This window comes from Prionailurus bengalensis, chromosome D3 (genome assembly GCF_016509475.1).
Source record: "Prionailurus bengalensis isolate Pbe53 chromosome D3, Fcat_Pben_1.1_paternal_pri, whole genome shotgun sequence".
Lineage (NCBI taxonomy): Eukaryota > Metazoa > Chordata > Mammalia > Carnivora > Felidae > Prionailurus > Prionailurus bengalensis.
The window spans coordinates 2,072,848-2,142,850 of record NC_057356.1 but is presented as its reverse complement, the minus strand read 5'-3'; the positions used below and the strand labels follow the sequence as shown (position 1 = coordinate 2,142,850).

General features: G+C 52.2%; 2 protein-coding genes across 9 annotated transcripts in view; one reads left to right on the top strand and one right to left on the bottom strand.

The window, feature by feature from the left end:
• Positions 1-14,286: 14,286 nt before the first annotated feature.
• On the top strand, positions 14,287-45,695 carry PIWIL1 (piwi like RNA-mediated gene silencing 1). Its single transcript, XM_043557299.1, has 22 exons — positions 14,287-14,383; positions 16,169-16,338; positions 17,543-17,628; positions 18,184-18,295; positions 23,001-23,126; positions 23,625-23,839; positions 24,408-24,529; positions 24,668-24,748; positions 25,390-25,587; positions 26,010-26,121; positions 30,394-30,520; positions 30,722-30,839; positions 31,343-31,457; positions 32,542-32,729; positions 33,096-33,168; positions 36,507-36,707; positions 36,817-36,920; positions 37,779-37,849; positions 37,944-38,097; positions 41,273-41,398; positions 43,997-44,144; positions 44,279-45,695. The coding sequence occupies exons 3-22, from the start codon at positions 17,551-17,553 to the stop codon at positions 44,393-44,395; spliced, it is 2,586 nt and encodes an 861-aa protein (XP_043413234.1). The 5' UTR covers positions 14,287-14,383; positions 16,169-16,338; positions 17,543-17,550; the 3' UTR covers positions 44,396-45,695.
• A 9,434-nt stretch (positions 45,696-55,129) lies between these two features.
• The window catches only part of RIMBP2 (RIMS binding protein 2), a 219,915-nt gene continuing 205,041 nt past the window's right edge, over positions 55,130-70,003 (bottom strand). For 7 of the 8 annotated variants that reach the window (XM_043557292.1, XM_043557295.1, XM_043557297.1 and 4 more), the window contains 6 exons: positions 69,813-69,997; positions 68,333-68,501; positions 63,769-63,869; positions 62,662-62,733; positions 58,532-58,666; positions 55,130-56,500 (listed from right to left, as the gene is read on the bottom strand). In XM_043557292.1, the coding sequence (XP_043413227.1) occupies positions 56,312-56,500; positions 58,532-58,666; positions 62,662-62,733; positions 63,769-63,869; positions 68,333-68,501; positions 69,813-69,997 (851 nt within the window). In that variant the 3' untranslated portion in view covers positions 55,130-56,311. Of the gene's footprint in view, positions 56,501-57,645; positions 58,055-58,531; positions 58,667-62,661; positions 62,734-63,768; positions 63,870-68,332; positions 68,502-69,812; positions 69,998-70,003 lie in introns of those variants that run through there. The other variant, XM_043557291.1, reaches the window with a different exon arrangement.

Sequence of the window (70,003 nt, the reverse complement as noted above, 5' to 3'; positions counted from 1 at the left end):
TTTTGTACGTCCTTGTTCTCTCTTCCTCTCACTTTTCCGGACACTTGTTTTTGTCCTATTTGACGAGAGTAGCGGTCCGTGGCACGCGGGGCATCAACCGCAGCAACCCAACAGTCTTCGCCTGCCGATGGTGCGGGAGCCCCGTCCCAAACAGGCTTCGTGCTTCATCTCTGCAGCAACTCGGGAGTCCCGCAGATCGCGCCTGAGACACGCAGGACCAGCGGGGCTGTGCTCACACCAGGCGCGTGGCATGTGTCCGTCAAGCTCTTGGTGTAGAAAGGATTGTTTCAGGTTTCCAAGACTCCCCACAACCGGCGGGGGCTTCCAAAGTTGAGCAGACCATACGAGGGCTCCGATCTGGGAAGGAGCAAAGACAGAATCCAGTGGGTGCTCCCTGAGAGCTGAAGCCCACGTTCCTGTGGCCGGTGAACTTGGGGGGGGGGGGGCGTGGGGGGAGGTCTGCGTCCATCACTGACAAGCACAATGAGATAGGTTCCCAGTCCAGTCGTGGTGAACTCACAGGTGCCTTTTCAAAAGAGAGAGCAAAAAACCCAGGCGCTGTCTCAAATATTATGAAGCAGAAGGAATCGAGCCGTTCCAACAGCCCATAACCGAAGCACGGTAGCTAGAAAAAGCCACCTTTCAAACCTTATCCTAGGATACTAGTCGCTTTTTTTTTTTCTTTTTGAAAAAAAAAATGGCAAAACGTAGCTCCAAGATCCAGCATTTCAGATGGTCAGATTGATCCAAAGAAGCAGGACAATATTTTCTCAAACGGCAAGCCTGTCTGCGGATTAAAGGCAAGCATTTGAAAAATTACTCTGTAGCTTAAGAAAACATACTTCAACAATTACTGTTTCCTTTTCCGTGTAACCAAATTCACTGTACATTACAACTTTAAAGCTGAGATCTAAGGTTTAGATCAGCCCTTTAATCCTGCCTGTGGCTTTTGGTCCTTCCTGCTCTTTATGAGAAGGGCTCCAGGCCAGCAGCTGCCTCTGAACAAAAAAAAAAAAAAAAAAAAAAAAAAAAAGGAAAAGAAAGAGAAGAACATAGCTGACTGGGACAAAGTTCCACAGCATTATCAAGGTTAAGCCACGGCATTCACAAACCTGACACTTGAAGGGTACGTAACTTTAATGACACAGCTCGGCCCTTGTGCCGGGGGTCAGATACAATCACTTAGCACCAAGTGGCATTGAATCTCCTTCTTGTCAAGCATTTAACTTGAAAACTGTATTCCAGACCAGGAACACCTAACTTTGGTCTTTCCAAGTCGAATGCACTTTTGCCTTAATTTGGTGCGCACCTTTCCAGATTTACCTCCTTTTTTTTTATTCATTGGTCTTCTTCTACGTCAGCTTAGTTTCGCCGTGCGTTACGATGGTGTTGTCATGGGGGAAAGCCCGACATGGGCTACTCACTGATCCCGCACGCCGGGACTCCATGCCAGCTGTTCATAAAACGTGGGCCCGTGCGTGGCTCATCGGGCCGGTTGGGTACAGCTTTGGGCTCTACCCAGGAACCTCCACCTGCCAGGGTTCTTCTGGGAATGAAACGAGATGGGAAAGTCGTGTGTCTCGTGACAACACCTGGCCCTCCGGTGTTGCTTCTCACGTCGTATTGCGCAGACATCGCTCCCTACGTCCCCTACCACGGCTACCTGCACTGTCACCAGGCCAACGGCCACCAAGGAGCTCTGTGGAGGACAGAGAGACAGATACTGTCACACCCTCTCAGGAAACAGAAAATGCTTTGTTTTCTTGGCTCCGCCTCCCTGAGCGAGTTATACCCCGTGTCAGGGAGAAGGAAGGTCTCCGCCTCAGTCGCGTCCGCCGAAATGAGAAACAGGAAGTTCAGGTCCCCAACCGTCATGAGAAGTCTTCCCTCCCATCTCCTTCTGCTTGATTTCAGCAGAAACGTTTGTTTCTTGCTCAGAATGTTCTAGAACATATTCAACACAACACCGGAGACCCCGCAGTGTCTCTGAAAATCAAATGAGTGACGGGATGACGGATTTTGCACATGTAACTACTGACACCCTAATGTAGTATATGTTCCAGGTCTCCTTAAATGGGACCAGCCTGTGTCAAAACACGCTCGATCCAGCAGCAGGCAAAGACGCGGGCAAGCCCAAATTCCCAGCAACCCGCCTCCCCGCGCGGTGTGGGGGACCGCCGACGGCTGCGGCCGGCCTTAGCACCCTTCACACCCTGACAGTCATGCAGACTCTCTCCAAGGTGCACCCCTGTATCTGGGAGCTGACTCTCAGGAAGTCAGGTACAGGCTCCATTCTGCCCGTGCAAAGGGGACTTAAAATAGCACGAGAGAACGTGGGGTCTTTCTCGAGCCCTCTCCTTTCCTGTATTTTCTTCCTTTGCAGATTCACCGCCGACATGCGTTAACAGCCGTCTGCTGAGCGATTCCGGTCTCCTCAGGCATCTCTTTCCTGTTTACACTTGTACATCAAATGTGCCTCTGGAAAGTTCCCTGGTTTCTTTTGTCCTGTTTTCTTTGTTCTGTTTCCATTTAGACATGACATGGAAGGGAAGTGGCTTTACTGCAGCAACTGGGGATGGTGGGAGAGGATGCAGACTGTGCAAAAGAGAGCACACACGCACACACCACATGGGCACACGTATCGTACCCACACATATGCCATGTTGACACGCACACACACACACCATATGCACACACATACACACACTATATGCACACACAGGCTCACACATATACACACATACACACACATGTGCACACACGTATACACACACCATACGCACACACATATACACACATACACTATATGCACACACCATATGCACATGCACATACACACACACGCACACCATATACACACACACATACACACACCATATGCACACATAGGCTCACACACATATACACACATACACACACTATATGCACACACCACACACCATGCACACACAGCACACGCATACATAAATCACACACCATGCACGCACGCACACATACACCACCCACCCCACATGCACACATCCACACACGAACCATGAGAAGGCAAATCTCAAAGCCATGCTTCCCAAATAACCACTGACCGCTACCCCTCACACACGATCGGGCACATCGAGACGTGAACGTCTTTGGGGGAAATTTTGTACAAAATGGCATGTCATGTGCTTTTCTGGAACTTTCAGCTTCACAGCTACTTTGTTTCTGATCATCAGCAGGTGTGCCCCAATTCCAAGCTGCTCGGTTCCTCCCAAAGCCCCCTCGACCCAGCAATTCCAGTCTCCTTGGAACCGGCCACATCCCGCAGGTGATGGTGATGAGCCTTCCTCAAAGTCACCACGAGGGAGCATAACACTGAAGGGAGAACGGCTTGCTGGCTATCCAGGGGGGCCGCCCCGGTCCCCACAGAGGCACGGGGTCCCGCACCCGCCTCGAGGAAGCCTTGGAGGGGTCACCGTTGGCCCCGGCACCATGACCAATGAAATACCCTCAGAAAAACAATACTCACAGGCATTTATTGTAATTGACAGCACTTTACGGACCAGGGAGGGACCAGGGAAGACCATCTCGAACGGTTCCAGACTAAAACCAATCCAGATCTGTAAATATAGCCTCGGGAAGCGGGATGCGCACTCTTTCGTGAAAGCGACACTGGTATTTACAGGTTTGGTTTTGCTTAGACTCCGCTGCCCTCCCTCCTCCCCCCACCCCCACGGCAGGGCATTTAACTAATATCGTGAAAAGGCTTTGATAATCCTTCTGTTTATCTTCCCGACAAAGCTGAGCTCAGATGATTCTCAAATCATGTTTCTGTGGCTTTAACCCCTGACCCGCAGGAGAGCTCAGCTGGTTACTGCAGAATAAAACTCCCCACTGCGGGCAAAGCGCCCAGGGCAAGTTCAGTGCTAATCAGGAGAGAGCACGCCTTGCATAACTGTGCTCTGTTTTGATGAAATATTCATCTATATTGATATCGAAGCAATAAAAATTATGGTTGAAAAGTTCCATAACCTCTTCGTGAGCTCAGTCCTGACACGCTAAATGTCATCCTTTCACAGGGTCACCGACGTGTTGATTGGGTGATATGGGTTCCTGGCCTTTTCGATGAAAACCAAAACACAATGGAAACCTTTGATCCACTAAGACTATTAGTCAATCGCATACATTGCCTGGTTGGTTTTTTTTTAATAGAAATAATTCCGTTGTTTTTGTCTATTAAAAAGAGTATGTCCACACAGAACTCATATGATTAGAAAAAGACACATAAAGGACAACTAAGAATGGTGAATTTACCTCTCTCCATTGTATCTATCCTTCCAGATTCCCCCAGACTCACACACAATACACACACACACACACACACACACACACACACGTGCAACATATGCACATCCACACAGAGGATATGGTTCCAAATATGTGGAAAGAGACGGAGATACAGGCAGGGAAAGGGGCAGGGGAGGGAAGAGGCAGGACCTGGGCGGAGAGGGACACCGAAGAGGGGCCGTGTGCCATGGGCTTGTTTGTAACCGGCTTTCGCCCATTAAGAGTGAATGCTGTGCCTTTTGACATCAATAAACATAGACCGACGCATAATTTTTCAACGACTCTGTAGATTACTACCATCGACACCATAATTTATTCAGACACTCTCCTACTAGTGGGTGCTTGTTGTATCCACGTAGCCTCCGTTCTAATACCGTATGTCCTTTATGATGTTTAGAGGCTGACCCACCCTCTAACCCTCAGTTATCCTTGGGGTGAGTGAATACTAGTCAGATCGGAACAGAATCGTTCCCAGTTCTCAACCGTTATCAACTGGGCGTTTATGAATTCACTTCCGTGATTTCAAATCCCCTGGGAAAGAAGTGAACCGGATCCAAGAGGGGAGAATAAGGAGGAGGGTGAATGAGGCCGGATTTGGGAAATACTGTCAGATCCTAATGGGGGCGGAATACCTCAGTTTGGTGAATACCAAACATACGTCTGCAAAATTACCGTATTTTACATACGTTCGTAACTTCAATTTTCTAAATTTTTTTTTCAATGTTTATTTATTTTTGGGACAGAGAGAGACAGAGCATGAACGGGGGAGGGGCAGAGAGAGAGGGAGACACAGAATCGGAAACAGGCTCCAGGCTCCGAGCAGCCGTCAGCCCAGAGCCCGACGCGGGGCTCGAACTCACGGACCGCGAGATCGTGACCTGAGCTGAAGTCGGACGCTTAACCGACTGCGCCACCCAGGCGCCCCGAGTAACTTCAATTTTCAACCAGCGATGTGGCTTCTTCATCATGGTATCGCACACATCAAAAGCGTATTTTCAAACTGTGCCAAACCCCAAATGCAGCCATTTGTGTCGGGAGGGCGGGGAGCACCTAGGCACATCATATGAATCTGCAAATGTCACTTGTACTAATAAATTCACGCAGAATATAATGTCCACCGGCCATGCGTTGAGAATTCTGTCAACGTCGTTGTGAGGTCCTCACCTGTGCATTGAACGGCTCAGGGCGACCCCAACCCACAAGCTCTGATTCTTGACCTGCCCGGCCTCCATTTCTCCATCTGTAAACCAGGGCTAACTACAGACCTTCCCTCGGGAGTGTGGCGAGGCCTGAATGAACGGCGGCCTTAAACCACCCACCAGAGCGCCCGATGCACGGAGCTTGCACACGACGTCACGCAGCGTTTGTGTGTGACGATGGGGCGGTCATGAAAACGACAGTGTCTCTCAAGCCGAAGCTGAGACGCCGCTTGCAGCCGACCGAGTGCAGGATGTACAGGTGAGCGGTGGCGTGGCCAAAGCACGTGTTCGCGCCACGTGAGCTGAAGAAAAAGTCGTGTTGGCGTGGGCTGCCGCACTTTGGGATGGAAAGGTGAAACTTTATACAGATGACAGTTTGTCCCAAGTTAGCACGGAGGTTCCTCACACGGCCAGTCCCGCTGGGACTTGTGCCGGAGCTCACGAGGGGTGGTGGCGTCACTGAGTCAAGACTGTCCCCCGGTGAGAGTTTAAGCTGCACCAGCCTATTTCTTTACATTCGCCTCCATAACGGCTCTCTTGGGGTCTCGTACAATTCGTCCATTCAGAGCGTGCAGTTCGGTGGTTTTTAGCGCATTCACAGGGTGGTGCCATCCTCAGCGCTATTCGAGAACGTTCTCACCAACCCCTCCAAAGGAAGCCTGCACACAGCAGCGTCACTCCCACCACCCCTCAGCCACGCCGGCCCCGGCAATCGCGAGCCTAATTTCTGTCTCTATACACTTGCCTCTTCTGGACCTTTCACGGAAATGGAGTCCTAGAGCACGCGGGGTCCCTTGTGTCTGGCTTCTTTCATCTGGCATCACGTTTTCGAGACGCTTCCACGGAGGAGCAGGTAGGACTGTCTAGCTTTCCGTGCTGGTGTTAAAGCGTCCGGTCTGATTTTGATTAGCAGCCTTTGACTTGTGGCCTCTTTCTGCCCCTTGGGTATCTTCTTTTAATCCCTGAAATTCGTGCCTTTTGCATTCTACTACTTGAGAGGCTTAGCATTTTATGGCCATTCTGTAATGCTCCCTTCTGGAACACGTACTCACCTACTCACATCATATCCTTGCTGCTCTGCTAGATTACGGGCATTTTTCATACAGTATAGACGGGACCCCTTATCTGTCGTCTGCATTGCGGCTAGCTGCTCCGAAAGGTTCTTTGTTCACGTGCTCTATTTATGGGACCCAGTGGCACACCAAACTTTTTACATCCTTAAATATTTTCATCTCTCTATGATAGCTTTGGGTTTTCTAAGTCACAAAGGCCTCCTCAACACCCAGGCTGCAACTTAGTCTCCCAAAGGCTTCTGAACATTTGCATCATTTCCTCTGCACGTGTACATCTGGATGCCATCGGGAATTGCATTTTGTATGGTGCCCAGTTTAGGCTAGAAACGCGACGTGACTTTCCCCTAGATACCACGTTGGCTGTGGCACCCATTTATTTCAAAAAAGTCTGTGTTCTCCCCACTGATCTGAAAAATCACCTATGCTCTCTCAAATCCCCATTTATACTGGGGTCTCTTTCTTAGGATCTCCCTGTTGGTCTATCACGACGTCAACACCACATCGTTTTCATGCTTGATAAGGAAGACTAGTGTCTTGTCACTTCCCTTTCTGATGGTGGCCCTTAGAGGACGCAGTAAAACTGATATCTGGGTAGCTAGTGGCAATGGGGAGTAGCCCAATCAGGACTTTTCGAAAAGCAATTATGTAATATGCACAGGGCCCTAAAAGTGAACAGTTCCCTGGGAGATAATATCACGCTTTAGGGAATTTATCCTCAAGATACGTCTAAAAGAAAGAAAAGGCTACATATGGGGTAGAGCATTGTTTACAATGTTGCAAATTATGAATCCACAAAAAATCCAATCAAAGAGAGACAATTTTCAATTTGTGATGAATCCACGTAATAGGATAAGCCATTAGAATGGTAATTTGAGGGGCGCCTGGATGGTTCAGTTGGTTGAGTGTCTGACCGTTGATATCGACTCAGGTCATGGTCTCTCGGTTGGTGGGACTGAGCCCCATGTTGGGCTCTGTGCTGAACACGAAGCCTGCTTAGGATCCTCTCTTCCTCTCTCTCTGCCCCCCATGCACACCCCACCTCACGCTTTCTCGCACACGCATTCTCTCTCTCTGTCAAAATAAATAAATATATTTTTTAAAGCAATTTGATTAATTTCAAATACCCGTGGCAGCAACGTAATGGTGCATTTGCAAACAGAGATAAATGTAATGTACTATTAACAGGTCGTATGTGACACGATAAGCCAATGGTTTGAGAACGGTTTTCTCTCCTAAGTAGGTTAGACTTGTCTCTTCGATTGTGTTCGCACAATTGATTAGTATCTGGAGCCCTTCTTGAAGTACAAAGATAAACTTCAACCCAATTAAGATTGCATTATCCCTGCTTCTCATTAACAAAACTCAACATAGCAAAATTTCCCCACGCATCATCACTTACCAAATGAATATGGTTTTGTGTTCACTCGCGTAAGGAAAACCAGCATAGCTATAACTTTCCCACCTGTAACTCAGGTTTACAGACCCCCCCCTCCCCCCAGAACTGGGTACAACAAGTGAATTTATTGTGAATCTATGACATGATGGGAATAGTTTTAGGCATTTTATGTGTATCACCTCGTCTGGTTCGCACAACGCTCCTGTGAGATTGGAATCATTGATTCTACTGTAACCATGAGACACTGGGTGTCAGAGAGCTGTGGCTCGCACACACAGCCCTAGGTGTGTGCGCTCAGCCATTTGTGCGTTCAACAGACATTCACGGAGCCACTTTGTTCGGAGTAGAAATTAACAGGTGCTGGATGACTGTAACAAGAACGTCAGGGTCCTTGTTTACCTCGAAACAGCTCCCCAAGGTACATATTTGTCAAAACCGGTGTCCTGGACTAAATTCGGAATTTAATTTCTGCTTCAGAACAGACTTTGAAACAGAACTTATCAGTGCTTGTCAAAGTCTGATGTTGATGTATCGACACAGAATCAGCGGGAGAGCCTTCTAAAACCCGAGATTTCCTGCGGCGTATCGTCCGAGTTCAATGCCGTGGGTTCACGGCTCAGCCTTGGAGCCGGGAATTCTCGTTCTCCGAGTTCCTGTGCAGGTGCTGTCCTGCGGGAACAGCTACCTCTCTTCTCAGGTGTCTTCGGCCGCAGTTACAGGCATTCAACGGGGTTCCCTGGATTCAGCGGGGTTGAGCCGCGAGGACAGTAGTCTGGACTCACTCTGTTCTCAGCCACAGGACGGCCACAGCACTCTGGACTGCATCTACTTCAAAGTCCAGAGTCAGGAAGCACCGTCTCTTTGTGAAGCTCCCTCTCTCTCTTTTTTTTTTTTCATATTTCTTTTTTTCGCTGACCCCAGCCAACGACCTCTCTTGTGTCTTTGGCCAGAATTGTGCCACATGCCACTGTCAGACATAAAGCACTCACTGGCAAAGGTTTGGGGGCCATCGCCAATAGTTCAGCCTAATGCGCAGTGAGCCCCGAGTCACCTGGGGAGGGGGCAGACACCCACCGGAACGCTGGGCCGCGACAGCAGGGAAGGTGGGAAATGGCCGTGGGGGTCTCTGGCACCAGGAAGCTGTGTTCAACTTAATTTGGGAGGAACACGGCCGGTCGCTACTGTCGTTGCAGAACAGAAGTACACGACAGAAAGCAAAACACCTGCGGCTATTAGCCAAAGACAAAAAGTCCAGAGCCCAGGGCACAATGATACTTGAAGGGGGAGGAGACGCCAGCACATCCGTGGCAGGTGACTTTCACCCTCGCCTGGCCGCCGGGAGGCACGCGGGAGTGGGAAGGCCGGCGTGCTCACAACACAAAGGCTTATATAAAGCTGAACACGGCAGCTGTGCTCATGTATTCCTTGGCATTTCCTCAGTTCACACCCAGCCGAGGGAGACAGGGTCCTGTCTTCAGGGAGCTTCCCGAATAACAAAGGAACTAGGGTGGGGGAGGAGTACCTACTTCCAGAGCACCCAGTGGCCAGCAGGCCATGGGCGCTCTTAGGATGTACGCAGGTCAGGAGCCGCAGGCCCAGAGAGCAGGGCCCTCCGGGGCCCAGTGGCCCCCAACCGACCTCCAACATGCACCTGTCCCAAGTTTTTGGAGCAGGTGCACCCAAGACATTTATATTCATTTATGGCAAAGCATTACATGTATTTACAAGATACAGCGCCCTATTACGCTCGTGATCAATATGCTCCAATATAAAAATCTCAAAAATTTCATCTGGCAAAGCTTCATTTTAAAGGTGAAATTCTAGGGGCGCCTGGGTGGCGCAGTCGGTTAAGCGTCCGACTTCAGCCAGGTCACGATCTCGCGGTCCGTGAGTTCAAGCCCCGCGTCGGGCTCTGGGCTGATCGCTCGGAGCCCGGAGCCTGTTTCCGATTCTGTGTCTCCCTCTCTCTCTGCCCCTCCCCTGTTCATGCTCTGTCTCTCTCTGTCCCAAAAATAAATAAACGTTGAAAAAAAAAAATTTAAAAAAAAAAGGTGAAATTTTAGGGGCGCCCGGGTGGCTCTGTTGGTTAAGGGTCTGACTTCAGCTCAGGTCATGATCTCACGGTTTGTGAGTTTGAGCCCCGCGTCGGGCTCTGTGCTGACAGTTCAGAGCCTGGAGCCTGCTTCGGATTCTGTGTCTCCCTCTCTCTCTGCCCCTCCCCCACTCACACTGTCTCTTTCTCTCTCTCAAAAATAAACAAACATTAAAAAAAAAGAAAGAGTAGGGACACCTGGGTGGCTCAGTCGGTTAAGTGTCCGACTTCGGCTCAGACCATGATCTCACGGATTGTGGGTTCGAGCTGTGTCGGGTTCTGTGCTGACAGCTGGGAGCCTGAAGCCTGCTTTGGATTCTGTGTCTCCCTCTCTCTCTGCCCCTCCCCTGCTCATGCTCTGTCTCTCTCTCTCTCAAAAATAAACGTTAAAAAAATTTTTTTTAATGAAATTTTACTTTCGACCTTTGTTTTATAAAATGATTTGATATTTTATTACTTACATATTTTATTTATTTACATATTATTTTATATTTTGATACTTTACATATTTTATATGATGCTATATTTGTGTATTACATATTATTATATATTCTCATATTTCTCAAGAGAGCAACGGGGCTGTTAGGCCTGCAGGATTCAGCATTTACAGCCCCACAAAAAACTGATTAGCGGAAGCGTCGGTTTTAACACTTACTTATTGTTTGGTCACGTTTGCGTTTTTCGTTGGTTTTCCACCATGTTTCAGCGGCAGGAATCTTTTGAAGCAGCTTTCTCATTTCGTGAGGCTTGGTTCAGAGTGAGTAGGGTTATGTAACCTGAGCCACGGCCTACAGACCACATGCAAACGGCAGCCTGTCCCAGTGCTCACGACAACAGGCGGGTCGCGGGACAGCTGTCAACCCCTGCCCACCCACTCACTTAGAAACCCAGGAGCCACGGGAGGGCACCAGGGACACCTACCTCTCTCAAATATCATTGAGGCTTCATTTCTTTCCTTATTTTTAGAAAAAAACTAGTTATGAGTAGAAGCTCTTCCCCAACTTCCCACAGCTGTCCTGTGCCTGCTTACAAGACTACTGCCAAGGCAACTGAGAACGGAGCGTCTCCTGCCAGAATATGCCAGAATGGAGGCTCAGGAGCCACCCACAGACTTCAGGGCCATTGCACTAAAGAGGCCATCTGAAGTCATGGTGATAACCGGGCTCCCCCAAGAGTGAGCAAGGTGGTCAGCTCAACCCTTTGCTCGGGGGTTAGCTCAGGGGAGCACCTGCTACCCGGTGAATCGGAACTGACCAGCAGGCTGCTTAGATACAGATTTCTGGCCCTTGCCTTGAGTTCCTGGTTCGACAGGTCTGGGGTGGGACCCAAGAATTCCCCGTAGGTTCTAGGTGACGCTGATGCTGCTGACCTGGGGACCACACTTTGAGAACCGCTGCAATGGACATTTAGGACATGGGCAGGAAAAGACACACCCATGAATCACACGAAGGAGGACTAGCCTGAGCCAGAGGAAGAACACCCGGGTCACGGAAGGCAGGACAGAACATATGCAAATGGAGCATGCATCACTCTCAGTGCTACGGAGAAGACAGGTAGGTCCAAGAGGTGCACTGGATTTGGAAACAAGGATGTGATGTGGCCACAATGCCCCTCAGCACAAGTGCCACCAACCCATGGCCATGGGCTGACAATGAGCCCACAGGTCTCCAAGATCCCTGCTTCTCTTTGAAAACATTAGACTCATCCTTCAAATGATAAATGGATAGACAAACATGGTCTTCCCATGGTCTGTGGGGTATCATTCGGCCATAAAAAGGAACAAAGGACTGATGCATGCTACAGCGTCCAAGGACCAACCTTGAAAACATGACGCTCAGTGAGAGAAGCCAGACCCAAGGGACCACATAGTGTAGGATTCCGTTTACATGACGTGAATGAAGTCGGTAAGTCCATAGAGACAGAACATAGATTTGTGGTGGCCAGGGGCTGGCAGGGAGGGGGCAACAGGGAACTGGCTTTACTCGGGGACACTGGAACCTGACAGAGGTGGTGGTTGTCCTGGCAGGATGCGTTCAATAGTCTGGACATTCAGTTTTTTATGGTCACTCAGCTTCTAGAACACAGTCTGCCCCTTCAGTGTCATCACCTGACCCTCTTCTGCATGCACTTGTCACTCCCGCAGCACCAAATCACTGGCGGTTCTCGAAACACCCCTCCCTGCTTGCACCACAGGGCTCCCTACAAATCCCATTCACCCTTCCAGACTTCAGCACCCACGTGTGCCAAGCGACCCTCCCTCCCAGCTCCCAGGTCACTTGAAGTGCTCTGCTCACTCTCAGTGATTGATTCCCCCTTTTCTCCTGCTCTTGACCAAGCTCCCAGAAGGAGGATCTACCTCCATTCATTTTTCAGTTTCTAGAGTGTGGCGCATACTTGTATCCAGTAACTGGTGTCACTAGGTCATGCGGTCAATGTAGAAACTTAAATTAAAAAAAAAGTTTCCCCAACTTCTCTTGGAGCTCTTGTTTATTTTACACAAGCACTGTGTCCTTAGAAGTCCCAAGGAGTGTAGGCACATAGAGCAAATAAACTGAGGGAAAAGTGTTACTTCTACCCTGCAGGGTGCATTCCGGGCCTCTTTCTCCCCTGCATCCAGGGGAAACTGTAGACTTATTTCTTGTTTTCTTGCCCCATCTGCTGGCAAGATCACAGAACATCTTTCCCGCCAACATCTTCGATCCTTCCCAGAAAAGTTCATGCTTGCCTTTGTATTCCCACCGGTGCCTTTTGCTTTTTAAAAAGTGAACAGTGAAGCTGTTTCCCCCAGAACTACTGGCGTCATGTGCCACGGCTTTTTGGGTAAATTCCTTAAGCGTGCACGTTGTCAGGCTCACACGCATCCTGCCTTAAAGGTCTCAAACTTCTCAGCATAAAAATCACCTGGTGACTCCTTAAAAGAAAATTCCTCGCTCCCCTCCCAAACCTATTGAATCAGGATTACCTGGGAATGTGAGTTTTTACAATGCAGCAGGTGCAGAATACGCTGAAACCCAGCCTGTTCCTTCTGTCCCACAGAGGAGACCATAGACTTGGGGACGTGGTTTGGGAAAACTCCCAGCCCCCTGAATACACGCTTAAGAATAAAATAGCGTTCGCTGTGCAAAGGCAGCTTTAAGACAAGTCCGTCTAGGCAACTGTATTCCTGCTCTCCCCTACACTCCATCGTTAAGAAACTGTTGAATATTACTGGACTTAACTAGTTACATCAGTAGTCTCATGTCCCATCCCGACAATCCTGTCCTATTGGACAATGTTTACAATAGTTTTAATTGTGTTGGGGTTGTCCAATGAGGAAACGAATTCCCACTGAAGGCATCTAACAAAGAGCCTCAGATCAACATGGACCCAGAGCAGCGCGCCAGCATCACCGGCAGCTCGTCAAGAAATGGACCTCAGCCGACCCCACCAGCCGAATCTGCAGAATCCGTATCCCCAGGGGAGGGGGCCAGCCATCCGTGCTTTAAACAGCCCTCCAGGTGACTCTGATGCCTGTCAGTAAAGTTGAGAACAGCTGCCGTACACGTCAACACGCGTGCACTCGGCACACAATTTGCGCCCACTGAAATTTGCAGGTGCACAGCCGCCTGGCATTCTGGCTCCGGAACGGCTCTGGCTCTTTCTTTGGGGCAAAAATCCAATCTCATTTCTCTCTCCGATGAGCTAAATCGCTTCTAATTTTACGGGGCCACCCAAGGTTCAGTGCACCACTTTGCGGCGGGGCGCTCACAGCTAACCCAGGCCCAGCGCGGTGCACCACGGTGTCCCCGGAGCGGGGAGGGGAGCCCGCCCGGGAGGGGAGCCCGCCCCGCCCAACCGCCCAACGGGCGATTGCAGCCCCGGCCTCCCGCAGTTCTGAGCTGGTCTGGCCCCGCCCCCACGGCAAACGGCCAGGCCATGGCGAGTCAGCCAATCAGGGCGCAGCACGCGCACGTCCTCGCCGCGGCGCCGTTAGCCGGGTGTCACGTGCAGACGGGCTCACCGCCAGGCGGATGTGTTCATCCGCCCAGAAAAGGAACGCCGCGCTCCTTCGGTGGGAGTCCGCGCCCCGCAACCGCCGGCAGGTGGGAGCCCCGGCTGGTGGCGACGGCGAGCGGCAGGGCTTCGCGGGCCGAGGGGCGCCAGGTCACTGGGGTGGGCATCGGGGCGCGAAGTCCCGGCGCGGAGGGATCCGGCGTGCGGTGACGGTTGGCGCGGTTCGGTCGGCGGAGGTGAGGCGAGGGGCTGGGGGTCGCGGGGCCCGCACGGCGTGTCTGCTTCCCTGTACCTGCAGCCTCTGGGCCTGGTGAGGCCGGGCACCGCGGTGACGATGACGCAGGGGTTGGAGGGGGCCTCGCCGGTGGGGAAGGGACAGGCCCAGGGGCGGGGAGTGCGGGGGGGGGGGGGCGCATATCCGGACACTGCTGGGGACTGGAGGCCACTTGCGAGGTCAGGGGGGTATTCCTGGACGCTGCCCGGGTTCGGGAGGGTAGTGTCTGGGTCAGAGGGCATTTCTGGACACTGCCCGGGTTTGGGGGGCCCTATCTGGGTCAGGGGGCATTCCTGGACACTTCCGGGATCAGGGAAGGGCATTCCTGGACACTGCCTGGGTCGGGGGGCCCTATCTGGGTCAGGGGGCATTCCTGGACACTTCCGAGGTCAGGGAAGGGCGATCTTGGGCGCCACTTGGGTTGGGGGGCACTGTCTGGTTTGGGGGACATTCCCAGACACTGTTTGGGTCGGAGGGTATTCCTGAACATTGCCTGGGTTGGGGGGGCACTTTCTGGGTCGGGAGGTATTCCTGGACACGCCCGGGTTGAGGGGGCACTGCCCCTGTCAGGAGGGCATTCCCCGTTACTGCCCAGGGTGAGGAGAGTGGCACTGTCCGGGTCGGGGGAGCTCAGGGGGCCCTTCTTAGGGGGTTGGTCTGGACCGGTCTCCAGTCCACAGGGGCCGGGGCAGCTCTCGTTTGGGGGCAGGTGCTGGGATTGCATTGCCTCTGGATGGAGCACAGTTTCACCCGGTGTGGTTTCTAGCTGGGATGATGATTAGAAGCATCGCCTCCAAGTCTTACTTGAAAGTGACTATCTAACTCGTCTCCCGTTCTGGGGTGCCCTGAGGTTGGAAGGAGGTAGCCGAGAACCACAGCTGTACCGGCCAGCCCAGCACGGGGTCTGCACACCCCACCTGTGTGTGGTTACGTGGTTGTCTTGGGTGATGGTGAGAATCACCTGGAGGCCCGCTGAAACGAGCCGTGGACCCCGTGGGTCTGGGAGCGGGGAACCCCCCTGTCTAACTGGCGTTTCCAACAAGTTCTAGGTGTTGCTGAGAGAGAGAGATCACGTTCTGAGAAGTGCGCTAGGAAAACGTTTTCTGTTGGAGGTGGCAGTTCAGCTTTTTACCAGGCTTAAAAAGAAACCCCAGACGTGCGCTTGGGCCGGGCAGGTGTGCAGGACTGACTAGGACCAGCGTCCGCGTCTAGTGAGGGAGGGAATTATTGGGCTGTGCGGTAGCTGCAGTAATGCTGGTGGGACCACAGCCGTGTGGAGGAGGTAGGGCACCCCGTGGTGCAAGGTGAATGGTGGAACTTACTGGGGTGCGTGCGGGAAAGAAAAATCTCATTCTGTACCCCTTTAGTAAGCGCCCTGAGCACGTATGCCAGTAGGCCCAGGGCGGGAGTTAGGTGCGCACAGCCATTGTCCTGATACAGGCAGTATATGCGCGGTAGTTGAAGACGGCATTAAACACGGGTTCTGATACGTGGGCCCCTCGCAAATGATGTTTTGTAAGCTGCTTTGGAGATGGCTGACTTAGAATCAGATCGTGAAGGTTTCTACAGTTTGGTAAGTTTGAGGATTTGCTTCCGATCCCGTGGAACACAACAGGAAGTCAAAGAGGGGTTTCCCAGTTGGAGGATGTCATTAGGTTGGTCTTTCTAGGAAGGCCCTCGTACAGCAAGGATTTTAGAAGCTGTTCAAAGTGGAAAAAAAGATGAAAATGTGATGTGAAGCAGAGTGGTCTTAAATGTAAGTGTCACAGCCCGCCTCTCTGTAATTAGAACCTTCGTGGCACCCCACCCCGTTGACTGCAGGGCCCTGTGCATTCGGATCTGTGCCTGCCTCCGAGCTCACCAGCTTTCCTTCCCGGGTACCTGGAGTCCCCGGGCGGCTCCCAGTCCTGCCGACCAGCCACACTCAGCACCTCGCCCTGCTGGGGAAGACAGGCACCGTCTCCCTTCCAGTTCTAATCTTCCAGCTCCGTGTAAGTGCTAGCTCCATTGGAGGCACACTTCAGTGTGTAAATCAGTTCCTGCTTGCTTTTTGTATGAGAACGTTGTTTATTTGCTGTGTTAAGCTTTAAAAAATTTGTAGCTCCAATTTCGCGTGCCTTTCCTACTCCAGCTGATGTTGAACGTTCACTGTGTGTCAAGTGCCTCATGTGTGTTCTCACTTGAACCGCACACTGGACCTGTGTGGTAGGTTATTAACTCCCTATCGCAGATCAGAGAGGAGTCAAGGTTATGTGATGTGCTCAAGGTCACTTCTGTGAAGGAGTGGGGTTGGGGCAGACTAGCTCTGAGGTCTACACCTTAACAACCCGACGATACTGCTGTCCACTCTGGTGGGGGTGAGTGGGTGGGGAAACTTGGCGTGGTAATGTCTCTGACGCCCAGCACCCGTCCTGGCCCCCAGGGCCTTGCGAACACGGTGTCGGAGAGAAGTGTTGGGTCAGAAGTAGCAAGAGCAATAAAGGAGTAGTTAAACGACTCCGTCCTTTTTCCCTAGAGGCAGTGGGTGGTTGTGCTGCTCACCGAGAGAGAGATTCTGGAGCACGAGTGATGTGCTGTAACAGACACTAGTTTGGGTGCGTTCACACGTGAACCTGCGGGGAGATCCCAGAAGCTGTGCTACGGGTGTGCGCGCACGCGCGTGAATTCCGTGAAGGGCCTGCCCGTGCCACCAGTGCCCGGTGCCCTAGATACGTGTCCGGATGTGAAAGAGCTAGTCCCCACCCTCAGACGTTTCTTAACAGTTTTCTCCCTGCGTCTGTATAAGACGATAATTCAGGGCGCCTGGGGGGCTCAGTTGGTTAAGTGTCCAGCTTTGGCTCAGGTCCTGATCCCGCGATTTGCGAGTTCGAGCCCCCGCTCTGTTTTGTCAGCACAGAGCCCATGTGGGATTCTCTCTGTCCCCCTCTTTCCCTTTCTGCCTCTCCTGCATTTGCATTCCCTCTCTCTCAAAACGAGTAAACTTTTAACTATTAAAAAAAACCAGTGGTGCAATGAAAATGAGATACCGGTTAAAACAGGTGGTCCTGCCAGCGCTTGAGTTCGTTAGAGGACAGGTTAGGAAGATACGTGGTAATTCAGGAGCTTCTTTTAGAATCTTGAAGTTTAAAGGTCACGTCGTAGAAACAGTCAAATTGTGCACATTGAGTATTGTGTCTGTGATTATCTCCTCTCAAGGAAGAAAAATGACCGGGCGAGCCAGAGCGAGAGCACGAGGAAGGGCTTGCGGTCAGGAGACGGTGCAGCACGTGGGGGCCCCTGCTGTGAGTGCTTTACTATTTCTAACTGCAGAAACGACCTTTAGGAAACAAAAATCTGTTAAATCTGCTCTTTAAACTTTTCTTTAATGTTTATTTTTGAGAGACAGAGGGGGGGAGGGGCAGAGAGAAGGAGACACAGAATCCGAAACAGGCTCCGGGCTCTGGGCTGTCAGTACAGAGCCCGGCCTGGGGCTCGAACTCACAAAACGTGAGATCATGACGTGAACCGAAGTCAGACGCTTAACCGACTGAGCCACCCAGGCGCCCCAAATCTGTTGAATCTTTATCAACTTAGGCTGTTGAAAATAAGTTGAAGAGACTGTCCTGTGAGGGACAAGGGAGGAGAACTAAGACGATCATGTTCCTTTTCCTGAGGATCTTAAGAGTTGGTTCTTTAGTTAGTGACCGTTTTTGAGGAAACTGCTCTGTGGGAACACAGCGTTAGTTTTCTAATTTAGATGACTTGTGTTTGAGTGTCTCAGTCGTGTTTAAGACGGTTTCCTCTGTTGTGTGACCTTTGACGTGAAAAGCCTGCTGTTTATTTGCATGTACCTATAGAGTCAGCCCCCTGGCTTCGTCCAGCCTCGGCCTCAGCAGCCGGCAGCAGAGGGGGAGTTAGTCGGCCGTGGACGACAGAGAGGAGCAGGCGGAGCGCCGGCCAAGTCACAAGGTGAAAGGAGGGTAAAAACACTTCGCGCGCGCGCGGTGGCCCTGGCACGACCGCCGCTGTGCAGACTGCTTACGATGAAAAGCCACGGTCCTCTAAAGTATGACGGGCGCGCTCGGGCTGTGTGGGGCGCCACGGGGTTTCTCTCCTTCTTGGAAACGAAAGCGCGTGTCCTCGCCAGGCCCCCAGAGTGGCTCTCACAAAGTAGTTCTGGACCAATCCTACGTCTGCTTCTTCGCCGATGAGCCGCTTAGAACGTTCTTTGGGCATCTTTAGTAATTTCACCAAAAGCTAGACCACCTGTAACGTTTCTGACTTTGCTTTGCAGGACACGGTGTCGTATGTGTTGTGTTGGCTCCCCCCGTTTCTCAGGCACAGAAACTGGGGGCCAAAGTTGCGCCAGCGGGTGAGGTCAGAACACCAGTTCTGATTCCAGAAATTGTGCTTTTTTGTTACTTTGTTACAAACCTGGATTACTCGGGCGCTTGACGTAAGATTCTTCAGCAGTCAAGTTCGGTTTCAGTGTAGGACAGGCTCCCCCATACACGCGGGACCTGACGTAATGACGCCAGCTTTCCTGCCGGGGCGGCCACGGGAGACGGGCTGTTCCGTGAACTAGCGTGGGGACGGCTGGTGACGGGGCGAAGCTTGTGCCCGGCTTTGCTCCGTGGGTGACGCCCCCAAGTACTCCAGAGGTCTGGTCCTACCCAGTGAGATCCGCGAACGTCAGAGGAGCCCCTGGATGAGTCTGTGGTGTCAGAGCCACGTAAACGGTGCCGTGACAGCCGCCGTCCGTGTCAGAAGCCCGGAAACTTGGGGAAGTGATGGTGGGGCTGGGTCTGTGGCCCACACAACGCTCCTATAAAACCCGTGATGTCTGACAGGCTGCAGGGAGGCGGGCAGAGGAAAGGGGAGGGCAGTGCACTGAGAACCGCAAAGACTAATAAAAACAGTAAGCCTCGTGAAAGAAAGTGAAATCAAACGAACATTTTGTTTACCTGTCTGTTGTTCTGTCCTACTGCTTTGCTGATGTTGGTGGTTGTCAGGCTGGCACTGTCTTCCCTGAGGGGTTGTACGGTTGTACCGACTTTTGTAACGTGTAGCAGCCGTGACGGTGCCCTGTCGTTAGCACGTCCCCTCCTGGGAGTGCACCTGACGGACCGGGGCAGGGACGGCATGACCGTGTAAGGGCCGTCACACACCCTGCCCCACACTGGGAGTGCCTGCCCAAAGGGTCGGAGAGAACTGTCGCACTAACGGCACGGCACCTTGTTACCACGCTCAGGGGTGTAGACCCTCGCCTGGGCTACGGCAGACAGGATCGGGTGGTGAGTCAGCGTTATCTTCGTATTTTTAATGAATACGTGAGTATGTGTGTGTTTTCAGAAACGTTTGAGGGAAAATGTCAGTTAATAGTGCTACATTTGAGGGGCACCCAGGTGGCTCAGTTGTTTAAGCGTCCGACTTCGGCTCAGGTCATGGTCTTGCAGTTTGTGGGTTCAATCCCTGCACAAGGCTCTGTGCTGACAGCTCAGAGCGTGGATCCTGCTTCAGATTCTGTGTCTCCCGCTCTCTCTGCTCCTCCCCTGCTCACGCTTTCTCTCTCTCTCTCTCTCTCTCTCTCTCTCTCTCTCTCTCTCTCTGTCTCAGAAAGAAATAAACATTAAAAAATTAAAAATAGTGCTACATTTGAAGAGTCAGTGAGAAGTCTGGAATGGTCTTTTGTTATGTATCCAATTACCTGTTAACTATTCTGATATGTGATGTTTTGTTTTTTAAGCTGCCTGATGAGAATTCATTTATAGGCATTAATCTCTCTAAATTTATAGGGTGTTAGGCAGTCACTTCCTCTTCTATATTTGATGCCTTTGTTCCTTCGAAACTTAGAGTACTTGACATGGTCAGTGTGTTCGCCAACAGCTAGATTTGCTAAAGTTGTTTCAAAAACATTTCCCTACTGTTGCAGCCTTAAAATTACGGTAAGATTGTGGGAAATATGTTAATTTCTTAAACATGCTCTATATTGATCGTTATTAATCATTAACCGTTGTGCATGAACTTAAATTTTGTGAAACTCAGTTTCCCATCTATAGAAAGGTAGCATCTAACTTTAAGGACCATTGTGAGGATTAAATAGTACTTGGAATAACAAATTATGTCATTTCACTGCTTTGGGGAGGGTCGTCATTTCACTTCACTGGGAACTGCTTGCCCCAAATGTTCGCGAATCTACTAGGTTTTAGAAACTGAAGTGACAAGTTAGGTTTATTGTCAATAAACCTTGTTTATTGATTTTCATTCCCAAGGACTCTGTAGTAGAAGAGTAGCGAGGCCTAACGTGTAGTTTGTGTAGTTTTAGTCGTTCGAGCAGCTGCTCGGAGGGGGAGGTTCTAGGTGGACCTCAGAGATACGGCAGGCCCGGTTCCAGACGCTGCAATACAGCAGCTGGAACAAGGCGAGTCGTGTGAATCGTTGGGTTTGCCGGCGTGCATGGAAGAACTGTTCGCACTGCTGTCGTCTGCTAAGTGTGCAACAGCATTGTGTCCAGTGTATGTACCTAATTCGAAAACACTGCTAAAAAGCGCCAACCATCATTTGAGTTTTCAGCAAGTTGTAGTTACTGATCACAAATCAGTGTAACAAATACAATAGCGAAAAAGTTTGAGACGTTGTGAGAATTACTGAAACGTGACACAGAAATGAAATGAGCAAATGTTGGAGAAATGACCCCAGCAGACTTGTTTGATGCAGGGTTGCCACAAGGCGTCAATTGTAAAAACTACCTGCAAAGCACAGTAAGATGAGGTATGTTAACAATTAGCAAGGTTTACAGTTTTATTCGTTCTGAAACCTGTTCTCTTTACAGGTTGACAGTTATGCTGTCGCTAAATGTGATAGCAATACTGTGTGTAGAGAGGGGAATGGACTTCATTATTTATATTCAGAAACTTACAGTTGGGTTTTTGTATCTGGAATGGAATTTTAAGACAAACTCAGATTTTTTTCAGGAGAAAAAAGCCACTATGACCTGTCATTGTTACTAAGTTGGATTCAGGACGGTTGACCTGTGTTAGTATACAGTTAATCACCCAGTGCCGAGGATGCTCTAATTTGAAAGTTTTGGGGATAAAAAATTCACCAAAGGAGACAAAAATAGTTAAATATTTAAAGGATTTTTTATCTTTAAGAAAAAAGCGTATTCATTAGAGCACTCGTGCACATGAGAGCAGGAAAGGGGCAGAGAGAGTAAGAGAATCCCAAGCAGGCTCCGCACTGTCAGCGGGGAGCCTGACACGGGGTTCAGCCCCAACTGTGAGATCATGACCTGAGCTGAAATTGAAACCTGGATGCTCCACTGAGTGAGCCACCCAGGCACCCCTAAAGGACTTTGAAATAGGGCCCCTGAATATCGTGAGGTACAATAATCAACATATTTAGCAACACCTTTGAGGAGTTTTATAAATCATATTCTCACTTAAAACATACGACATACCCGTAAAGTTCCTCACTTTTCCACGTAAAGAAGTTGAAGCTGATGTTAGAATAACTGGTTTCCAAGGTGTTTCAGGAACCCGATATTTTCCTCAAGCCGCTGTGTCCTCTAATGAGAAGTCCAGAAGTTGGCAATTGGGTGCTGAATTTGGAACTTGCCACCAGAAGAAGACTGGGTTCTTCAGTCACTTTGTTCTTTTGTCCCAACTTCTTGTCATTAAGACATATATTTGGTGATCACGACCGGAGTCCAGGCAAGATTGGCAGGCAGGGGCACAGAGAATGTAAACGCCAGCCACTGGCTCTCCTCCCAGGGTGCTTTCCCCGAAGTTTCTGCTTAAGTCTCCTCCGCCGTCCTTGCCTGCAGATAAGGTGGAATTCTAGTCTTTTAGGTACGTTGTTCCCTAAGTAAGGTATTTTAAAAAAGAAGGCTGAGAGGTTGGGAAGGCTGAAGGCTCTAGTACATGAAGTATCATGCCGATTAACTGAAAGCTAGAATTCTAACACGCGACCACAAAGCCCGTGTTCATTCTTGGGCCCACATCATACTGTGATATGAGCTGCTTCCATATGTTGTAAAAATTGAAAGCTTTAATGATTTTGGATATTATAAGCAGTTTTTGCAACTAAGCATGAGCTGATAGTTAACCTGTCCCAAAAGGACAGGTGCATGATGGCCATGGGACAGGCACCACGAGGTTCCATCTATTATGCTGGGTGTTCAAGGAATTAGTGAGGAAATTATGCTTTAGACCTGTATTTTCTATTTCAGGGTACACGTTGAAACCTAGAAACCACTAATTCCTGTAGCTATAATTGTATCATAAAGCTGTGAAAATTACTGATAAAAAGGTCCTTAGGTTGTTCAGAAGTTAGATTCGAGAAGAATAACTTCCTAGTCAACAAAGGTACTCCTGAGTTGTTGAATCTCCGTCCAGTTGTCTTAATCCTTTAACGGTACGTATGTCCCATGGGGGAGCAGCAGAGCTTGGCTAGGCCACGGCGAGAAAGGCTTTATAGGAGAAGTCCTAGCTAGGATGTTGTGATGGCCAGAGATACCTAAAACCCTTTGACGGGACCCTTCTACGTGATCTTTAGCACCTCAGTAGCTTTCGGGTCTCATATGGCATCATTTGGGGTGTTGATGCTGTTGTCGTTTATTTCGTGTTTCACGTTACTGTGTGTATAATTTCTTCTTTTTTTTTTTTTTTTTAAGACCTCCAGATATCCGCTGGATTTCAGGAGTTATCGTTAGCAGAGAGGGGAGGTCGTCGTAGAGACTTTCATGACCTTGGTGTTAACACAAGACAGAACCTAGACCACGTTAGAGAATCAAAGACAGGTAAGCAATTATGAAGAACACAGTGTTCACGAGATTACGTTTCAAGTACGTAGGACGCTGAATTGAGGCTCCGCGCTTCGCACATCCACGCGTGACGCGGTCCTGGGGAGGAGAGGCGCATCTGCATCTACTCAGGGTGCCACGTGGCTGTTCCACTTCCCCCTCTCTGCTCTGACGAAATAAGTTACAGAGGTCTTCAGCTGCATTGCAGTCTTTTATTACATGTGATGTAGATAACGTTTTTCTTTTAGAGGGTTTTGCCATAGGTTTGGTTGGTTCTGTTGTACGTTGCTTAGTCTGAGGGGGATTTACTCCTAAATGTATGCTTTTAGGAACTTCCCCGGACAGGACAGTGGTCCTCCAAGTCAGATGTCTGAGAACTCTAGTGTCCTGTACTATTCCCAGCCTTGTGTTTGCAGAACCGTGTCTGTTTGCCACAGTAGGAAGGAGTTCAGGGAAGACGAAACTTGTTAATCAAATGCGACTTCCTTTTTGCAGGGTCTTCAGGTATTATAGTAAGGCTGAGCACTAACCATTTTCGACTGACGTCCCGTCCCCAGTGGGCCTTGTACCAGTATCACATTGACTATAACCCGCTGATGGAGGCCAGAAGACTCCGCTCAGCTCTTCTGTTTCAACATGAAGATTTAATTGGAAGGTGTCATGCTTTTGATGGAACAATATTATTTTTACCTAAAAGACTACAGCACAAGGTTATTTGAAAACGTCGGGTCAGGGAGAGGGTGATGGATTCCCCACTTCAGAGCAGAACTGCCACAGTCTAGGGTAGCTTTTGGAGAAGCACCAGTGGCCTTCGGTCTGATGTTCCATGTAATAAACCCACGGGGGACTTGGGCAGTTTCATTTTCAGATCCACCCAGTAACTTGATTACAATTACATTCATAAATCTTTTTTTAACGTTTTTATTTTTGAGAGATGAGGGTGAGCAGGGGAGGGTCAAAGAGAGAGGGAGACACAGAATCCGCAGCAGGCTCCAGGCTCTGCGCTGTCCGCACAGAGCCCGACGCGGGGCTCAGACCCACGGACCGTGAGATCATGACCTGAGCCGAAGTCAGACGCTTAACCGACGGAGCCCCCCAGGCGCCCCACAATTGAATTTATAACACGGGCCGCAACCACTCTTCCTCTCCTAGCATTTTGTTTTTTTTTAATTTCAAACTGTTCTGTAGTCCTGTCGTTGCCTCATTAGCAGGAATTATGTGATTGGGCTTACTTCTTTTAATAATTACAAGTGTGGTTTTCCACTGCTCCGGCTTCAGGTTACTGAAGTATTTAGTCAGACCCGAAATGGAGAGCACGTGAGGATAACGATCACCTTAACAAATGAGCTCCCACCTACATCACCAACTTGTTTGCAGTTCTATAACATTATCTTCAGGAGGTATGTCAGTGTTTTCTAACCCTCTACACAGAAAAATTAAAAATCAAGGGGAAAGTTGAAAAACCAGTGCGGTGAGGACCTGTGTGTTGGAGATACTTGTCAGTATTCACATCTCTGTTCTGACTTTTGAATTTCTAGGCTCTTGAAGATCATGAATTTACAACAAATTGGACGGAATTATTATAACCCAAGTGACCCAATTGATATTCCAAATCACAGGTTTGTATAAGGCGGAAGCTTTCTATTCCTTGGGCTTAATCGTGGACTTGGAAAGGGGTGCTCCAGTTTGAGACGATCAGATTGACTACGGTGGCTGTTAGCAGTGCCCGTCCTGGTACGTGAAGTTTCAACTTGGTCCGAATAGTAAGAGAGACCTCCCGGATTACTCAGCTTTAAAGACATCACATGCTCTCCATCTGTCACTGGGGAAGCATAAAGAGCTGTCCAGCATTTGTATTTGGTCTCGGGTAACCAAACTTACGAGCTCAGGAGATTGCTTCAGAAGTTCCTTTGTATGGCGTGCGTTCAGGTGCGGCCCACACGGGTCAGGCTTGTAATCACAGGTGCTTTCGGTTAGATCGGCAACTTTGTTAAGGCTTAGTCCAGCTTCAGCAATAGTTTAACAGAGTGTATTCAAAATGGAACTTAAAAATTACGTTATGAAAAAACATTCGTTGTTGAGATCTTAAAAAGATGGGTCTCTGTATGGAACCGCGTGAAACCTAGAAATAACAAAATTTACTCACTTCAGGAACTTTTGTACTTTAGACCCAGTTAAGACAGGAGAAAAAGACAACGTGATACGTGCAGACCATGTTTGGGCGTTAGAGGTTACTTCATATTTTCATTCTGCTTGACAGGTTGGTGATCTGGCCTGGCTTTACCACTTCCATCCTCCAGTACGAAAATAACATCATGCTTTGCACTGACGTCAGTCATAAGGTCCTCCGGAGTGAAACCGTGTTAGATTTCATGTTCAACCTGTACCATCAAATAGAAGAGCATAAATTTCAAGAACAAGTTTCCAAAGAACTGATAGGCTTAATTGTTCTTACCAAGTAAGGCTTTTTTTAAAAATGCACAGCGGTCGTTTTGCGAGTCTTAAGACCTCATGGCTTTCTGGTCCATCCTGTTAGAAAGTAGGGTCTACAGTTGACTGGTGGGAAGAGCATGAAAACGGGGAGGGGTGTGTGTCACCCTTCGCAAGACACGAGTTCTCGGGGAGTACAGTCGTCTGAAAAGGCTATCTAATGACTTTTATCTTTGTCAGTCTTTGTTTTCTGGTAGTAATTTAGTCCCTTCCCCACCCATCTAGCATGGTCTTTAAGAAGATTTCCCTTTTCTCCCCAGGACGTTGTATATCGCTAAGCTATTTGAAACTTTATTTTTTAGGGACTACATACTATCTCTATTTAGGTTCTTTTTAATAATATCTCTACATGTTCCAAGCAAATACCAGTAAATCTCAATCATTTCATAGGTATAACAATAAAACATACAGAGTAGATGATATCGACTGGGACCAGAATCCAAAGAGCACCTTCAAGAAAGCAGACGGCTCTGAAATCAGTTTCCTAGAGTACTATAGGAAGGTAAGGGGTCACCGTGGACCTGATCTTTTAACGTGTGGTATTTAGGCCTTAGAGGAAATCTGAACTCTACTCATTAGGATTTTCTAACGCTCGTACACATGGAACAGATTGCTTTGAAAACCGTAGAAATGTGTTTGTTAAGGCGGTCGGAGCATAGTTCACTTGAACTCGTTATCCAATGAGAAGTGCTTGGGCCCGTTTCCTTTTTCCCAGCCAAACAGAAGATGACATTTGTATTTAAGCATGGGGTGGACAAACAGGATGATAGGTAGTGAACACCAGAAGTTCACTGTTCTGACCCATATTCTGCAGTGGACACTTTTTTAGATTCACCCAGGGATGGGGGTTAAAGATGGCTGAGTCTTCAGCATGAGCTGAATCTGCCTGTGGGTTACTCTTAACTTGCATGTCCCGTATCGACAACCTCAGACCAGCTTGTATCATCCAGGCTAGGTCCTTTGACTATGTGACCTTCCAACGCTAGTTTTTTTTTTTTTTTGTTTTTGTTAAAAATTTTTTTTTCAACGTTTATTTATTTTTGGGACAGAGAGAGACAGAGCACGAACGGGGGAGGGGCAGAGAGAGAGGGAGACACAGAATCGGAAACAGGCTCCAGGCTCTGAGCCACCAGCCCAGAGCCCGACGCGGGGCTCGAACTCACGGACTGCGAGATCGTGACCTGGCTGAAGTCGGACGCTTAACCAACTGCGCCACCCAGGCGCCCCCAACGCTAGTTTTATACAGAGTAATCGCTGAATTGACAACAGCGGCAAGAAAGAACCGCTGGGACTAGAAGAGAACACAGTGTTTATGCAGGAGCGCGCACGAACGTTGCTGTCCCGAGAGGGGCAGATCTGGCCCCTCAGTCCTTAGAAGGTTGCATATGCTCTGTTACAAGTGCTGGAAAAGCGTTTGTGAGACGCTCTGCACTTAAAATTCTAAAACTTGGTTTTGAAGTGCTAAGATTTATCTTCTTTTTTCTACTTTCAGTACATTATTTCCTTTTCCTAAAAAGCTGGGCAGATGAGCTGTTTGTTGTGTATTTATATCTTATGTCAGAATCATACGTCAGGTTGGTGACCCTGAAGTGTCTTGTTACTTGCTGGTTATCGACTGTTGTCTGACCTTCAGCTGCTCTGCTATGAATGAAAAGATCAGACGCTCTGGAGGGAGAGGATTCTCTGTGAAGTCGCGTTAAGAGCTGTTCTCATTTTGGGCAAGATGAAAAACCGGCCAGGGGCCATCTCAGCTTGATTTCCCTCCTGCCCTTTTCAACCTCTAACTGCTTGAGGACTCCGGCCATGTTTAACCTAGATTCCTTCCGGGCGTTCGAGGCCACCGTGAGAAATGAGTTGGCATCGTTGTGTGGTTTCGTAATCCCTGTCAGGGTTGGAAAAGGTTGGTACGTGTCAACAGCAGACACGAAGGAGTTCTCAGCGGAGAGTTTGGTTTAGACCCGAAGGAAGGTCAGAGGAAAGTCCTCCCCTCCTCTGCCTGGTAGTGAGTCTCAGGTGGCAGCTCCTTCTCCGAAAGTGGCCTTCTACACGTTGGCATACTTAGAGGCTCTGCCTCGACCCCCGACCCAACTATATTTTAACTTGCTAGGTGATCTCCAGGCTCGTCTGTTGTCAGACTAAAAGTGTTCTACGTTCACAGTTCTCCGGTTTCCAGCTGCAGCCCAGACCTGTCTAAGCCTTCCGGTTCTCAGTGTTTGCAAGTCTTAAAGGCTCCTTCCACGTGACCAGCGCTGAGCATGTTCTGTCCCATGACCTGGCCCCTGTGCCCCGCTCTGGGTCACTGCAGGGACTGTCACTTCCTCAAGGGCAGGGATTTTGTGGTTTATGTGCCCCTCCCCCCCACTCCTGTGCCCGCATAGGCACTGAGGTATTTGAGTGGACGAACACATGCCTGACGGACAGTTACAACCTTCTGCCAGCGGGACAGCTATGCCACCTGCCACCTGCTTACCTTGCTGTGTTCCTGGTCATCTCCCTGCCGGAAATGCCTCTGTCCTCCCCCTGCTGAGGGGCTGCCCTCCCTGTGGAGGCCCCTGCTGTCTCTCATCCCGCTGGTTTCTCGGTTTTCATTTCTCCTGCTTCCTGATCCATTTTCATACTCCTACAGATGGGATGTTATTTTCTACCCACAGCACATGAGTGGTTTCCCCTGCTCCCGTGGCCTGTTGAAGTGCACTTGGTCTGTATCCAGTGAGCCCCTGAGCGATGCGGCCTTGGCCTGCTTGCCCTTCCTCACCTCTGTCACCCTGGCTGTCTTCTCTAAGCCTGGGGCTCCCCCTGCTTGGAACGCTCTCCATGCCTCATTCGTGTTCTGAGGCCTCAGTCTCCACTCAGATGATTTCTTCTGGAAGACTTCTGTCACAGCCAGGCCTCAATGGGTGTATCTGCTAGCTCTACAGTTAATCACAACGGGGTAAGGGTGAAATGTTGGAAGGATTCCAGGCATTCTTAGGACTCCCAGTGGAGAGGCAGTTTCAATGATAAGTGATAGCTTGGATGTTCTATAGCAAAGGTCATATTTAAGGAAGCACAGAGAGAGAAGGGCCTTTGAAAGGAAAGATCACGGTCAGTTTGTAGCTTCTGTTCGGGCCCCGAATATAGAGAGGGGGTCCCAGGGTTCTGCAATAAGGAGCCCTCAGTGAAGTAGGGACACACCTGCCTTCACTCCCACACCCCCCCCGTGGGTGCACCCAGGTAACAGACATGGGAGGCAGAAGGGCGGGGGCCGTGAGCAGGGGTGCGGGGTGCCGGGGGGCTCAGGCAGTTGAGTGTCCGACCCTTGGTCTTGGCTCAGGTCGTGATCTCGCAACTCGTGGGTGGGTTTGAGCCCTGCATTGGGCTCTGCATGGACAGCCCAGAGCCTGCCTGAGATTCTCTGTCTTCCTCTCTCTCTCTGCCTTCCTCTCTCTCTGCCCCTCCCCCACTCGGATGTGCACTCTCTCTAAATAAATTGAAGAGCGCTAAAATCGGTAGTGTAGGTGCATGGAGCAGAGGTTAGATAAGAGCACTGACGTTTTCTGCCCTGAAATAGGAAAATTAGCTTTCTTCCTGAATGGTTGCTGAAGAGTTCAGTACAGGACAAAGTCAAGAACAGACTGGGATTCAAGGTCTTCATTCATGAGGGTGGGTGGCCGGGACCTTGTCATGGGATGGGAACAGGGAACAGGAAGTAGTTCTTACTGTGTTGGTAAGAGACGGGAGCCAACGGAACGGCCGTGCTGATTAAGCTCACGTCATGTGTGCCAAGTAGAGAGGTGTGGTTCTCTTAAAAAGAGCCCGATGAACCGGGGTGTCAAAAGATGCCAGGAAAGGGTACGAGAGATGCCACGAAGAGGGACTCTAGGAAACCAGGCCGGAAACCCTGGTGAGATCGTGCAAGGTCAGTCCCGTGGTTCTGAGGCCACAGGGCCAAGCTGGAGGCCCGCAGGCCAGCGCACACCTCCATTAACCCCTGGAAGTCAGCATTTTTGTCCCTTTTTGTGTTGTAAAAACCTGGCGATTGATGTGGGGAATCTGAAGGCTACTCACTGAGGGCAAGTTCAGCTTCTACCAAGTGTCAACATTTGGTAAAAACTATTCCTAATTAAAAATGTTCTCTGGCATGCCAACCTCTTCCTCCCCCACATTTATCGTTCTAGCAAGACTTGTTTCCCCCACGCTTCTTGCCGTAACACTAGCAGTTTTGGGGGGATTGTTGTGAGGACCCAGAGGTATACAGACTACTGTTGGTAGACCAAGAAATCACAAAACGAAGTGAACTGTGACTAAAAGAGTTTAGATAAAGTCAGGGACAGTGAGGCTCTTAAGTTCTTGGAAAGAACGATGAGCGATCACATAAATCACACCTCGTTTTGGTAGGATTAAAAACGCGCCTTGTAGGGGGCACCTGGGGGCTCAGTCGGTTAAGTGTCTGACCTCGGCTCGGGTCATGATCTCACGGTCTGGGAGTTCGAGCCCCATGTCGGGCTCTGGGCTGACAGCTCAGAGCCTGGAGCCTGCGTCAGATTCTGTGTCTCCCTCTCTCTCTGCCCCTCCCCCGCTGATGCACATGCTCGCACGCTCGCTCTCTCTCTCTGTCTCAAAAATAAAAAATAAAAACGTAAAAAAAAGTGCACCTTGTTAGCTTTCCTTGGAAACTGATAACCAGCCTTGCTGTGGGCGTCAGTTCTCAAAACACAAAACAAAAACCCCTTGGTCCTCCGACCTGTTGGCAGAGGCATTGCCGTCAACGGTGACGGCGTCTTTTCTTGACCAGCAATACAACCAAGAGATCACGGACCTGAAGCAGCCTGTGTTGGTCAGTCAGCCCAAGAGGAGGCGAGGCCCTGGGGGCACCTTGCCGGGGCCCGCGATGCTCATCCCGGAGCTCTGCTATCTCACAGGTACTGCTGCGCCCCGGCTCCCCCAGCTTGCTGCCCCGTTCTCTTCGGGGAGTCCTGAAACCCTCGCCGAGACGCCCGCCCCCTCCCCCTCCACGGGAGCCCTTCCTGCTGCCTGTCCCGTCTCCTCACCACCCTGCACCCCAGCCGTTCACAGACTAGACCCTTGTCACTAACCCGCGCCTTCCGACGTCTCGTTTAAAGGTCTAACTGAGAAGATGCGCAACGATTTTAACGTGATGAAAGACTTAGCTGTCCATACCAGACTGACTCCGGAACAGAGGCAGCGCGAAGTGGGAAGACTCATTGACTACATTCATAAGTAGGTCCCCCCCACGGCTCTGGAGCGTGGCTTCCAGTTTGTGGTATTTTCTGTGGGCTTGGGGAGCGGCAGCGCAATTTTGGTTCCCTTTTGCGTCTGCGGTCTTCGGGGCGGGCTCTTGGTGTTTGTAGGCGAGGCTGCTGTCGTCAGGGCCTGTCGCATTCTGTAGCCCGCGGCCTAATTCTTGGGTTAGAGGGAGGTAGTAGAGCAGAAGGTGAGCCGTTTCGGACAGACGGATTTTCTGTCTTGGTGACGACATCGAGGGGGTTACTTTGAAGAGGTGGTTCGGGCATCAGAACTTCAGGTGAAAGGCCATCGCGGAGGGACCCAGGGCTGCGGGGAGGCAGCAGCGGCCGGCACCTTGCGTGTTTCCTGGTGCTGCGAGGCTTCCGGTCCCGGGAGACACGGGACCGCGCGCTGTAGGTCGGAGTGGGTCTGTTTGCCTGCGTCTGTTCCTGCCGTTTCCTTCTGTTGAGTGGTACGTAAATATGTTAAATTTACAGAGATGATAACGTTCAGAGGGAGCTTCGAGACTGGGGTTTGAGCTTTGACTCCAACTTACTGTCCTTCTCAGGAAGAATTTTGCAAGCAGAAAAGATTCACCAAGGTGGAAAAACAGTAAGGCAGTTCTTAAAGTTGCCAATCACGTCAGATTCCGGTGTGACTCGTGATGAAGTCCCACGCCAGTCTGTTGCTGTGCCTACTCCGCCCCGCCCCTCGCCCCGCCCCTCGCCCCGCCCCTCGCCCCTCCCCTCGCCCCACCGCCTCCCAGGAGCCAGGAGGTGGGCCTGTGGGAGCCTGGGGCTGGGTCATCGGTGAGACTTCACTGAAAGCCGGCTTTACTTTTCCTCGTGACACAAGTCGTTGAGCTAAGGTATTGGGTTGGCGTGATGTCTGCCGCTGAAGTGATTTTTTATCCAGGAAACTTCCAGTCTATCTGGCCTCGTCTTTGCCTGGATGATTTGTTTGTAGAGAAACATGTTAAGTGTTGCGATGCCTTTTATGCTTTATGCTCAGGAAAGGGAAGCAAGCATTCTGAAAACATTCTGGTGTGTGATTGAAACCCGCAAGTGCTAGAACTTGAAAAACCCTTTTATAGAAAATGATGCCCTCTCACCTCGTAAACGTTCTGCGAATAACAGCCCGATGAAGTAGTTTCGTATTTTAACAGCAGGTGTTTTTATTACCCCCGTGGCAATGGTAAAAGCATCCACCCCCACATAAAGGTTGTCGGGAGGTGGGGAGGACGTGCAGAAAGCACTGGGTGGTTTTCCTCTAGGGGGAAAGTAGCACCAGGTCACTGAGCTTCTGGCCTGTGAGCCCTCTGTCTTGCCGTCAGACATGGTCACTGCTCACTTTTGGTACTGACACCTCAGCCAGTTGCTCCCGTCTCAGAGCCTTGTTTCTCTTGGGTCTTTATCACAAGGGAAGTACCTCGCGTCCTTGCGGTATCTCAGCAGAGGAAGGCGGGTACGGGAGGTGGCGGGGCGGGGAGTGCCTGGTGGGATAGGACCCCGTCGTCTGTGGATACCTCCGTGTCCCTTTCTCCTCCACCGAGGCCATTTTGTCTGTCACCACAGTCGAAAGTACAAGAAGTTCTGTAAGGTTCAGGATATGCCACGAGAAGAATTATTACAGACTTGTTGGCTTTGTCACCGAGAGCATACCGTGGAATTCACAGTGTCTCTGAACTTTCTTCTAGTTTGATTACAATCCACAATTTGCAGATTGGTCAAAAGAAACCAGAGGTGCACCGTTAATTAGCGTGAAGCCACTAGATAACTGGCTGTTGATCTATACTCGAAGGAATTACGAAGCAGCCAATTCGTTGATACAGAATCTATTTAAAGTTACACCAGCCATGGGCATACAAATGAAAAAAGCAATAATGTAAGTCTATCGAGTCATTTCTACTCTGAAAAATTGATGAGTAGTCATTTGGAGGGTGTGGGAACACAAAAGCGATGAAAGTGTTGGAAACGTTCTAGATGACGGGAGTTGTGCTCCAGTCCCCTGTAACGTGGATGCGGAACTGTATTTGAGTAACAAAGAAGGGGCGGGAGAGCAGGCAGTGGCTCGTCTCAAATTATCTCTCCTGTTTGTGTTAGAACGACCTTTGCCTGAATGACCACTCTCGGCGGTTTATTTCGTATCTCGTTTGGAACGTGTCGTATGTTACAATCTATAGGAAACTGTTTATGTAGGCACGTTTCTCATTGCTTTTTCTGAATGTTGGATACCGGGTTTCCATTCCAGGATTGAAGTGGATGACAGAACTGAAGCTTACCTGAGAGTCCTACAGCAGAAGGTCACATCAGATACCCAGATAGTAAGTAGCGCGCAGATACGTAGGTGGGTGTCCCGGAGTGACTGGTTTCAAAAACGGCATTTGTAAATCTTAGTGTTTGAGTTTGAAATGTCGTAGTTAGGGTCATAAAGTAGCCACACGACAGAGGTCTCACCTTCATGAAGTGGCCCTGGTGATGCTGGCGTGACTGTGCGCAAGGAAGGGCCGGGGGAACAGAGCCATCTCGAATTTATTTGGATTCGAAGGCTTTACCTGTATGGGTCCCACTCTGGGTTCTCTGTTCTATTCCATTGGTCTGTGTGCCTCTTCTTGTGCCAGTGCCATATTGTCTTGACGATGACAGCTTTGTAGTAGAGGCTGAAGTCTGGGATTGTAATGCCTCCCGCTTTGGTTTTCTTCTTCAGTGTTACTTTGGCTATTCAGGGTCTTTTGTGGCTCTAAGAAATTTGAGAAGAATGCTGGTGCAATTTGGATTGGGATTGCATTGGATGTGTAGATTACTTGAGGTGGTATTGGCATTTTAACAATACTTCTTTTTCCAGTCCCTGAGCATGGAATGTCTTCTTGTTTCTTTGTGTCTTCTTCAATTTCCTTTATAAGTTTTCTATAGTTTTCAGCACACAGACCTTTTACATCTTTTCGTTAGGTTTACTCCTAGGTATTTTATGGTTCTTGGATCACTGACAAAGCAGGAAAGAGCATCCAGTGGAAAAAAAGACCATCTCTTCAGCAGATGGTGCTGGGAGTACTGGACAGCAACATGCAGAAAAATGACCCTGGACCACTCTCTTACACCATCCACAAAAATAAACTCAAAATGGATGAAAGACCTAAACATGTGACAGGGAGCCATCAAAATCCTACAGTTGGAGAAAGTAGGCAAAAACCTTTTCGACCTGGACCACGGCAACTTCTTACTCAGCAGGTCTCCAGAGGCAAGGGAAACAAAAGCAAAAATGAACTGTTGGGACCTCATCAAGACTAAAAGCTTCTGCGCTGCAGAGGAAACAGTCAACAAAACTAAAAGGCAACCAACGGAATGGAAAAAGGTATTTGCAAATGACATATCGGATAAAGGGTTAGTCTCCAAAATTGGTAAAGAGCTTAACCAAACTCAACACCCGTGAAACAAATAATCCAGTGAAGAAATGGGCAGAAGACATGAACAGACACTTTTCCAAAGAAGACATCCGGATGGCCAATAGACACATGAAAAGATCAAAACCACACTGAGATACCAGCCCACACCGGTTAGAATGGCCACAATTAACAACTCAGGAAACAACAGATGCTGGTGAGGATGTGGAGAAATGGGAACCCTCTTGCACTGCTGGTGGGAATGCAAACTGGTGCAGCTGCCCTGGAAAACAGTGTAGAGGTTCCTCAAAAAATTAAAAATATAATTACCCTACGACCCAGCAATAGCACTACTAAGAATTTATCCAAAGGATACAGGAATGCTGATTCATAGGGGTACATGTACCCCAATGTTTATAGCAGCACTTTCAACAATAGCCAAATTATGGAAAGAGCCCAAATGTCCATCAACTGATGAATGGATAAAGAAATTGTGGTTTATACACACAATGGAATCCTACTTGGCAATGAGAAAGAATGAGATCTGGCCATTTGCAGCAACATGGGTGGAACTGGAGGGTATTGTGCTAAGTGAGATAAGTCAGAGAAAGCCCGATATCCATTCATATGTGGATCTTGAGAAACTTAACAACACCATGGGGGAGGGGAGGGGAAAAAATAGTTACAAACAGAGAGGGAAGGAGGCAAACCATAAGAGACACTTAAACACCGAGAATAAACCAAGGGTGGATGGGGGGTGGGGGAGAGGGGAAAATGGGGGATGGGCACCGAGGAGGGCACCGGTGGGGAGGAGCACTGGGTGAAGTATGGAAGCCATGAACCATGGGAATCTACCCCCAAAACCAAGAGCACCCTGTACACACTGTGTGTTAGCTAATTTGACAGTAAATTATGTTAAGAAAAAAGGCTTTAATTGTAGGAAATTTTGTGGGGAAAAGGCACAAAAGTAAAAATCAGTACTTAGTTGGTGAGCATGTGTACAGGTATGGCTAGGGTGGTGGCAGAGACCAGTGTGATGGTAAACAACATACGTATGTTGCTCTAAGCCTGAGAAGTGAATTGGCTTCAACTAATCCGTTCCCTTTTCCAGCCCTTCATCTCCTACTTAAGTGCCGCAGGCAGATTACTATTACGTTGTCGGGAATAACAGAGACACCTAGGAAAGCAAAGTGATTTGGTTGGGGACTAGAGAAAAGAGAAGAATCGGGGACTATAAATTAGGAAAACACAGTGAGTTAAAGATCTGCGTTCAATTCTAGAACACAAACTCGGATTGGGCAGGAATTGGTTGTTTTATTCCCAGTGTTTCTAAGACACGGTGGACACAGAGCAGCGTAAGTTGAAAGCGTAGGGTTGTACAGTGTGATTGTTGGACGCACATATATGTCACAGAAACGATTATCACGACAGGGTTAAGGCATAACGTGCACAGCGTGATCACTTGATCATCACAACGGCGATTTCTCTCCTCCGTCACCTCACTTACAGTTTTGTTTTTTTGAAGATCTGGTCTGTAGTACCTTTCAGGTGCATAACACAGCCTTGTCACCTGCACTGTACATCAGATCCCCAGAACTTAATTTATAACTGCAAGTTTGTGCCCTTTGACTAACATCGTCCCATTTCTGGCCGGGACATATTTAGGTTGGGCACTCCATTTTGTCCCCAGAATTGTCCGTGGACTTGCTGAGAAATTTCATAGGGTGATCAGGTTCTCAAGCCAGAGCTTTAAAAGTTTCAAAGCCATGGTGCGCCTGGGTGGCTCAGTCAGTTAAATGTCTGACTTCGGCCCAGGTCATGGTCTTGCGGTTCGTGGGTTCAAGCCCCGCGTCGGGCTCTGTGCTGACAGCTCGGAGCCTGGAGCCTGCTTTGGGTTCTGTGTCTCCTCCTTTCTCTCTCTGCCCATCCCCCACTTGTGCTCTCTCTGTCTCTCGAAAATTTTTTGTGCACCTGTAGGTTACCACTAACTTATTTTGCCCTATTCTTTATCCCTAAAGTACTCCAGGCTGGCAATAGAGCGTGTTTAAGTAGGTTCTCAGGTTTTCTTGGCCTTCAGTTTTGAGTTGTTTGCTCCACGTGGTTTCTTTCCTCTGTGAGTGTCTGTCACTGGGTTGAAGGGAATGAGCAGACCGTGTCAGCTGACGTCACGCCGGCAGCTCATGGTGGAGACGTGGCGGGTGGGCTTGGTTCTCTGTTCTCTCCCCTGAACTTGATCGTCACTTTCCTAATCCTCTGTGACGAGAACGTTTTTTGGTTTTCAGGTTGTTTGTCTGTTGTCGAGTAATCGGAAAGACAAATACGATGCTATAAAAAAATACTTGTGTACAGATTGCCCTACTCCAAGTCAGTGTGTGGTAGCCCGGACCCTGGGCAAGCAGCAGACAGTCATGGCCATCGCGACCAAGATCGCCCTGCAGATGAACTGCAAGATGGGAGGGGAGCTCTGGAGGGTCGATATGCCCGTAAGTTTCATTGATATAATTGGTGCTTAAATGCTTTGTTTACCAAAAATGGACTTTTTAAATACTGCTGGTATTCCGTTTATCTAAAAGCACAGGGTTTTTGTTACAGCTGAAGCTGGCGATGATCGTTGGCATCGATTGTTACCATGACACCACAGCTGGACGGAGGTCAATTGCAGGATTTGTGGCGAGCATCAACGAAGGGATGACCCGGTCAGTGTGGTCGGGTGACGGGCGGTTGGCTGTGGACACCGCAGGAGAGGTGTGCGTGCAGGGCCGACTTCTGGGGTCTGCGAGGTTCTCTTGAACCTATTGACTTCTCTGAATTCGATAATCAAGAAAGTCAGGGAAGTGGAATAACAGCTACCTGGCCATTTTCTGCTTTGTCCCCTGGCCCTTAACCTGTACTAGTCAGATCACATTTCCAGCTGTTTCATAGGTGATTTCTGTGGGGGGGTGGGGAGCGGATCTCCTTAAATGCGGCCACCTCTGAGAAGGTCTCTCGTAATTTTTATTGACCGCTGAAACGTACCTTAAAGTTTTGGTGTTGACTTTATTTCGGAAAACCCGTTTCTTCAGTTTACCCAGTCACTTGTGTTTTGATGGAGTGAAATTGCTTTTCAGTGCTTTTCTTAGAACTAAGCATTGCCAAGAATAGGAGAGGATGAAAATTGAGGGAGTGTTGATGTGTGAGCTTTAGTAACGGCATATTTTAAGGTATTTTATCTTTTTAAAAGAGCGAAGTCTGTAAAGAATGTCTCCTGATGAGCAGAGCGAGAGGGGGGCGTGTGTGTGCGGGAGGGAGGAGGTGTCTCTGGGTACCCTGCTTCCGATTTCCCTTTCGCCTCAGCAGTGGAATTGTGTCGACCTGTAACGAAAGAAAGCTTGGTTTGTAGCGTTATAAGTGGCTTGGCATTGCTGTCCAGGGTTTCACAAAGCACCGGACATGCCGGGGGACCTCTTTAAAGGGGCTGAAGACGAGCTGCTGGGAGGGAAGCAGTGGCGTGAAAGGAACCGCCTGCGGGCGAGGGCGTTCTCACCGCGGTCCGGTCGCGGTGTGTCTCCCAACAGCTGGTTCTCCCGCTGCGTCTTTCAAGATCGAGGACAAGAGCTGGTAGACGGTCTCAAGGTCTGCCTCCAAGGTTGGTCTCCTGTAGCCTTTTCACCCTGGTCCCTGACGCGGCCCTGCGAGAGGTGACCCCGGGGTTACGTGGCGCGGTGCCGGCTTTCCCGCAGCTGCCCTGAGGGCTTGGAACGGCTGTAACGAGTACATGCCCAGCCGGATCGTCGTGTACCGGGACGGCGTCGGCGACGGGCAGCTCAAAACCCTGGTGAACTACGAAGTGCCGCAGTTCCTGGACTGCCTCAAGTCTGTCGGGAGAGGCTACAAGTAAGCGTGCGTGTCGTAAAGCGTTTTGTGTCTGTACGGTCACGGCTTTCTATCTTCGAGGTCCGTGTGGTAGGATGAGAGGTAAGGGAGCCCTTAACCTCAGGTGTGGGGGGGCGGGTGAGATTGCGGAAGGGGCGGGAGGTGCTCGCGGAGCCTTCCCTGGGGGCGAGGCCGGAGGTGTGGAGGGTCCCTTCCTTCAGGGAGGATGCGTGAAGACACCTCTGCCAGCGGTCTGCCTTCGGCCTTCTCGCCTGGGGCCGTGGCGCGGGATCTGAGTATTCGGAGACGTCTGCAGGCGTCTGCAGGAGCGGTTATTAGAATAAGTTCCGAACAGTCTTCGTGTACTCTTTCTCGATTGCTTTACACAGCGAATACTTCTTTGTGAACTCGACTGGCACTGATGTCTTACTCCGTCCGTGGGGATGGTGTGCACGTGCGAGGGACACACTGGTCCTCCCCGAGCACCCCGCCTGTGCCCTTGCAGACCGTGCTGCTCTCTGCCTTCCTCCGCTCCCCCGCGGGAGTGAGACTGCGCCGTCTCCACACGGCCCTTTGGAGAAGTTACGTTTTGCTAGTCTGTCGGGTGGTGAGCAGGCTGACGTCCGTCCGGGACCGTTGTGTCAGGGGCTCACTGGTGCAGAATGACGGCCGGCGGAGTCAGTGTTGAGGGAGCCCCAGAAGTTCCGAGAGGCCTGTTTGTGCGTTCAGCCAGCAGTTGGTATCGTTGCAGAAAGGAGGGCGTCGGAGAGCCCTTGAGTGCACGTGGGCACCTGTGGGCTGGGCACCCGGAGCCGCTTGCTTCGCTGGAGTGGAGGGCACTTCCGGGTCGGCCTCGGCCAGCTTCTCGGTGTTGATGGCACCCGTTTCTTAGAGTGAGTTTATTAGTAAGCTCTCAGAGCAAGTCAGGGAGGTTTTTCAGATTAAAATGCTAATAAGCATTTTCCGATATTTTGGAAGTGGACGTTAATGTTCTTTTCTGTCTCCTTTAAAAACCTTAATGCTTGCATTTTCTCACTAAAAGAACGGTATTTGCTTTCGGTCTTCGAAATGTAAGCCTTACTGGATGTGTTTCTCTGAGTTCAGTGCTCCGTCCGCACGGACAGAGTTGGTGGGGGGGTGGGCAGAGGAAGGTGCGGAGAGGCGGCTGCCTGCTGGTCTCCTTTCCAGGTCCCTGCTCTAGCCCTCAGCGTCTTCTAGCCCCATTGCCTTTTTCTCACACTGAGGGGAAAGGAAATTTCCGGGAAGTAAGGAGGAGACGCAATGGTGCAAGTTGATCTCACAGCCTCGAGCTGCATGTCGTTTGGGTTTGGGGACACACCCTGTGGCCGTGTGGGGCCTGGGGCTCTGCTGCTGGGAGTCTTTCGAGTCCTGTGGGCTTGGCTCCCAGAAGGAGCAGCAGAAGTTGCTCTCGAAGAGGAGCCCGGAGCCCGAGTGAGGGGAGTCGGTGAACCGGGTCCTGCCCAGGGCGGTGTCACTCCCAGGGTGGCTGGCGGGGGGGGGGGGGGGGGGGGGGGCTGCCGGCTCCCGCTCCGGGGTGGGCTAGACGGGTGCGGGGGAGGGGACTTCACGCCGAGGCCGCACGAGCCTGACCAGCTGGCACAGGACTGGAGCCACGTTGTGAGTTGTGCCAGGACGTGGCGGCTGCGGGGAGAGGTGACCGAGCGCAGGGCGTCTCAGGAGCAGGGCCGGGTTCCACCCAGCTTCACCTGCTGCATCTGGGAAATGGGGAGGCGACCAGCCAGGGTCGTCAGAAGGAATAAAGGAGAGTACTCGACACAGTACCCGATACGCACTCCATAAATGGTGGAGAACTCGTGTGTGAAGTAAAGTAATACCCGAGAGTCGTTCCTCACTTGGAAGAAATGCAGTTTGGATGTAAATATTCGTAATTATTCTTAGGATCACAGTATTTGTGTTTTGATTGAAAGGGTGATGTTAACTTTATAAAAATGCATAATGGATTAGCCGATTTAGAATATTTGGCAGAAGAAGAAATCAAAATGTCACCTCATCCTTACGACTTTGTTTTGTGACATTTGCTGAGTCGCTTCCTGTGATGTCAGAGGGCCGGAACCCACCTGCCTTAGGTTCCTGGGACTGGCTTTGTTCTATCCAGAGCCGCAGTGACTGGGCAGCAGGGCGGTGTCTCTAAAAATACCTTCTGTTTATTGAAGTGACATCACCTCCCTGCCCCTTGTCTGTTTAGTTACTGCTACCAGGAAGGAGTGAAATTAAGTTCACCACGGAACAGAAGTTCCCATTTCGGGGTCTCTTTGACCATTTGTCCAACAGTGTACTCTGGACCCCCTTCCCAAGCCAGACGTTCCAGATCCCACTGCACGTAAAGCCCGTGGCATCCCAGAGTTTGCAATCCAGTGTACTGAGGCTCTTCAGGAGCCAGTGCTCTGGTTGGGAAAAGGGCACAGGGGAAACCGAGGCATCGATAACTGTCCTGTTTATCAAACGTCCATCCCATGCCAGCAGGGTCCCGAGTGCCTTCCACGCACCAGTTCACGTATTCCGTGTTTCAAACGCTGGATTTGACGTGGGCCTTGGAGGTGGTAGAGAAGGTGTGAAAGTAGTCAAGCCGCACATGCTGCCCTTGAAGGGCTGCCCTGCGGGGATCCAGGGCCAGGTTAGGGGCCAGCACACCTCCTCGCGTGCAGAGCCGGACGCTCGGGGAGAGGGACTCAGTCCTGGTGCGGGAAAACCAAGCAGAGAGTCTCACTGGGGGAGACGCAGAGGGCACATTCTCTGCTGCCGTGGGGTGGGCTGAGGGGTGATTGGGCCCCGGGAGGGAGACGGAGACAGGGACCCCCGATTCCTCGTGAACTGGTAATGCGAGGCTGCACTCGGACACTGCTCGCACCAGCCCCCTAGCAGGGATTTTAGACTCGAGGTCCTATTTTCCACGTAGAAGAGGCTCCGAACTGTGTGCCGAATTTAGTGTTTCAGTGTGATAGGCAGATGATGTGCTTACCTGTTGATTAGACACTGGGCACGTGCATGCTGTCCCCTCACACCCTGGATCGGTGCCCTGCCCTGGGTGGGGGGGGGTGGAGTTCTGGTTAGAGCCACATGAGTGGGTTGTTGATTGACTGAGAGTGTGGCTAACTCGGTGTCGTTACATTCATCCGCATCTGCATCATCATCGTCATCGTCGTCATGTTTTAAGCCCAAGACTAACAGTAATTGTGGTGAAAAAACGAGTGAACGCCCGATTTTTTGCTCAGTCTGGAGGAAGACTTCAAAACCCACTTCCTGGAACAGTTATTGATGTGGAAGTTACCAGACCAGAGTGGTAAGTTGTGTAGTGTTCACTGAACATTGTTTTCTGCTTTATCCACTTTAACTCGTTTACTTTTTCTTATGTTTTTTTTTTTTTTAATTCATTTGAGAGCAGCTCACATGTGAGCGAGCAGGGGAGGGGCAGAGAGGGAGGGAGGGAGAGAATGCAGGCAGGCTCCACAGTCAGCACAGAGCCCGACACGGGGCTGGAACTCATGAACCACAAGGTCAGGACCGGAGCCTAAATCAAGAGTCAGACGCTTAACCAACTGAGCCACCCAGGTGCCTGTTACTTTTTCTTCTATTTCTTATGAATCCTAAAGTCCCCGATTACTTTGATCCAATAGTGTTACTAAAGCCTACGATTTATTTGCGTCTGAAATGGTCAACAGGTTTCTGTGCAGTTTTTCTTTGGGGGAAGAAGGTTCTTGTCTGCGGCACTAATGATCTAGAGACGTTAGAACTGCTGCTGTAGATTGCTTTTGTCTTTTCTTTCTTTCACATCTGTATCTTCAGATTGTTTTCTCAGTAAAAAAATTTTTAGGTCTGTAATGCTTTTAATTACCCAGAGGTCAAAATGTTTCATCTGAAACACAAGCACAGGTAAGAAAAGTGGCTTCTGAGTAAACATTTTTATGCAACCTGGGCTACACTTTGCCGTAGATAAATAAGCTAGTAAGTAGGACCTGAGGGGCATGTGGTAATGAGATTAGCGCACAGTGTTCCGCTGTCCAGTGCTGAAGCCCGCTGGCCCCTGGGAAAGCCGCGTGTGCGGCTGGGCGCCCGGCCCGTAGGTCCTGTGGGTAGTGGGAGGTCCTCCCTCGGCCCAGGTTAGCCCCTCCTCGGGAAAGCACGCTGTTGGGACTGTTCTGTGTCATCGTATTGGCGCTTTTTCAAAAGGCAGATCTGGGGCGCCTGGGTGGCTCCGTCAGTTAAGCAGTGACTCTTGGTTTCGGCTCAGGTCATGATCTCATGGTTTCTCAGTTCCAGTCCCACGTTGAGCTCTCTCTGTGCTGACAGCGTGGAGCCTGCTTGGGATTCTCCCTCTCCCCCACTTGCTCTGTCTCCCTCAAAAATAAGTTTAACCAAATTTAAATTCCAAAGGTAGATTTAACCAGAATCAAGTGCAGACCTAGGTGCGAAGCTGTTAGTGTGCTGCTCCCGTATAAACTGCGGTACAGGAGGGTTTCTTCTGCTAACTTCGTGTGGATAAACGATCATACAGGTTTCAGTTCTGTCAAGCGACTGTGAATGTGTGACCTTGGATCCTGGCAGTGCTTCAGTAGGATTCTACTACTGGGGGGGGGGGGGTCAGCTGAGAAAGACAGAATAGCTAAGATACTAACTTAGGTTCCTTTCCTGCAGGATCCCTTAACCAGTCAGAATGACCCCATGGTACTTTCTAGTAACGGTATTCCTGCTGTGGTAACCAGAGCTCAGGGGGTAACACGGACCCGAAGACAGCCGATGTAAACAAATTGGGTAAAATCCAAGTTGAATTAAGAAGTATGAAAACATTTCATTACTTTTATTAGATGCTATTTAAAACTTAGCTGATCATGCTATTGACATACCTGGAGAAGTCCACTTTTAAAAACGTTTCTGTTTATTTTGAGAGGGAGGATGGAAGGGAGGGAGAGAATCCCAAGCAGGCTCTGCATCGTCAGCATAGAGCCCAGCCTGGGGCTTGAGCTCATGAACTGCGAGATCACGACCTGAGCTGAAATCGAGAGTCAGATGCTCAACCGACTGAGCCCCCCAGGCGCCCCTGGAGAGGTCCACTTTTAAGGACTAGACCAGAGTCGGTGTCAGCTGCCAGCACTTTGGACGGTGACTTGCCTGTGTTGGGAGCGGAGATTTTGACTCCAGCTCTGGTGTGAATTCTCTGTTCTTTGGGGCAGGTTGTCACTGAAACCCTCATTCTTCTAAAACACTACAGTGTTACCGATCAGTTCTGATTTTTATAATTTCTGTAGTTTTCAGTGGACCTAGCAAGTTGCACACGTAATCCACTTCAAGTCCGGTAACAGCCTCTCTGGATTGATGTTTTGTTGTCCGTCTTGTCCCTTTATGCTGCACTCCTTGGTTTTGCTTTACCCTTTGGGTCCTGAACAAATTGTGCTTGTGTCCTTGGACGCTCTAGTCTAAAATTTGTTTTTTATCCTTGACGAGTAACATTAAGTATATTTTTGTTAAGTAGCACTGGGAACAGCAAGAGGGGGAAAGGTCCTGGGGTGAAGGCAGATTTTGGAAACCGCAGAGCCCGAAACGAGACTTCCTCCACTCACCCCCACCGTCACTGCCTCTCCGGGCCCGTGTTACGGCTCCGTCCTCCCCTGAGCTCCCGTGTTCACCGCCGTGGAAGCAGCCCCGCCGGGTGCCGAAGGTCCCGAGGCGTCAGTGACCGAGACCTCAGATACACGCAGTAGTGGCAGCTTGAACATCCTTCGCACATAAGCACTCCGAGATGGTCCGCGAACCGCAGTCTCTGACTTCAGGAGGCGCGCTCTGTCTTGAACGAGGAGGTCACGTCGGTGTGCGGGATCCCTTCGCCGTCCGCTTCGGCTCTCGTTCGCCTCACGTCCGTGTGGTTTTTCTGCCATCCTTGCAGGTATGACTTTTTTATCGTGAGCCAGGCAGTGAGAAGCGGCAGCGTCTCGCCCACACACTACAATGTCATCTACGACAACAGCGGCCTGAAGCCGGACCACATACAGAGGCTGACGTACAAGCTGTGTCACATCTATTACAACTGGCCGGTAAGTGTGTTCGTTCACTTCAGCGAGACTCGGAAGGCAGTTGCTGGGTTTTTAAAGGCCTTTTATGGTTTACACTGACATGTGTCATGCACACCAGATTTAGAGTAACAGGCCCTGTGTTTCTTCCTCTAAAGGGCGTCATCCGGGTCCCGGCTCCTTGTCAGTACGCCCACAAACTGGCTTTCCTCGTGGGCCAGAGCATTCACAGGGAGCCCAACCTGTCACTGTCCAACCGCCTGTACTACCTCTGACCTCCACCAGAGGACGACACACAGCGGTTTCTGTGTTGGGAATGTAACGTCGGGCTTTTCTTAAGCTTTTTATTTCTTTTAGCTGTTATCTTTCTAGATGAAACTTGGGGAAGGAATTAGGTCTGGAGTCTTATTTCTAGCATTGCTACTTGACTGGCTTATAGGTAAAAATTCAAATTTTATATTTTCTCTTGTTTGTTTCCTCAGCTACAGTGTGAGGATTTTTGTTTTGGAGAAAGATATGGATAAGGTGCTTTGTATTATAAACAGACTTTTAGACTATTTGAAAAGTGGGGATTTACTCAAAAGTACTTTCAGGAGTGAGCAAGTCCTTCTTTGTAAGCCTTACGTTAATTATCTTCTTTTTGAAATATTTTTATTTAAGGAAGCTCACTAGAACTGTAAGGTGGGGTTTTATTTGGGTATCTGATCTATTTTAGAGATGAAAGCTGCCATTAAATAACCTGTACAAGGTGTGGGAACTGTATGAGACTCTGTGGAGAAGTAGGCTAATTTTTTATTTCATTTTGGGGCTAGGTGGTATAAGGGTTAAAAGAAGATGGTTGAAAAGTTTTAAATTTCTGTCCAAAGAAACATTTTAAGACTCTTAAGAGGTCAGTAATCTATATTAACATTACGAGTTGTTTTGCAACTGAGACATTATTCTGCTTGTTATAGAATAAAATTGGATTGTTATCCTGTTCAGGAACAGTTTGTTTTTACTGAAAGCATCTGCATTTTCATTCATTTACTGTATTTTTTTTTAAATGGGGGAGAGTTCACTCCGTCAGAGGGCTGTGATCCATTTACAAAAGCGAAGGTCCATGAGTTGGAGCCCCGTGTCGGGCTCTGTGCTGACAGCTAAGAGCCTGGAGCCTGTTTCAGATTCTGTGTCTCCCTCTCTCTCTGACCTTCCTCCATTCATGCTGTGTCTCTCTCTCTCAAAAATAAATAAATGTTAAAAAAAAAAAAAAAAAAAAAAAAACCACCGAAATCCGCATCACTTGAACTTGAGGGTCTATGGCTGCCATCTGCCTAGTTTGTAACACAAGAATGGGAGCCGTAGCTCAGAAGTGCAGACCAAGAAGGGTGTTGTTGAGTTGATAATCGTAGACGTAAACGTGAAATCGTTCACGTTTACGTATCTGTAGGAATTTTCAGGAAATTCTGCAGTTAATGAACGGAATTCACTTTTAAATGTTGCTTATAAACGTAACGGGTGTGAATGTTAGCGATCATATATAAACTCGTCTGAGCATGTTATACTTGTCTTTTCAAATAAATGCCTTATTAACATGAATGAAAACCATTTTATTTTCCTTTTAGTTGTAGCTAATAACTGTTGTTAACACTGATCTTGGCTATTAGCCCAGGTTCCTTAAGCTACTTCCTTAACCCTGTGAACATGAGAGGGAAAGGAACAGGGCCTCGCGAGCGTTCGGAAAGCTGCCGGAGACAAGATGCCGTTGCAGAAGTTGCTTTAGAGGCCGTCCTGGTTCAAAGGGGTGTGAGGACGGCTAACCCTGCAGCTGTGACAGATCGGTTTGGGGTATTTGTGGATTTGTAGTGCTGGCCAGTGACTGTTAAGTCATCAAAGCGTCATCCGTAGCAGCTTTTACACGATCTCTTAAAGGTTTCAGGTCTTTACCGATTCTTCAGGATTTCAGTCTAGAGAAGTTTCAGTGGCCAAGAGACGCTCACCCAAGCCCGAAGACTTTGCCTCCACGGACGGAACATCTGCTCAAATTCGTTCCGGCCAAAAGGGTTCTGGCTTGGCTTGTTCACTCATCACGGGCAGTGGTTCCCAGATTGAATGTTAAATGTCACCCATTCGCCTGGTCTGGGTCCGCGCCTAGGCCCAGAACCTCTGCCAGGTGAACTGTCCCGTAGATACATCCCAGGGCTTCGTCTGGGGACTTGGGCCAGTGCCAGTTGAGAAGGCGTCTGGAGCCTAGTCGACAAGAGGATATGGGGTGGGGGGGGTTCTGTTGTCTGCTTTCTTCTGCACTGGTGTTGATGGGCCTCCTGGGGGGACAGAGAGGGCCAGAGGGTCTAGGTTTAGGTGTCCACCTCACCCCCTTGGAAGGGGCACCCTTTCCACAGTAGTGCTGGCAAAAACCCTGGCCGTCTACACCTCTGGGAACCTAAGGGATGCACATCGGGATAGGTTGAGCCTGGCTCCCGTGCCGTGTCCAGGAGCACACGTGTGCGTGATGCCGAAGGGACGGCACCCACGGGAACGGCCGGGGCTGCGCTGTGGGGTCTGTCCCCCCTCTGGTCCGCCTGGGTGGAGCGGGCCAGGTGGGGACCTCGGGCCCCTCCGCTTCAACACGTGGCAGAAACACCCGTTCCGAGCATTCCCTAGTTGTCTGTCCCAGGCAAGCCCACGACCCGCCTCGCTGACACACCGACCCGCGGTCAACGCTGCGTGTCCCCGGTCTGCACCCTGCCCCCCTCCCCCCCCCCCCACCCCCGCCGGCCCTGCCGCTGCTGCCCTGCTTCTCCAGCAGCCTGGGGTCGGCCATGGCCACGTGCAGCCTTCTCCCCCATCACTGGGGTCCCCGGACTCCCTGCTGCTGCGTCTGCTGCCACACCTGCACGCCAGACACACCCACTCCTTCGAGGATGTGCTGTCATCGCGCCGCCCCTTGCCCCGCATCAGCGTTTCCTCTGCCTGCCCCCCTCTCCGGGGCCGACAAAGCCGGCCGTGTTTTTTCCATCCTAAAAAGGCCCCCAGGGCTCCCGTGGTCCCTTTAGGTGGGGGAGGGTCAGTAAGGTGTCCTCCTACCTTCATAGCAAATGGCAAAGCCAGCCACTTACTGGGGTAACTCCCTGCGGGGGGCCTGGTGGGGAGGTCGCGGCCGGCGGGAGGACAGGAGGGGGGCGGGCAGAGGTAGGGAGTTCGTCCCGGGGACCCTACAGCCCGAGGTCAGCCTCCCGAGCCACCGCAGCAGAGAGGACGGTCACACGAGCCCGCCTGGCTATGCCGGTGGGAGTCCCTCTGGGCGCACCTAGCGGGGTCCTCGTGCGCTTTGGTGCCACGTGGGGGGCTCGCCCTGCCGCGGGCCCTTCGAGGCCAGTGACGGCGGCCAGGGTCGTGCAGACCACACGGCTGTGGGCTCTGCCCTCAGCAACACAGTGGCCGCTGGTGACGAGCCGGCCCCGCCCCAGCTTTTCTCCACTCCTCACTGGCGAGGGGACGACTGCCCCGGCCTTCCTGCTGCACAGGGGCCTGTGTGCCCCGCACCCGGCCTCAGACACCCCCGTGCTCAGAGAGCCATGATTCTGGAAGCCCCAGGCACAGGCTCCGTCTCCTTGCACGTTTCATAGCAAGGGGAGGCCGGATAACAGTGGCCTCCTCCCGGGAGGTGGCCCTGCCGGGGGCGGGGGGGGGGGGTTCAAAGTCCGGCGCGAAGCGTGCAAGCAGCCGGGCCGAACGCGGGCCACGGGGACACCAGAGTGGTTCTGCAGGCGAGCAGAGCACTGAACTTCCGGGGCCGGCATCCAGGGGTGCTGCCGAGGCCGTGTTCTGCCCCCCCACCCCCCGAGCTAGTTCACCCTCCTTTCTAGCAGAGGCCGAACAGTCCAGTCCTCCCAAACTCGGCCTAATCGTTCACATAAGTGCGGCAAGAACAGCGACGGGTCGTCTAGGCTCCCTTAACTCTGCTGGGGCTTCTCCTAAAGAACTTCAGTTAAAAGTTTCTTCAATGGCTTCATTTTGGGGAGCGAGTGAAAAGGGGAGATGCAGGGAGAGACAGAGGATCTGCAGCGGACCCTGTGCTGACAGCAGAGAGCCTGGCACGGGGCTCGAACTCACCCTGAGATCATGACCGGAGCCAAAGTCTGACGCTTAACCGCCCGAGCCCCCCGCCCCCGGGCACGCTTCTCCTAAGGAATTTCAGATGGAGCCTTTAACAGCCGTTCAAGGCCAAGAGCCCCACCAGATGCTCACCCGCCAGCAGACTCGCCTGCAACACCGTCTGCAGCTTGGAGTTCCCTCCCTTCCTGAGTTCCCCAAGACCTGCCGAGGTTCCTGAGCCTGTCGGGCAACGACCTCCCTCATTCACCTGGTCAGGCTCCCGGGAACCCCGGAAGCAAGGTACCAGGCTAGTGTCTTCCAAGGGCTCTGTTGGGTCCGTAAAGTCAACCCTCACTCCCTAAAGCCGTGTGGGCGCCTAGGTCTCAACTACACTTTCCAGTCAAAGCCTTGGTGGTAACAGCCAGTGTTTCCAATGACGTCACGTCACAAGAACAGATTGTCCTCAAACTTGTGCGAATAATGAACCGATTTCCTTCTGTTGCCACAAGCCCCAGCCCCGTCCTCCTGGGTATGAACTGACACGGAATTCACCACTCACACCCCCAGGGCCTGTACCTGTTTCACCAGCGTTTTTCCCCGGGGGGAAAGCCTCTTGGATGGCACCCAGCCCCTTCGGCTTCCGAACCAAGCCACATACAGGTCTTAACACCTGCGCTGGTCGGGGAATAAAAGGCCTCCGGGAACCTAACAAGAGCCTGGAATTCATCTTCGGGACCGGGAAGGTTCATGCTGTGTCAGCGACCGCATCCCCCATCACTTTTATCCGATGAACCGAATGACCCCGCCCTGGGCTCTTGCCAGCACCGACCTGCCATCCTCCGGACGTCACGCCGTACTGACGCGGCCGCTGCAGACCGAGGGTGACTCTCGGGGTCCGCAACCTGAGTTCACCTGCCCTGGTTAGATCCAGACCCTGCGGAACGTCTACCCCCACGTGTACGCAGGGATGGGGGAACTACGCGCCAGGAAACGGGGGGAAGAAGCCCGCGGATCCGTAGAGACTAACGGGAGCTTGCTAATCTGTCCCCTGTAACCATCGATAAGCCTTCTCTCTCCCCCAGATTTCAAGGGTTTCTTCAGGTAGGTGTGCATCCAGCTCCAATGCCTATCGGAGCCGGTTCGGTCTGTAGCAGGACCAGCAGACGCTTGGGGCGCCCCCAGCTGCCGACCCTAGAGGGCAACGTTGTCCCTACCCTGGTCTCCACCCCGAAATTCCTCCATTACCAGACGGGCAGTCGGCACACCAGTTTCTGAACCTTCTTTCAAGGAAATAAACTCCTTTCCCTGAGGTCGTGCTTTCCACACGCTAGACAAGACCGGATCGGCATGTTCCGATTTTCTCGCGGGTGCCAGATGCGACATATTGCCACAGCTGGGAGAGGCCTGGATGGGCTCCTTCCCATCGTCGTCGGCAGGATCCTGTGTTCCCAATTTTCCCACCCGTCCTTCTCGTCTCCCTGCTGTGGGAGTCTCGGCGAAGCCGGTCTCCACCGCGGCTGCCGGAGCAGCAGGTGCGGCCTCCATACCGGCCTCTAAGTGCCGGGCGGGCTGCACGTTCCCAGCCAATCACATTAGCCAAGGGCCGGGGTCCTCTCGAGCAGTGACTGAGGCCACCCGTGACCCCCCAGACCCATGTAACGTACTACGGTGCCCCCGGCGTCGCAGCCGGGACGCCCGACCTGCCACCACCTCGGCCCCTTTGCTCCACCAACGCCACGGACAAGGGGAAGGCTCCCCCTCACCCTGGGCAGCCCCCTCGCCCATCCGCGCCTCTCTGGTTTCCGCCTCAGGAGGTGGAGGAGGGTCCGTGTACCCTCCAGACCGAGAAGACCCTTCACTTCCGAAACACACGCACGCCAGCCCACCGCTCGCTGTCGTTCGGGGCGACTTACCGCAGCAGACGACCCAGGACACCCCGGCCACGCTCCGTGCAGGACCGCCCGCAGCCCGCAGCTTTTATGGAGCATGGCCGTGAGGGCCTCTGCGGGTTCTCTGCAAGGGCGCCACCTGTATGCCTGGGGGCGGGGTCTCTGCGAGTTCTGGCAGGGGCGCCACCTGTATGCCTGGGGGCGGGGTCTCTGCGAGTTCTCTGCAGGGGCGCCACCTGTATGCCTGGGGGCGGGGTCTCTGCGAGTTCTCTGCAGGGGCGCCACCTGTATGCCTGGGGGCGGGGTCTCTGAGTTCTCTGCACCGGAGGGGAACCCAAGATGGACCTAGGAGGCCCCCTTAAAACAAAATTCTGTTGCCCTCAACCCTCTCATTTCCTCCACACCCGGTGGTCTTAACGAGATTCCCGCCTCTCCCCCCCCCCGCCCCGCCCCGTTCCCGTGTTGCTAATCGGTGGGTTCCCAGCACTCACACCCCACACCCATGTCCCCTGCCTCGGAAGCGCTCCCTGTGTCCGGCTTCTGGGGTGCCGTGCTCCGATGTCCCCTCCGCCCCCCTCCCCGGGGCCTCCCGGCTCCACGGAGGGGTGCCTCCGGGTCTATCTGCGGAACCCCTTGGTAACTCCGTCCGTCCCCACGGCTCACTTCTGCGCAAGCGCTTCCCAGATCCACCCACTTTTATCCCGTCTCCCTCCCGAGGCTGGCTCGGGAGGGCAGTGACTTGTGTCCGCTTCACTGGCGTCTTCGCGGTGTGGTTCTCAGCCACCGAGCCAGTACCGCCACTCCTGCACTCGTGTTCCCTGGGCACGGCCGAGTTCAGGAACCCTGTCTACTCAGCCACCTGCGGCACACGCCGCGCACCCGAGTCGCTTGTCCTGCGCGAGCATCCATCCGGGCCTGGGACCTGGACACGGGTGCACGCCGTCCTGCCAGGGCTGACTGGGATGCCAGCACACCAGAACAGGAGGGGCCAGCCGCCCGCGTGGGCAGCGGCCGTCAGGCCCCGAGCCCCAGCCTGTGGACGCACCTCAGCGGGCCTGCAGCCGGCGGGTTTCCTTTCTGGGCCCCGGCTGCGCAGGCGCGGCCACCCCACCCTCGTCCGCGCTGCCCAGCCCCCCGCCCCACCCCCTCCCACCCCCTCCCACCCCGCTCCTGTCCGGTACAAGGGTGCGATGGGGGGGTGGGGGAGCGCCAGGGGCAGCCCTCCGAAGGGGGCCTCCACGGTCCCGGCTGCTGTGTGGCCGGGGCTGCTCCTGGCCCCGGAGCCACCACACCCGCCCTGTAAGTGGCCGGAACACAAGGCTTTGCTCCAGGGCCTTGGAGCTCCTACCTTAATCTGCAGTGTCTCTGCCCTTCCCGGTCCGGCCCCCAGGCCTGCAAGCCGCGGGCGGGCAGTCTGCGCACCTTCTTTCTGGACAACACGTCCCTTGTGTTCCCGCTCACCCGACCTCTGTCTTAAATCCACTCACCGAGTTCCAACCTACACCTCCGCATACCCGGCTGGACGAGCTTCGGCAAATGCCTACACTCGCTCTCTGCCATCGTCAGATTTAGAAAACGTCTATTGCCTCCCTGCCCCTTTGCGAAGAGTCCTTCCCACCTGGTCCCCAAGCAACCAACGACGTGCCTTCCACCTGCTCTGGGATTTAGGACCACGAAATCCTGCACCCCGTGCTGCTCTGGGCAGAGTGTTTCAAGGACAAACCCACGTGACTGTGTAAGTGGCGTATTTGCTAAGCTGTGTTCCGTCCCATGGTTCCATGTTTATTCACCAACGCAGGGATATTTGGGGTGTTTCACACGTGGGGCTAGTACAACTAACTGTAGAAATTTCTGAAGGCTTTACGCGAGTATCTACTTTTATCTCTCGTGGGCAGACACGCGGACACGGGCCTACTAGACCTGCGAGCTAAGAGTCTGACTGGATGGAAGCCGCCTGGGCCCCGCTCTGCAAGACACGACTCCGGCCGACCCGTGTCTTCACCCATATTTGATGATGTCAGTCTTTTTAATTTTCACAGAATTTTAAAATGTTTAAATTCAACCTAAGATTAAACACACCCATAGCAGTGGGCGTAGAATGTTCTCTCATTTGGGTTATTAACTGCATTTCCCTGCTGGCAAACGATACTGAGCATTTTTTTGCTTGCACACTGGCCGTTCTTACATCTTTTATAAAATACGCGTTCAGGACACTGGGTGGCTCAGTTGGTTGAGCATCTTTTTTTTTTTTTTATGTTTATTTTTGTTTTTGAGAGAGACAGAGGCAGAGCATGAGGCAGAGAGAGAGGGAGACACAGAATCCGAAGCAGCTCCAGGCTCCGAGCTGTCAGCACAGAGCCTGATGTGGGGCTTGAACTCATGAGCTGTGAGACCATGAGCTGAACCGAAGTCAGTCGCTTAACCGACTGAGCCAGCCAGGCGCCCCAATCTCCCTGTCTCTACGCCCTTCCCCTTCTCCTGCTCTTTCAAAATAAAATTTAAAAAGTTCAAATCTTTAGCAAATTAAAAAAAAATTTTTGGTCTTATTGAACTGGAAAATGTTTTTCTACCTTCTAGACAATTCTTTTGTCAGATACACGTGCTATGCATTATGCTGCTGTCTCCCAGTTTCCGGCTTGCTGTTTTGTTCTCTTAAGTACCATTCAAAGAGAAGACATTTTTAAATCTGCTGAAGTCCTGTTACCAGGGTTTACTTTTTTCTGGCCAATTTTCTCCGTTTTCTTCTAGCAGCTTGATAGTTTTAACTTTTTCATTTAGGGCGGTGATCTGTTTGGGATTAATTTTTGTGCACCACGTGAGAGGAGGGTCAGTTTCCCACCTCCTCCCCTGTAAGTAGCTCTTTCTGCAACATTTCTTTCTAAAAAAGACCATACTTCACGTCTGTCTTCCCCTACTGAGCTGTCTCGGTACCTTTGTTGCAAATGAACGCACCACATACGTATGAGTCTACTTCCGGACTCCCCAGTTCATCCCAGTGATTTCAACGTGCGCATTTTACACAAAACCAACACTGCCTCCGTCACTGTAGCCTTACAAGTCTCAAAATCGGGCCACGTGACTCTCTTCTTTTAAAAAAAATTTTTTTAAACGTTTTATTTATTTTTGAGACAGAGAGAGACAGAGCATGAACGGGGGAGGGGCAGAGAGAGGGGGAGACACAGAATCCGAAGCAGGCTCCAGGCTCTGAGCCATCAGCCCAGAGCCCGACGCGGGGCTCGAACTCACGGACCGCAAGATCTGACCTGAGCTGAAGTCGGACGCTCAACCGACTGAGCCACCCAGGCACCCCCACGTGACTCTTTTCAAACTCTGTTCAATCTTTCTCAAAATTGTCTCGGCTGTTGTAGATCATTTTGCATTTCTGTATCAGGACTTAAACCAGCTCCTCAATTTCTAGAAAAAGCTTGCTGGGATTCTGACTGGGATTTCACTAAATCAACAGATCCGCTTGGGAGAAATTGGAAATTTAACATTACATTTTCTACGCCACCAACATATCCCATTTAAGAGCTCTTTTATTTCTAAGTGACGTTCTTTATTTTTCAGTATACAGGTTTTGCTCACGTTTTGTTAACTTTACCCTGAAGTATTTCACGGTTTTGATGCTAATATAACTAATCACGTGTATTTTTATTTTATTACTGTACCGCTTCTCTTTTAATTTCGGTCCTAATTGTTCCCTGCTGGTTTGTAGAAATACCGATGATTCAATGTGTACGCTGGCCTTGTACCTGTTCTCTTGCCCAATGCACGTGAGTCCCAACAGCATCTTGTAGCTGACTTAGCATCATATCATCTGCACATAAACACCATTTTGCTCCTTTCTTTCCAAACGCTGTGACTTTTCTTTCCCCTCCTTTCCTTCTTGTGCTGCCTGGAAGCCCAGTACGATGTTGAATACAAGCAGTCAAATGGACGCACCTGTGTTGTTTTGATGGAAAGAAAGAAGCGGTCAGTGTCTGCACCATTAAGTATGGGGTTGGCCGTTAATTTTATGAAGTTGAGATCAACTCCTTCCTTGGCCGAGTTTCTTGAACAGGTGTTTTAATCTGCTAATATTTTGTTCAGGGTTTTTAAAAAAAATTCACGGCGCTCTTGGTCTGTAGATCTCTTGTAACGTCCGTGTCTGGTTTTGTATCAGGATACGGCTGACCTAAGGGGTCTGGGCATCTGTCTTCTCTCCAGGAGTCGTGTACGGTCGGCATCATTTATTCCTTCAACGTTCAGTAGTATTCGCCAAAGCTAAGCGCAGCTCGTACTGTCTCGGGTTTGCCAACATATTTTGGGAAATTTGTAAATTTTTTCAAAGATGTAGAGGAGCATTAGTTCTGGCTACTTTTGCTCATTTTTTTTTTGAGAAATTGTCAACATTTTTTTTTTTTTACTGTGGTAAAGTATACGCAGGAAACTTCGCCATTTCAACCATCTTTAATTGTGTAGTGGCGCAAAGTGCGTTCACACCGTTGCGTAGACTTTAATTTCTAAAATCAGCATTTCTTGAACTAGAATTCTTTTTTTTAACTTCAGACGTGCCGTTGAATCTAGCACTGTTTTTACATTAGTTCTTCAAGGTGGATTCATCTTGGGCAACTAAAGCTCTGTGCCCTCCGACCTTCCCGTGCCCCCCTCCCCCCGGCCCTGGCACCCAGCATCCCGCTCTTGTGGGTCGGTCTTGGATCTCACACGTACACGACACTGTGCGGTGTTCTCTAGTCCCATCATTTGAAGTGTAAAGCTGCCAAGGGAAAGGTTACAAATACGGCCGGGGTTCACCCTCGAAGCCTCGGCTGTACGAGAGTGGTCCTCGCGCACAAGAGATACCCACTCAGCGCCAACTGCCTCCGTTTCCCCGAGCGGGCCGTCTGTCACCTGTGCGCACGGGAGAAAGGAGCTCTGGGAGGCTGCTCTGATGAAAAAGCGCTTGAAACAAAGACACAGAGTAAACGGCCTTGTATAAAATAACAAATTTTATTCCTAGAAAATATTTCACACTAACTGAACACATGCACACACGCACACGATACGTAACCACACGCTGAGTAATTTCCTTTTAATAAATGGACCACATACTAATATATTACAATTTACAGTAGAGGTTTTGAAGACACAATGGGCGAAAGCTTGGTCATTCGTTTATAAACCTTCCATAAATTACAAAAGAAAGGCAGTCTGAAAAGTATGTACAAAGAGTAGAAACAATTTACAAGTGGACAAGAATTACAAAATAGAAACCATCGAATACATCTGCCGGCAACTTTGCAAGTCTCTTGTTTGAGTGCCAGTGGTGAACAGACTGAGATGTCGGGGGCTGTACGTGTGGCCTGTGCATCGTGGGGGCTGCTCTACTGTGTGTTGCTCGCTGCTGGGGGCTGTGTGGGGGGAGGCGGGCACCGGACAAACACGGAAGCAACAGAAATGCATTTGCCACGAGAGGGGACACGGAAAGCCATGAGCCTGGTCAGCTTCCTGGCAGGTTGGAGGAGTGGGACTTGTCCGAACAAAGTCCCTCCCTCCCTCCCCCTCTCTCTCTCTCTCTGTTTTTGAATGATGTGAGTAAGTAAACATTTCTTTTCTGTGTTTCTGTGTTACCCGGCTGGCTTGGAAAGACGAGAAGCCGGGATTCGGAACGCACAACTCGATTCCGGAGCAGTGTGTCTGTGGGGGTGACGAGCGCCGAATGTACAACACGTACGAAGTGCACACCGTAGATTTTATTGGACGGTACAAACCATTGTGCGTTTATAAGGCAGAACATCAAGGCGGTTGGACTAGGAGTTTCAAGACCAGAGTTAGAGTGAGTTGTGCGTCATGAGGCAAGCATTCTGGAAAGGGGGTCAAGGTGGAAACCATTCCTTTAAGGGCGGATGACAAATGCACAGAGACCGGAGGAGCCCGAGGAGCCCCTGGCCCCCCGCGTGTGTGCAGAGGAGCCCCCCCACCCCCGGCCTCCAGGCAGCCCTCAGGCAAGAGCGGGGGGGGGGGGAGGGAGTGGGGGGGGGGAGGGAGTGGGGGGGGGGCTGGGGGGAGGGGCACCAGCAGCTCTTTGTCCTTGCGGTGGCCTTAAAGCGCGCGGTGGCGCAAAGAGCGTTTCTCTACCGGTGTCAGGGGAGAAGAGTGTTTGTTTAGGAAGGTACTTGAGTCATGAAAGCCCTGGTTTGGAATTAAGGAGCATTACGGAGGTGTGGGAGTTGTCCAGAAGCACACGGGTCATTTCACTGCACCCAGCCTTTTCAGCAGTTTCTTGCCTTTGGAAAGCAGCCCCTTTTTCTTTTTCGAGGACATTCCCCTGCCTCTCCCAGGACTACCAGTACCCACAGATGACGCAGGTGACCCCGAATGGAGATGGGCTGAGGGGGATGACGCTCTCCTTGCTGTACCTGAACCCTCGGGAGGAACCTAGTAGGTACAGTGTGACAGTTTATTGAGTGCGTGCGCGCCAACAACATCCATCCACTCGGTGACACCACACCGTCCCCGTCTCCCACCAGGCAAGACAAGGGGCGGCCCGCGGCTTCCCTCGGGGTGGAAAGGGGGCCCCGCAGCGGGCCCGAGGGGGACGGCCTGGCCACCACCGGCTGCTTGGCCGTCACTTTGTCTTCGGGGCCGGGGGGCGGCCGTTGCTCCGGCAAAACAAAGCTGGGTAGTAATTTACTTTGTAAGTCAAGACCAAATGCGGGAGCGTGGGAGGTGGGGGTGCCGCTTTGAGCGGAAGTGGCCGAGGACCCCTCGGCATCGCACGAGCAAACGCTCTGAAAGGGGGCTTCGGGGGCTCGGCTATGGAAGTGCGGACCGTGGCGGGGACGTCCCCGGGGGGCGGGCCGGGGGGGGGGGGGTTAGTGGGCTACAGCAGACGGCACACCGGTTGAAAGAAAAGAAAAACTAAAATGAACCTCAATTGCAATCAAAGGAAGCGTCAAGCCCTTGTCGCCTTTCATCATTTCCAAGCGACTGGAGATGAGGTTTTGCCAACACAGCGCGCGCCGCGGTGCCTGCGGGTCCTCCGCGCGCTGGCACCCGGTGCGTCCCGTCCCCGTCCCCCGTCCCCGCGCTCGACGCGCCGGAGACCCGGGTCCTCCGCCCCGCACCCCTCGCCTCCCCGGCCGCAACCTCTGCCCAGCACGGGTGTTCGGGAGCCAGCAGGCACACGAGAGGCGCCAAGGGCCTGACGCTTGCTTGGATTTAAAATCAAGGTCTCGTTCCAATGGAAAACACCTAGTAAAGCATCCCAAAGGACACCTGAAGATACCATCTATGCGTCTGAGGCAATCATTGGAGCTGCATGTGTCGCAAAGCTCAATGCAGCACCGGGGCCCCCGCCCGTGTGCTCGGAACACGTGTTTGTGCTTTGGCGAGGAGGCTCGGCTCGCTCGCGAGAGAGAGGTACGGTGGCCCGAGCGAAGCTCGCCTGGCACGCCAGCCGGCCCGGGGCGTGTTCGGGGCCAACGCTAGGTGGCCGCACGCCCACTATTCATCTGCTTGATCTCGAGTTAACGTGTTTGAGAGCGAGATCTCCTAGAGTAAACAGAGTTGTGAGCTTGTGCTTTTTCCGAGGGGGCTAACGATGCGATATGCAGCTTCAGTTATGAGGAGACATTGGAACATTCTCTATGTAAACAAACAATTAGCCTGTTAAGAAATATGTTCCCAATGTTGGCCTTTGAAATGTTCTTAATGGAGACAGTAGGAAATGATTTTTCAAGATGATTATTCTACTACAGATTCAGTTGCTTTACAACTGAGGCCAGTAACGGCCTGAAGTTTTAGGTCCAATGAGTTTTTGAGACATATTTCTTTTTTTTTTTTTTTTTTAAACCCCACAGTGAAGCCTTAAGTCTACTGCACTCGTCCGTGTAAGGTAGCTTAAGTTGGTATCTTTATAGGTATCTTCAGCTGCTCACTTACGTGAAGGGCTACAGTGCCTGATTAGGGTGTGAAATGAACACTCTTCTTCTGTTTCCAAGCAGATGAGCAAAGAAATAAAAATATATATATATAAAAATGTAATATATAAAAACTGGCAGTGATGGAAAAAAATAAAAATGAGACACTACACACAAATGTAATCTAATAGTCAGTTATGCTCGAGGAGCCCTCGGGTCTGTGGTAAGAGATCTGAAACCCTGGCGGGGCAGGCGGCCGCCAGTGCCCCCTGGACGGAAGGACTGGCCGACCCCTTCGCTCTCAACCGAACCGGAATGTGCGTCTATGCTGTAGGACGGGGGCTCCCTTGGTGAGGAAAGGCGGATTTGGAAGAATCGAGAGGGTCTGTTTTGGTGAACTAAACAAGCTTGCGTAAGAATCTCGAGGCACAACCCCCAGGGAAGGGCGGAGACAAAAAGAGATACAAAAATACCAGCACAAGGACTGTGGCAGGCCGTACGTGGCAGAGCGGGACACAAGTCAAAACTGCTGGGGGCGTGTGCTTACCCGTTTGGCCTTGGAGCGCGGCGGTGCGTCTCGGGAGTAGTGACAGGGCGCGTCGGAAAGGTAGACCTCCACGTCGTCAGGCACTTCCTCCAGGAAGTTGGAAGGGACAAGGCCTTTCTGCCCATTAAGTTCCCCCTGGAAGCACAGAAGAACGAGTTACCCTGTTTTTCCAGAACCCGACTTCCTGCTCCAGCCGCGGGAGGGAAGCTTCGAGCCGCGTGGCCCGCCGGGTCTGTTCTGGTTCAACAGCGGAGGAACTTCCAAAGGGACCCCGGTGTGTCCAAACCCACCCTGGTCACGGGAACAGCCTCACGACACGCCGACCAAGCTCCCCGGGGTCTGGCGTCTGGCCAGTCTGGGCTGACGCCGAGGCACCTGTGTCTCGGGCAAGGGGCAAGGGGCCCGGGGCCACTCCTGGGCACCACGGGCTGGGATGCCCTCACGGAGCGGCCGTCGACCCCGGCTGCCCTCAGAATCCCTACGGAGCCTTGAAAAACACCATCTGTGCGGCACACGGGTCCAGACGGACCGAACCCATCCGGGGCGATGTGACGTGCGGGCAAGACGGGGAGCTACTGATCCGTCCACACACGTCATCTCTCTAAAAATCCAAACAACGTGGGCAAATGAAAGCACCTGCTGACCCCTCCTCGGACGATACTGCTTCCCTTCCAGAACGTTCTCTCCTTTCCATATCTACACAGGTCGCCATCCACGGGACATCTGTACCCAGCAGGTCACAGCCACCTAGTGGCTTCTTCCCCACCACCCCCAATACAAACCTGCCCCCGCGGTGCCCAGAACCAAGTCCCAAACTGGTGACCCCCGGTGTGCATGGGAATCTGCGTCCCTCTTCACAAGTCTAGGAAACGGAGGCATGGGACGGGCAGCCGACTCCCTCAGAACCAGAAACTGCGCCCAAGGACACGGCCAACAGCGTGAAAAGGGAACCTACAGGATGGGAGGGTATCTGCCAGCCATTTATCTAGGAAGCAGTTAACGTCCAGAATGCATCAAGCGCTCTCAACACCACAACAAGAAACCGATTAAAAAACGCACAGGCGCCTGGGGGGCTCCGTCTGTTAAGCAACCGACTCTTGATTTCAGCTGACGTCATGATCTCACAGTGTGGGGGTTCAAGCCCCACTTCAGGCTCTGCACTGACGGCACGGAGCCTGCCTGGGATTCTCTGTCTCCCTCTCTCCCTCCTCCTCCCCTGCCTACGCTTTCTCAAAATTAATACACGTTTTTAAAAACGGACAAAGGACTTGCATAGACACTTCCCCTGAGAAAAGACACATAAATGGCCACCAAGCACATGAGAAGATGCTCAACATCGATCGACATGAACGTCTTAGAGAAACGTAAGTCAAAATCCCAGGATACCACCTCACATCCGTTAAATGGACAGGACAGAAAACAAAATCAATTAAAGAAAAAAACGACCAGAAAATAGTGTTGCCGAAAACACGGACAAGCCGGAACCCTCGTGCGCTTGCTGGTGGGGACGTGGGACAGAGTGGCTGCCGGGGGCAAAACCGTCCAGCAGCCCCAGTTGAACGCAGAAGCACCACCCGACCCAGCGATTCCACTCCTGGGCCCAGACCCCCGAGAGCTAGAAGCAGGGTCCGAGGGACGTGTCCGTGCAGCACGCTCACGACTGTGTACTTCACGGGAGCCACGTGCCCCTGATGGGGGTGAACGGGGAGCCAACCCGTGTCCCCACCGGGGAGCAGCACTCGGGGGCGGACACGTGCTACGACGCGGGCGGCCCCGCGGGACTCGTGCCTGGTGAAGGCAGGCAGAACAGAATTCACGCGGTGACCGCATTTCCACGAGGACCCGACAGCAGGCGGGTCCACGCGGAAGGAGGGCAGACGGGGGGGCCGGGACGGGGGGTCGGGGGGTGGGGGAGGGTAAAGGCTAACTGTGTTCAGTGGCGACGGAGTCTCGGGTTTGCGGGGCGGCGACCGTGGGGTGTCTGCGTCACGCCGGGAACGTATCCACCGCCACTGAACGGCACGCCTGACGACGAGGACGGCCAATTGTACGGTTTTTGCGATTAAAAATAAAACTTAATTAAGCAAGAGAGGCGGCCCCAGGTACCTCCCACGTCTCCCCAGCAAGAACTCTCGCTGGGCCCGGGACGCACATGCCCGGGGGCACCTGCCCTGGCTTCGACCCTGGAGACCCCTCTCCCCTTTCTGGCGACCCCCCAATCCTCCTTCCTGAGGCCTCAGCTAACTTTCCTCAGCGTCCCTTAGACTCTCTCTAGGACACGTGCCCCCGGGCCTCTGCTCACATCGAGGGTCCCCAGTCACATCTCCACGCGGGCACTCAAGCGTCTCTGCGGCCCAGACGTCTCTCAGGAAACCCGGCCCCACCAGACGCCCTGGCAGCATCAGAGAACTCGGCTCCTTCGGGTGAGGCCGCGGGCGGCTCGCGTCTGGGGGACGTGGGACCGTGTCCCGTATGTCGTGGGAATGCACAGCCTCACGCTCAGCTCCCTGGTGGTGCCGTGTTCACCTCACGCAGGCCTGCGGCTCCCCGACCCAGGACGGCCCTGTGCACGCTGGCGTCCAGGTGGACCCCTGCTCCAGGCCTCCCACAGGCCGTCTTAGGAACGCTCGCGTCGGAAGTGCTCACGACCCCCTCATGGTCGCCCTCTCTGCTACGTGCTGCTGCATCTGACCTTCTGGTGGCCACTAGAATCTTCCAGGATCAAAGGCACGGAGGCCGCTCCGTCTTGGAGAGGGTCAGATGTCCTCCAGCTATTTGCCAAAGCACGTTTTTTCTCTCCAGCGTGTCCTTACGCCCGTGTTCCCAAGGGCACCCATCACCTGAGGCAGAATCTGGGGGTCCTCCCCGGACGACACTCTTACCCCAACTAATGGCCTGAGCTCTGGGTGATACAGACGCCAGCTGCTGTCCACTTTCCTCCGTCTTTTGGCCCAGCCCGCAGCCTGTGCCCTGGCCTCTGGGGCCCCCACCGCCCTTCAACCACCTGCAGGACAGGAAGCCTGGCATTGTCCCACTCACAGACCCTTTAGAGTCTCGTCCAGAAGAAACGGGACAAAGCGTGAGAGGCCTCACTAATCAGGACCTGCACGAAGTGAGGACCCTTGAGTCCCACGTGCCTGAAGCCGTGAACTCGTTGGACTCAAAGAGAAACCTGCCTCACAAAGGACTTGATGGTTTCCCAACCATTCTGATAAAATAAAGGGGGTGGTGGGGAGGCTGGTGCAAGATGGGGGGCCTGTCCCCAAGCCACCACTGCACCAGGCCCCCCGCGGTCCTGCCAGCTCCGTGGGCTCGGAGGGCAGCTCTCACAGGAGGCGCCCAGCGCAGAGACGCTAAGATCAGCCTGTCGGTGGGCATTCTTAATAAAGTAATCGTAATAAAACTCTTTTCCTCAGCAAATGCCAGGAGCCATACCCCCAGGAGCACCAAGGGGGGAGGCCGGGCCCCCAAGGCGACTGGGTGGAGACCCAGAGCCCGGGCCAACGCTGCCCACAGCCATCAGCCCAGAGGACGGTCGGGGAGGAGTTCTACATTCTGTCGGTGTGAAATCATTAACTTTGCTCACTCGTGTTTCTTTCTTCTCCTGTATGAAAACACATTTGTTACCTTACAAATAATCAGAAAGTTAACTTGTTTGGTATGTGTCTGGATGGAAGAAAATCTTAAATACAAGAATGTGGGAGGGCGCCTGGGCGGCTCAGTCGGTTGAGCGTCCAACTCTTGGTTTCAGCTCAGGTCACGAGCTCACGGTTCGCGGGTTCAAGCCCCGCATCGGGCTCTGTGCTGGGAGCGCGGAGCCTGCTTGGGATTCTCCCTCTGCCCCTCCCCGCTGCTCCCTCTTTCTCTCTCTCCACATAAATAAACTTTAAAAGACAAAGACCGTGAATACATGTGCCGTGTTTACGGCTTACACACGTGGGAACTACCCCTCGCAGAGGGGAAGGGGCAGTGCGGCACACAGCACGGCCTTTCTGCATTAGACGGGACCCCGCGGAAGGGACACGGGGCAGGCGGGCCTCTCGGGGAGCCGAGCACACAGCGCGCACCCAACTTCAGGGGCGAGAGTATCGATCGCGAGGCGGTGCTTCCTGGGGGCTCCGGAAACTTACGTAATAGAAGCCATCTTCATCGATTTCACCGAACACGGTAATAATGTCTCCCGTGCAAAACGTAAGCTCCGCCTGTAGAGACGAACATCAAGTTAGTGACACTTTCCCGCACAAACCAGTAGGGTTTTTGTTTTCTCTCGGTTCTTCACGATTGCCCTACTGGCTTCTTTCTTCTCGTTATTTTGGTGTGGAGCCACTCCCTCAGTCGTCGGGGAAGAAAGGCAGGAGGCCGCCGAGCGCCTGTAAGCACAGCTCAACGTGAGGCCCCCCAAAACGAAAAGCGCCCCGGCGCCGGGTCCGAGGCCACAACTCGAGACCGCTGCTGGGCTCCCCTGGTCGCCGTTCTTTGAAAGTAGTCAAATAGTTAACTGGAAAAACCCTGATCTCCAGGGAGACGTTCGTTCTCTGCAGACTGGGGACCGTTACATAAATTACCGCCCCCCCGCCCCCGCACTGAGCGCCAAAACAATCTTGACTCAGTTCTTAAATGCCACTCCGCTCAGTGCCAGGCAGTGGTGGAGGGCGTGAGAAAACAGGAGCACGTGAATGCAGTTTATCTCCGGACCTGGAAACGAGGGAGGGAGGCGCGCATCTAAGCGCCACCAGGCCTGGCGCACGAATCAATCTGCACGGAAGTGCCTGGTGAGTCAGTCACACTCCACGTCTGCACCACGAGCTGGGGGCGGGTCCCCCTCCGAGTCCCGGAGCTTCGTGGCCACACCGGCCCAGGCCACGTGCAGAGAGGACACCGGGCCTGTCCCTCGGCTTCTTGCGTGTCGGGGCGGGGAGGGGGGGCGGCGGCGGGAGGGGGGACGTACTGCTCTGCTTTCCCTCGGGCTTTATTTCCCTCGTCAAGACGACCCTCCGGGGCCACCCCTGGCAGACCAGGATCACAGCTGCTCTGCCCGGAGCATCGCGGATGGGGACCTCCCGGCCACAGCAGTGACCTTGGTCAGCACCTGCTGTGCTCTCTCTGTCTCCTCCCTCCTGGCTCCCTAACACCATTCACCGCTCTGGTAGCGCCCCCTGTGGACGGTTCCAGCGATGGCGGGAGGCCAGATCCCGGTTTCCCGGGGCAGCACTGCAGTGAAACCGCGCTCCGGGTACCTCGACATCGATGTTCGGTGAGCTTTCCCTGGGGTCGTAGTCATACAGGGCCACCACCCTCCGAGTCGCCCCCGGGTGCCGGCCGCCTCTTCGGCTTCTCTCTGTTTACACACAAGAAGAAAGCCGTCGTGTGGTTATTTCGAAAGGAGAGGTGCCCCCTCCCTTGCCCCAAGCAGCACAACAGGCTGCACTTGGCCGCTGGGACCAGACCCGCACCCTCTCAAGGGGGCCGGTCGCCCTGGGCTACATGTTCTAGTATCTCTGCTCGGGCACAGCCCTCCCACCCCCAACCGCCAACATACACACACACACTGCCAAGGACACTTTCCTTTCCCTGGCGTGTCCATCAGGCCGGGAGACAGGTGAAAGCAGAGATTCTCCGGAATAATAAATCTAAACGATTTAGAACGTTACTCCTGAAGGAAGTTGGCATTTGTGCATTTCTTCCAAACACAGCCACTCTGCGCCTAGAATTGGTTTCTGGAATTCGTACAAATGAAAACCATGGAAGGCAGGTATTTTGAAAGCACCTAAAGTTGGTTCTGTGCCCTGTCAGTGGTTTTCAGCTGGCACAGGGCCCGGCTGTGCAAAGGTCCAGAGATCACCCACACCTCGGCTCCTGCCCAAGAGGCACTGCTTAATTTAGAGAAAGCAGGGCACCGTTGTAGGGCCTGTGCACATGCTTCCTTGAAACAGAGAGGAGAGTTATTCCAGGGATCGATTAGAGCACTCCCGGGCTTGTTAGTTTTCCAGGGCAAGTTGCAAGTATGAATTCCTGCAGGTGGCAGTAACAATGAAATTCACCCTTTCCGGCATATGCTGGGTAAGCTTTGAGGAGCTCACACGGTCCTATAACCACAGCTGGCAGCAATCAAGGTGGACAGTTCTGTCACCCCCCAAAATCGCCGGGTGCTTCTCTGATGTCACCTCCAGCCCCAGGTAACCACCGGTCTGCTTTCTGTCCGGAGACTTTTACCTTTCCAGAACAGCATTTAAGTGGAATCATCCCAGATATAGTTTTTTTAGAAAGTGGCTTCTTTCGTGGGGACAATGCACCTGAGACCCACTCGTGTGACCGCGTGTATCAGCAGGCCTACTCTCCCGCGCGAGGAGCAGCCCCCGGGTGGACGCACCAGTTCCCCGATCCGCCTACCAGGGGAAAGGCACCTGAGTGTCCCGCTATGGGTGGTGCCCAGGCAAGCCCCCTGTGAACACCCTGCGCAGGATTTGAGTGGGAAGTTCTATTCCTGTGGGGTGAGCACTCAGCGGGGGAGCGGGGGAACTGTGCCGGAAGTGTGTCTAGCCTCGGAAGGACCTGCACACTGACTGCAGAGACGCCCCACGCGGGTTCACCTCCGGCGGACGGTGTGCTGGCTCCACATCCCTCCCACGCATGGTGCGCCCCCGTGGCTGTGCCCGTGGGTGAGTCCTGGCTCCCTGCCATGCCTTTCACTTGCATTCCACTAATCACGTGAAGCATCTTTCCACGTGCTTGTTTCCACGTGTCCTCCTTGGTGAAGGATCTCTTTAATCTTTTTTCTTTTATTTATTTATTTTGGGAGAAACCAGGACAGAGAGTGAGCAGAGGAGGGGCAGAGAGAGACGGGGGGGGTGGGGGGGTGGGACACAGAATCCAAAGGAGGCTCCAGGCTCTGAGCTGTCAGCTCAGAGCTCGACGCGGGGCTCAAACTCACAGACTGTGAGATCGTGACCTGAGCCGAAACCAAAAGTTGGACACTTAACCGACGGAGCCCCCCAGATCTCTTCAATCTTTTGTCCCCATTTTTATTGGTCATTTGCTTTCTCGTTGTTGAGTTTTGAAAGCTTCTTATGTGTCCTCTGGATTCAAGTCCCCCTTCAGCCGGGGCACGTGCAAATCTTTTCCCCCAGCCTGTGGCCTCTCTCTTTCTTCTCTTCACGGTGTCTTTCTCAGCCCAGAACGACTCGATTTCCGTGAAGTCCAACATCAGAATTTTCCTCTTCCGTGGCACGGTTTTAGTGTCACATCAAAGACAGTGCTGCCTGACCACCACCAAGTTTTTCCATGTTTTCTTCTAGAACTTTCACGGTCTTAGTTTTTATATTTAAGACCGTGTTCAGTTTTAAGTTAATTCTTCTGGTTTGGTGGGAGTATGGCCCGAGCTTCATTTCCCCACCAAATCAGCACCTGTTATGGAAAAGAGTGTCCTTTCCCACTGAACAGCCTCTTGACCGTGGATGAGAATCCGTGGACGGTCTTATGTGTTGGTCCGTTTTGTGGACTCTGTTCCGTTCCATTGATCTGTGTGCCTGTGTGTCCTCCGACTCCACCCTGTCTGGATTCGTCTCCCTGTATGGTCTTACAATCCCGTTAACGTCCACTCTTCTTTTAAATCTGCTTGGGCAACGGTAGTTCCTTTGCCTTTTCAGACACGTTTTTTGGCTTAGCGTATCGATTCCAAATAAATCCCTGCCCAGACGTTGACTGGGGTTGTGTTGCATCCACAGGACAGTCTGGGGATGCGGGACGTCTCGCCGCCCCAAGTCCGGGAACACGGCGCCTCCGTGCACTTGGGGATCTTTAGCGCACAGATCCCGCACCCATCTCGTTAGACTCACCCCTCCCCCTTTCGTGTCTCTGTTGCGTTACCATAAATAGTATTACTTCTTAAATTTCCATTTCAAATTTTTCACTGCTAACATTTGGAAAGACAACTGCTTTTGTATCCAGTGACCTTGCTAATAAACTCACTAGTTAATTCACGGGATCCTTTGAGATTTTCTAGATTTTCAGGTCACCTGTGAGTAGAAAACGTTGAACATCTTCTTTTCCGGTCCGTACACCATTCCCTCCTGTCTCCCCGCGCGTGGTGCCCGAAAGGGACTGAGAGGCAGACACCGTCATCCAGCCCCAGCCGCGGGAGGGGCGTACTCAGTCCGTAGCAACTAGATACTTCCTAGTGCTAGAAACGGACGTGGTATCTCAGTCTGGTTCCTTCAGAAGTCACGTTTAGGAAAACAGAATAAAATAGACATTTAATCTAACCGATCACATGGATCGAGCTGGTTTCTGGCAGAGCGCTTGTTGGCTTTCCGGCCCGCGGCATACGGAGCCCGCTCCCCCTCTGAACCGGGCACGTGGCTCTAGGGACAGAGGCGGCGTGTACTCAGACGGCTTCAGCCTCGTGGACTTGACCCGGGCAGCACATTCACAGGAGGCCTCGACTGTCAGATGTGGGTTCTAACTTCAAATGGTGTGTTCGTTCCCACCAAAGAGACCGAAACGCGTTTGATGTGATTTTGTGACTGTCCTTAAAAATATGCGTATTCTTTGAGTCGTTCAGTTTTGTCTCTGCAATCTCATTTCGAGCGAAGTTCACCTTATGTTTTGAAGTATCAAAACCTTAAACACGAACGGCATCAAACGGATCTGTCTCCTATTTAGAAAAAGCAAAGGCGCTTCTAATGAGATTTTTCCTGCACGTGGGCAAAATCACAGATCACACACATAACGTTGCTTAGAGTCACTGAAAATAGTCTGCTGTGTGTTCACGGGTGCTCGCGGACCGGTTCGTGATAGGCGGGGTCATCGGGTCCACGTTACAGGTGCGAACCCTTGATGGCTTCTGGAGAAGCAAGGAAGAGCGTGGCAAGACCTCATCAGACTCTGGGACTTCACCACCGACGGGCTAACGTTCGAGGCACGTCACCGACGTCTCAGTCCGTCCGCGCTGCCGGGACAAAACATGGTCACTTCTCACAGCTCTGGAGGCTGGACGTCCGAGACCAAGGCGCCGGCAGATTCGGGGTCTGGTGAGGACCGGCGTCCTGGTTCACAGATGGCATCTTCTCGCCCTGTCCTCACAGGGTGGACGAGGCAAGGGACGTCTGCAGAGCGTCTTTCAGAGGGCAGGAATGCGCCTCTGACGGCTGCACGATCGTGACCTCAGCTCGCCCCAGACGCCATCGCCGTGGGGTTTACATCATAACTTAAAATTTTAGGGGGACACAACATCCAGTCAAAAACACCCTCAGAGCGGTAGTCTGTTTTCTAGACGGGACAGACTTTAAGTAAGGCTACACTTCATCTTCCATTAGAAAATCTTCTGTGTCTGCAGGGATATGTCGAGCACATATGCCCATAAAGCGTGTAGGACTGTCATGACCTGGTTTGTAGAGTGGATTTTGCCCCAAAAACTGGATGGTTAACTTTCGGATTCTCTTGGGACGTTCATTTGATTTTTAATGTTTATTTTCAAGAGAAAGAGAGAGAGATGAGGGTGAGCAGGGGAGGGTGGGAGAGAGAGGGAGACACAGAATCCCAAGCAGGCTCCAGACTCCTAGCTGTCAGTGCAGAGCCCGACACGGGGCCTGAACTCACGAACTGCGAGATCGTGACCTGAGCCGAAGTCGGACCCTCAACCCACTGAGCCACCCAGGCACCCCTCCCCCGTGATGTTTAAACGTCACAGACTGGACCCCGCCCACAGGCCTCGGGCGCCCGAGAGCCCGTGGCGTGGCTACGGACCGCCGGGCGGGGGCCGGGGTGAGGGGAGGTGCAGGTGAACAGGGGCCGGTCTCTTACCTATTTTCTCCACAGGCGTGTTCAGAGGAAGGAACCCTTGCCTCAGGAGCTGGTCCATCATATCCTCGTCGTCGGCTTGGATCTCTGAGACCATGTTGCAGGGAATAAGGCCGAGCCGGGCACAGGTCTCCCCCCGGTAAAAGCCGTCGGCGTCTTTGTCCCCATACACCTGGAGCCGGTGTGAAAGGCCAAGGCGGCAGGACCGTGGGTTCACAAGCGCCTCAGCCCTGCCGGCACGTCGTCAGAACACGCTCGAACGAACAAGACCGCGGTCACCCACGCGTGCCCCGCACAGCTGCGCTCCTGCCCTCGGCCCCCGAGTTTCCGCCCCAGGGTCTGGATGACACTGCTCTCCCCATCAGCTGGTGGCGGTGGGGCCACAAGTCGGGGCTCTGGCTCCACTCTGTGCGCGGCCCGCGTATCTGAACTCACACAGCGAAAGCCGCGCGCGATGACCCCACCCGCGGAGAGGACGTCTAGACCCCACGCGGCGGCGTCCCCGCCCGCAGCAAGTGGCTTCCTCCGCCAGACGGTGTGGCGTGTCAGGATTCCAGAAGGTAGGAATCTCATCTAGCCCAGAGCTGTTCATCACTCTCTGGGGTCACAGCACCACGCTTTAAGGGCGTGTCTTACTGGACACGTATCATAACCACGTTCAAACGCGACTTGGCGTGCCCTCTGGGGAACCCGAAAACCTAGGGCTCAAGGGCTCCCTGTTTCCCTCTGCTACTGAGCACCAGGCTTTCTCTCCAGCTCCTACTTCAGACTCACGACGTCCCTCCTCTCTGCTGCTCAGCAGGCTGGATATTTAATGCACCAGAAAAAAGCCAGCCATTGGGACAAACTTAGGAGCCAAGGTATGGTGAGACCGCTCCCCCCTTCCTCGGGTGCCCCCACCAGCCCTGCAGCCCCCAGCCAGGCCCCCAACTTGATGATCTGTCCCCCCAGGTGCCCCACCAGCCCAGTGGCCCCCAGCCGAGCCCCCACCTTGAGGATCTGTCCCCCCAGGTGCCCCACCAGCCCTGCAGCCCCCACTTTGATGATCTGTCCCCCTCAGGTGCCCCATCGGCCCTGAAGCCCCCAGCCGAGCCCCCCACCTTGAGGATCTGTCCCCCTGGGTGCCCCACCAACCCAGTGGCCCCCAGCTGAGCCCCCACCTTGATGATCTGTCCCCCCAAGCGCCCTACCAGCCCTGCAGCCCCACCTTGATGATCTGTCCCCCCCCTCCCCCCAGGTGCCCTACCAGCCCAGCGGCCCCCAGCCGAGCCCCCACCTTGATAATCTGTCCCCCTCGGTGCCCCCCCCAGCCCAGTGGCCCCCAGCCAAACCCCCACCTTGATGATCTGTCCCCCCAGGTGCCCTGCCAGCCCTGCAGCCCCCACCTCAATGCTCTGTCCCCCCCAGCCCTTCAGCCCCACCTTGATGATCTGTCCCCCCCAGGTGCCCCATCAGCCCTGCAGCCCCCAGCCGAGCCCCCCACCTTGATGATCTGTCCTTCCTTAAAAGGAAGCTCTTCTTCTGCAGCATCCGGATTTGGGGACATGGTGAGGGGGTCATAGTCAAAAAGAGCCACAAAGATTCGGGCTGGGAGCTCTTCTGTACCAGGGTCTGTTTCCGACTCTTCATAGAAGTCTGGAGAAAGGTGGTCTCGCTCACTGTATTCATCTGGGA

Coding starts and splice junctions, on each gene's coding strand:
- PIWIL1 (XM_043557299.1), top strand. CDS start 17,551: ATGACCGGGCGAGCCAGAGCGAGAGCACGAGGAAGGGCTTGCGGTCAG. Junction 24,530..24,667: donor TATAACATTATCTTCAGGAG/GTATGTCAGTGT, acceptor TTGAATTTCTAG/GCTCTTGAAGATCATGAATT. Junction 30,840..31,342: donor CTCATTGACTACATTCATAA/GTAGGTCCCCCC, acceptor TTAAATTTACAG/AGATGATAACGTTCAGAGGG.